General features: G+C 43.8%; 2 protein-coding genes across 4 annotated transcripts; both read right to left on the bottom strand.

Annotated features, from left to right (window-relative positions):
• Positions 1-10206: 10206 nt before the first annotated feature.
• On the bottom strand, positions 10207-12149 carry LOC119317630 (basic proline-rich protein-like). 2 transcript variants are annotated; one of them, XM_037592112.1, is made up of 2 exons: positions 12092-12149; positions 10207-11224 (listed from the first exon to the last, which is right to left on the bottom strand). In XM_037592112.1, the coding sequence occupies exon 2, from the start codon at positions 11208-11210 to the stop codon at positions 10524-10526; it is 687 nt and encodes a 228-aa protein (XP_037448009.1). In that variant the 5' UTR covers positions 11211-11224; positions 12092-12149; the 3' UTR covers positions 10207-10523. The 2 variants fall into 2 exon arrangements, with proteins under 2 accessions (XP_037448009.1, XP_037448008.1); XM_037592111.1 differs by lacking the exon at positions 12092-12149 and adding an exon at positions 11785-12049.
• Positions 12150-12644: 495 nt separating this feature from the next.
• Positions 12645-27028, bottom strand: LOC119317631 (protease Do-like 7). 2 transcript variants are annotated; one of them, XM_037592113.1, is made up of 25 exons: positions 26640-27028; positions 26459-26529; positions 26219-26353; positions 25102-25160; positions 24920-24956; positions 24635-24760; positions 23987-24076; positions 22674-22739; positions 22347-22403; positions 22162-22227; positions 20959-21066; positions 20720-20800; positions 19358-19407; positions 18769-18934; positions 18172-18669; positions 17394-17576; positions 17205-17307; positions 16857-17027; positions 16690-16769; positions 16560-16604; positions 16064-16291; positions 15695-15910; positions 15448-15605; positions 13330-13441; positions 12645-13207 (listed from the first exon to the last, which is right to left on the bottom strand). In XM_037592113.1, exons 1-25 carry the CDS (start codon positions 26875-26877, stop codon positions 13031-13033), a joined length of 3321 nt encoding a protein of 1106 aa, XP_037448010.1. In that variant the 5' UTR covers positions 26878-27028; the 3' UTR covers positions 12645-13030. The 2 variants fall into 2 exon arrangements, with proteins under 2 accessions (XP_037448010.1, XP_037448011.1); XM_037592114.1 differs by lacking the exon at positions 16560-16604 and having other exon boundaries at positions 26640-27026.
• Positions 27029-72089: the final 45061 nt, after the last annotated feature.

Below are 72089 nucleotides of genomic sequence, written 5' to 3' on the forward strand. Positions count from 1 at the left end.
GAGGGTATTTACTTGGCTCCTCCTAGGCGCATGCCTAGATACATACTTGATCCTTTTTCCCTCCGAGGTGGTGAGCAAAATTGACTTACTCGCACAATCGATGTTTCCCCCATACATCGATAGCCAATCCATTCCCAATATCACATCCAATCCTTGTGACTCCAAAATTATCAAGTCTGAGGGGAAAACATGGCTTCCAATGGCTAATGGCATCTGAAAACATCCACTTCTTACCATATACTCAGCTCCGGGTGAGGTTACTAGCATAGGTGTCCTAAGAACTTTAGTGGGAAGTTTATACTTATCCACGAACCCCCTTGATATGTATGAATGTGATGCACCAGTATCAAAAAGAACGATTGTAGTAAACGACTTAACCAAAAACTTACCGATAACGGCATCAGGCTGCTCCTCAACCTCCTCCATGTTCACGTGGTTCACTTGTCCCCTGTTGAAAGGGTTGGGCTTCTTCCCGGCGCTTCCATTGCCATTTCCATTCTTCACTTCAGGGCACTCAGTGGCGTAATGTCCAGTCTTCCCGCACTTGAAACAAGTAATGTGACTTAGGTCCTTCTTGGCGGGTGTGGCTGGGTTAGCGCGGTTCTGATTACTACCTGCTCCGTTCCCGTTTCCAGTCTTGGGGCCACTGTGGTTGTGAGAACTCCCTCCATTGTGGTTGTGACCTCCATGGTTATGGACAAGTCCTCCCGAGGTCGGGGTTAATCGAGGCTTCTACTGAGCTCCTGAGTTGTACCTTCCTTGTCCATACTTCCTTTTGCGGCTCGCAATTTGCTGCTGCTTCCCTTTAATCATAAGAGCCTTGTCTACCAACTCCTAGTAGTTGTTGAATGTTGCCACCATCAACTGCATGCTCATCTCATCATTCAGCCCTTCCATAAACTTCTCCTGCTTTGCAGCATCTGTGTCCACATCATCAGGGGCATAACGAGATAGCTTACTAAATTGATCCACGTACTGCCCCACAGTACGGTTCTCTTGGCGTAAGTTGCGAAACTCACGCTTCTTCATGCTCATAGCTCCAGTTGAGACATGGGCTATGCGGAATGCTTGCTGAAACTGATCCCATGTAACAGTGGCTATAGGATAGGTGACAGTGTAATTCTCCCACCATGTGGCTGCTGGTCCATCCAACTGATGTGCGGCAAATCACACCTTCTCAGCATCTGTGCATCCCGCAGTGGTTAACTCCCTTTCAATCCTGCGGAGCCAATCAGCTGCCACTATCGGCTCGGTGCTACTGGAGAACACCGGCGGCTGCAACCTCAGAAAATGGGCTAAGTTTTCAACTGGTGGTGGTGGCGGTGGGTTGTTGTTGTTGTTGCCTTGGTTCTGAACTAACAACTACATCAGTGTATTCTGCTGCTGGATCAACTGAGTGAGTTCCGGTGGAAAGGTAAATCTGGGGTCACGTCTCGGAGGCATCTGAGGGTTTAGAGGGAAGAGAAGTAGAATAGAATGAGGTCTAGTGAGGAAAACACTACCCATATGCACATGAGACAAACACAATCATATCACTCAATCAATCAAGCAAGGGCATACAAATCGATCTAACTATCGTTACAAAAGTGCTCAGACTACACTATATACATGGTAGACTACTACTACTGTTTTGGTGGTCATCTAGAAATTTTGATCAGTGGAAGACTCCATGATGTCTACTCCAGCTTCGTCTTCAAAGTCATCATCACTACTATCCGGGTCGGAATCGGTGTCGTCGATGATGATGTAGTCTTCAGAACAAATCTCCTTAGGTTCATCGTCTTCTCCTCCTGGCACGGGGTCTCCCATGAATACTCCTAGCTTCCTTGTCAGATCGTCATTCATCTCCACTAGTATCGTCATCTCCTCCTCGTATCCATCGCGTGTAGACTTGAGTTCTTCTTCAAGCTCGGTGATCCTTGTCATTGCCTTCTTCAAATCTATCATGCCTACGCACATCTGATTCTCCTGGCGACGAATGTGCTGGTTTAACTCTTGGATGAAAGCTGTGATTGATCTATCCTTCCTGGTGCTGATCATCTCCCATTGCTCATCTCGGCGCCCACAAATCTGGTAGATAGTATCCTTGAGATCCTTCCGGTAAAATTCTCCAATGCGTCCCATGGTGATGTGGGCTGCCATACTCTTTCCTAGACTCCAGGTTGGTGCATCAAAGGAAAACTCTATGGGCTTAGTGACTGGCATGAATGTCCTTCCTGGAACTTGAACTTGAATCATCCAGCGCTCCTCTTCTGGTAAAGTGGCGTTGTAAGTCCCGGTGAAGCTTGGTATTCCAATGTTCAGGTACTTAGTGACTTCCTTCAAGTGTCGTCCAAAAGATGCTTCTTCATCTGGTTGTGCAAACTTGTTCCTTGCGTCCGCCATCCTAAAGAGTAGAAAATGGAGAGGAGTCAAAAATGAGAAGAGAGTAGTGATCTAGGGCTTTAGCTTACTGGTCGTATCCTACACTCAGCGTGTGCTCTGACACCATCTTGTAGTGACCCGACCTCAAACGGTCAAGTCTCTATGCTTCAGTGTCATCCCTGGATCGGTAATGCTGACACACACAGTACTCGAAAGATTTATAATAGAGTAGCAATCACACACTTATTACATCAAATGTCTCCAAAAGAGAACTTATTACAATAAATATGGCTTAAGGCCATCTAATATGATAACAGCGGAAGGCTTGGAAGATAAAGTGAGTCCATCAACTCCAACGGCATAGCTGAGCTGCACGGCAACGACCTAGCAAACCTTACTCCTCGTCCTAAAAGTCTGCAATGTGATATGTTGCAGCCTGAAAACGGGTCAGCACATGGAATATGCTGGCAATGTAACACAGTAGAGCAATGAACAGAAATAATGCTAACACTATATGCATATTTGGCTGGTGGAGGCTGTATGGTTATAATGTTTTTGCGAAAAGCCAATTTTTTTCCTACAACAAAGGAATACGTTTTATTTTTACTATCATGGTAGTTGAAACATCATTGAGAAGGTTCCTCCAACTCAATCCCAATTAAAGTAGTTCATTAACCCAACAAATTAATTTAGAGTGATGAGATACAATAGGAAAATCCAAGTACTAGATACTCAAGATGTCCATAACCGGGGACACGACTAACCATGATTAGATTGTACACTCTGCAGAGGTTTGTGCACTTTTCCCCACAAGACTCGATCTCCTCCATTGGATTTCTCGCACTACATGATGTTTGAGAAACGGATGATCGAGACACAGTCTTTCAGAAGCATTTACTCTTTACTCTGGATGGACAGTTACACCTACTTTCCCTCTACATCTACTAGCCCACCACTGAAAGAGATCACACAACTTACTCATACTATGCCAGAGCCCATAATGGCTTGTGGCTGCACATGGAAGTTTCTAGCATGAATAATCTTAAGATCCCTTTGAGCCTGGGTGGCGGACCATAGGATGATCACACGGGTTCCAGAACTATGTAGACATGGCTGAGACTCATCTCCGGTCAATAACCAATAGCGGAACCTGGATGCTCATATTGGTTCCTACATATTCTACGAAGATCTTTATCGGTCAAACCGCATAACGACATACGTTGTTCCCTTTGTCATCGGTATGTTACTTGCCCGAGATTCGATCGTCGGTGTCATCATACCTAGTTCAATCTCGTTACCGGTAAGTCTCTTTACTCGCTCCGTAATGCATCATCCCGTAACTAACTCATTAGTCACATTGCTTGCAAGGCTTATAGTGATGTGTATTACCGAGAGGGCCCAAAGATACCTCTCCAGCAATCGGAGTGACAAATCCTAATCTCGATCTATGCCAACTCAACAAACACCATCGGAGACACTTGTAGAGCATCTTTATGATCACCCAGTTACGTTGTGACGTTTGATAGCACACTAAGTGTTCCTACGGTATTCGGGAGTTGCATAATCTCATAGTCATAGAAACGTGTATAAGTTATGAAGACAGCAATAGCAATAAACTAAACAATCATAGTGCTAAGCTAACGGATGGGTCAACAATCACATCATTCTCTAATGATGTGATCCCGTTCATCAAATGACGACTCATGTCTATGGCTAGAAAACTTAACCATCTTTGATTAACGAGCTAGTCAAGTAGAGGCATACTAGTAACACTCTATTTGTCTATGTATTCACACATGTACTTCCGGTTAATAAAATTCTAGCATGAATAATAAACATTTATCATGATATAAGGAAATATAAATAACAAATTTATTATTGTCTCTAGGGCATATTTCCTTCATCAGTCGCCCCTCGCATGTCTGTCAGAAGCCTTCTCCAATAGCGGCGGTGTAGTGTCAAAAACGGTGGCGGTGGCGCACGGCCACATTGTCCCTTGCACCGAGTAGCACGATGGCGTGTGCGGTGCTTGGTTCGCATCGGCGACAACATGTGTACAGTGGCGCCCCATGCAGGTCGAGAATGAGTAAAAAAATGAGGGACAAAATACAAGAGGACGGGAATGGGGTCGCCCTAGGTATTTCTAGGACACATTGTACGTGGGGTCCACAGGGGACGCGTGATAACCAAGGGAGGCGAGCGATGCGAGCGACAAAATCAAATGGCTGAAAGGAAGTGGTTTCCTATTTATTGAATAATAATATTGTATCAAGGATATATGAATATAACGAGCATGTACCCGACCTCTGCTTAACTAAGATGTACAACCAAAAATGCACAAACTTAGGCAACACGTTGACAAAGGGTACAATCACACAAAAACAAAGCAATTCCAAAGGAGGAGAGGGGAAAGGCATGTATGAAGACTATGCTGCCACCCATAAGGGGTTAAAACTTTCTTGGACACCTGCTCCAAACACATACACAATGTTGTAAACAAATGTTGGTGTTCTTGTCATTGTAGAATAGACCATGAACGAAGCTAGTGTGTAGTGTGTATATCGATAGATAATCTTGCAATGGAGATGAATTTTTACAATTAAAAATCATATCATTACTACATTGTTATAATGGCCAAATCTAGGTTGACGCTCTCACCCTTATGAGCATGCTAAACTTGCATGGTATACCATGAAGCCAGTGACCAAGCACATTCGCTACAATGCGTGGCAGATAGAAGTTAAATGCAACTTGGATGACTGACTATGTAGCGCGCAAATCTGCATTGCAAGCAAATATATTTTATTATCTCGTTACTTTGATAAAACAACATGTTTTTCTTCCATGCCAATTGCGATGAACGATGTTGTCCTTAGTTAGGATCACACATTGACGAAGGTACCAAAATAATCTTGATTTTTAATGATACTTTTGACTTCCAAATTGTTTATTTATTATAGTCAACGGAGAAAACCACTTTGAGCTAGATTCTAGTGAAATCCATCGTGCTCATGACTTATTTAACTATATCACTTTCGTTTCGAGAAATATGGTAAATGGTTGGATATTAACTCGGAGGGTGGCATTTCTCGCTCGCTTGTCCTCCCAAAAACGAATTCCCAAGCGATGTCCAGAAGGATGCCCAAGAAGAAAAACCATTATGGTGGAGGCATGAGAGGGATTAGTCCACCCATGAGCTATGAACTCTCCTTTCCTCCTAGTCAATTGTGGACCCTTGGACCAAAGATTTGCATGACACCATCACAATAGTCGCATGTAGATTTTTATGATAGTGTGACAACCTCGGGTTACCAGTGGACACTAGGCATGAGTTTTACACAGATTCGAGCCCTCACGCTAAAAGTAACAAATCATTTTCATGCTTATATGGGATTATACACAGAGGGGTTGCAATGGAAACGTACAAAGGAGTGTTAGGCGAGTTGGATGTCAAGTTGCCCTGTTTGGAGATTGTAGCGACCCGACCTCAAATGGTCAAGTCTCTATGCTTCAGTGTCATCCCTGGATTGGTACTGCTGACACACAGAGTACTCGAAGGATTTATAACAGAGTAGCAATCACACACTTATTACATCGAATGTCTCCAAAAGAGAACTTATTATAATAAATATGGCCTAAGGCCATCTAATACGATAACAGCGAAAGGCTTGGAAGATAAAGTGAGCCCATCAACTCCAACGACATAGCTGAGCAGCACGGCAACGACCTAGCGAACCTTACTCCTCGTCTGAAAAGTCTGCAACGTGATATGTTGCAGCCCAAAAACGGGTTAGCACATGAAATATGCTGGCAATGTAACACAGTAGAGCAATGAACAGAAATAATACTAACACTATATGCATATTTGGCTGGTGGAGGCTGTATGGTTATAATGTTTTTGCGAAAAGCCAAAAAATTTCCTACAACAAAGGAATAAGTTTTATTTCAACTATCATGGTACTTGAAACATCATTGAGAAGGTTCCTCCAACTCAATCCCAATTAAAGTAGTTCATTAACCCAACAAATTAATTTAGAGTGATGAGATACAATAGGAAAATCCAAGTACTAGATACTCAAGATGTCCATAACCGGGGACACGGCTAACCATGATTAGATTGTACACTCTGCAGAAGTTTGTGCACTTTTTCCCACAAGACTCGATCTCCTCTGTTGGATTTCTCGCACTACATGATGTTTGAGAAACGGATGATCGAGACACAGTCTTTCAGAAGCATTTACTCTTTACTCTGGATGGACAGTTACACCTACTTTCCCTCTACATCTGCTAGCCCACCACTGAAAGAGGTCACACAACTTACTCATACTATGCCAGAGCCCATAATGGCTTGTGGCTGCACATGGAAGTTTCTAGCATGAATAATCTTAAGATCCCTTTGAGCCTGGGTGGCGGACCGTAGGATGATCACACGGGTACTCCGGGATATCCTAGGACAACACTGGATTCTCCAGGTGCCCAAACAAGTAATCCATCCAGATGTGTATTAAAGTTGCCACCTTAAGTTGAACCATTAATTATCAATCTCACATCTGTCATGGATACACTCAAACCCAATCCACGTCTACGAGCATAGCATAGCAATATAAGCAACGTAGAGGTAACTCCCGAGGGTTTGATAATAAAACAGGTAATAGGTTCTACCTCATCATCTACTTCCCAAACCCACAAGTCAATCACATCCTAATCATGCAGTGTTTGAGGATTGGAACTAATGCATAAAAACTGGGTAATAAAGGGGTACGATCAAAGTGTTACTTGCCTTGCTGATGATCCGTGAAACCTAGAGACTCGTAGTAGCACGCTTCGCACTCCGGGTGTTCTATCGCAGACAAACAATAGCATACATAAGCAATCAAACAAAGATGCACGGGTAAAACTCAAATAAGAGATCTAACCAGAAAGTTCAACTTAAGAACTTCAGTTTGCAAAAAGAATCAAATCAAAGGGAGCAACGAAACACAAACTGCGAAAGAAACAAGATCCGATTACTAATCTGGACTAAAGTCAAATTTTACAGTACCAAAATCTTGTTCAAGTTGATTAAACGGAAAGAGGGCTTCGAGACGAAGATCTAGGCGCTTGAATCGCCTGATTCCTATAAACGAGCGAAAAAAAAACTAAAAAAAAATCGCGTGAGAAATCGCGATCGAAAATAATCGCGAAAAACCTGAGAAAAACAAAAACGGACGAACAGGCTAACGAACGAACGTTCGTTGTCTGTGACTAACGGGCGAAAACCGTTCGTTAAAACGAACGTACGGACGAACGTCCGCTGAATAAACTAAACCGAGAAAACCATCGAATCGGTCTAAAAACGTAACTAGGGTTTTTTTTAAAAAAAACAACGGTTTTTACCTAAACCGAAAAAACCGAACGGCGAGATTCGAACTCCGGCGCGGCTCCGACGGCTTCCGGCGAGCGGGCGACGGCGGGGTGCAGCGCGGGGCGGCGGAGGGCGGCGCGGCAGGGGCTTGGCGGCGACGCAACAGTAGGCGGCGTGCGGCGGCGGCGCGAGGCGGCGGGCGGCGGGGCTGGCGGCTGGCGGCGGCGACTTGGGGCTCCAAGGGGGCCCCGGGTCCGGCTTTCAAAGGGGGAGGGGCGGCGGCTTGTGGCTCGGACTCCCTCGAGGAGTCCGGCTCGGAGACGACGGCGGCGCGGGGCTGGCTGGGCCAGCTGAGCCGCGGCCCAGTTCGATCCGGTGGGATTCCTCTTTTTTTTAACATAGTCCGCCGAAAAGAAATCCTTGAAAAAAATAAAAAAAATCTAAAAATACTAAAACAAATTTTCACCATCTAAATAGAATATTTAGAACAAGGTGAACATTTTCTTGGCCTAAAATGCAATTTTTAAAAAATGCATATTTTTTCCTATGCAAATAAAAATAGCAATAAAATCCGAATAAAGTCAAAAGTTGATTTTAATATTTTTCCTCCAATATTTCGTTTATTTTGGAGAAGTCATATTATCTCCTCTCATATATTTTAATATGAAATATTTTCGGAGAGAAAAATAATAAAACAAATGATCCTTGTTTCGATATTTGATAAAATTCAAATATGAAAACCATGAAATCCCCAACTCTCTCCGAGGGTCCTTGAGTTGCTTAGAATTTTAAGGATCGCGAAACAAAATGCAAATAAAATATGATAGAGATGGACGGTTTCGACTTTATGTCTAGATTGAATCTACTATAATCTAGGGCTTCTAGAGATCTTTGTCCGACTGAAGATGGTGCTCTGTCTTGAGGGCACAAATTTATATAATAGTGTTGGTCAGTGGCTTCCTTCCCTCCATCTTGGTCATCTTGCACGTATGTCCTGGACTCCTCCATTTCTGGTAGTAATATGACTCCTTTTAGGAAAATCAGGGGTGGCACATTTAAAGGAGTCAATGGCCCAGGCATGTCCCCCTGTATCGTACATGGGCAATTACGGCACAAAACATAGTACGTGCGGCACAAGAACATAATGAAAGCCACTTCCCCTTGACACATTGTAACGAGTGGTCACCTAAGGAGGGGATGTGGAATGTGGAAGAAGACTGAAGGAACCGCCAGCATCTAAAGAAAGCGATGATTTTGATGGTGACCTACTTACCATATCAAACAAGCAATCCGATGAAGCATGGATTTTGGATACACTAAGCTCTTATCATGTCACACCTAAACAAAAGAGTGCTTAATTTCCTACAAGTTTGGTGATCTTAGAGATGTCTATCAAGACGACGATGTGCCATGGTGCATTGGAGATATCAAGATCGAGATCAAAGACGGTGTTGAACATGTGCTCAATAATGTTAGAGATGTGCGAAAGGCTCGGAGGAATCTAAGTTCGCTTGACAAACTCCATGGAAATGGTTATGTCCAAAGGTGGACAGGGACAAGAAGACCATGAGGATCAAGAAGGACAAGAAGCTTGTGGATGGGAAAGAGGACCGAGAACAACCTGTACAAGGTGCGAACAACCATCGTTGAGAGTTGAGGAGAAGCCAAGTGTGGTGATATATTATCAATCAAGGGATTGGCGGCCGGCTCATGTGAGTGAGCAAACAAGAGAAGACCGAGTCTAACCATGCATGTGTTTTCAAGCAAAATGGTGATTTCAAGATGGCAAAGGACATATTCGCTAGGATGCAGTTTGTTGAATGAGTGTATAGATCTACTATAAGACTTGGTGTATGTGGAGAGTTAAGTGTTTGGGTCAAATACGTGTAGTCCATAAGATGTTACGGGATAGGCAAAATGGCTAGACGAAGATGGTAAACTAGATACAAGATCTAGAAGGAACCATGGTAGGATGGTCGAGATGCACCTGGTCTTAGCGGGGCTTTGGTTGATCCGTACTATAACGATTTAGTACATGAAAGTAGCGCTAATAGCCATGTCTTGGGATAAACAATGTTCAATGAACCTCATTAATAAGTAGTATATTCTCTTTATCTATTTTTGCAAGGGTGTGGCTAGGTCTACGTCGACTGAGACCAAGTCTCAGTCAAGTGATATACTCCCTCCGTTTCAATTTACTTGTCGCAGGTACGGATGTATCTAGATGTATTTTAGTTCTAGATACATCCATTTCTGTGACGAGTAATTTGAAACGAAGAGAGTAGTATGTAAGAAGAAGAAAAACTGGAAAAAAATTACTTTTTATGAATCTTCATGCAAAATCAAAGAAAGATAGCATCGCTTGAGACATAATGAAGCCTCAGTCAATTGAGACTTACCAAAACTGTTTTTGCAATGATTTGATCACGTAAAATCTAGACCGGAGGACAGCGAAAGGAGACGGTCGCTGTTCAGTGCATTCCCATCGCATACACCTATTAGACACATGCATTATGCTTAATCTGTCTTTGGTGGCCAACAATCATTGACTAACTTCTTCTTAGCTTTGCAAGAGAACGCGCGAAAAGAGCATCATGAAAGTAATATCGTACGAGCCGAATCCAAACAACGCGAATGTTCATCTCATCGTGTCATACCACCCAACTATTCCCCCTTTCAACATACACCTACGAGAAGGGAACCGGATTCTCCTCCCTCCAATCAGGCGGTGCAAAGAGCTAATGGAAGTACGGCGCGATGGAGAACCTCATTCCTCGCCGGCCGGCCCGCCGACTTCAAGCGCTCAGGGTGGGAGTCAGACGATGGCGCAGGCGTTGGGGTTCTCCTCGCTGAAGATGGTGGTGAGGCGGTTGGCGTCGGTGGCCATGCTGTAGATGCCCTCGCGCACCGGCGTCGGGTAGCTGTACCGGTACTCGCCGGAGAAGTACTCGTGCCGCCTCGGCGTCGCCTCCCACCTCGGCAGCGGCGACGGCGTGTACCTCAGGTACCCCGGCGGCCCGCGGCCCTGCTGGCCGTGGTGTCCCGGCGCGCCGCTGCCCGGGTTGCCGTTCGGCGCGTGCTCCGGCTGCTGTTCTTGTTGCTGCTGTTGCTCCTGGTGTTCTTGCTGCTGCTGCTGCGACGGTGGTGGTGGTGGCTCGGGGCCGAACCGGACGCGGCGCGGCGGCTTCTTCTTGCCTCGCTTCGGCTGCCTCGGCTGCTGCTCGGGCGGCGGCGCGCCTTCCTCCGGCGCGGGCGCGGGCTGCTCGGGTTGCGGCTGGGGCTCGTGCTGGGGTGGTGGCGCTTGCGATTGGGGTGGCGGTGCTTGGGGCTGGGGCTCTGGGTGTTGCTGCTGCTGCTGCGGTGGCGGGGGGTTTGGCGGGATCATGTTCACGGAGTTGGTGCCGCTGAAGGTGACGGTGCGCGCCACGGGCCGCATGTAGAGCGTCTCTGGGTGTGGGCCGGGAGGGTAGGCCATGGCGTAGTCCATCCTCTGGTCCTCCATCCATCGCTCGCGCCCTGCATATGTCGCCCGAGCTCACAAATATCAGCTGGCTGCTTTGTTTGTGTGACAAACGTTGGAGTTCTGAGACTACACGATATATGATCACGTGACATGAGTTAAACAATAAGGCCGGCCATCCCAAATCTTTCTGCTCCAGACAATATGTTTACGCCAGTTTGTGGATGTGCCATGTGATGTACCCTACCTTTGTTCTCATTTCATCTTCTTCTTCTATCAATGAAAAGACATACAAACTTTGCGTATTCGTGAAAAAAAATGAGTCAAACAATAAGGAATGCTACTAACAAAGCTCAGCTATCATGGTACAGAAACTTATGCAAAGAAAAAGTTAACGGCGGAAGCAGAACTGAATTGTAGCGACTGGAACAACCTATCCTGAGAAATACAGAGGTCTCTAGCACTGGTGCATAACGATACTCTGCCAGAAAGATCAGCGCAGAAGGCCAAAGCTGCTCGAGAATGGTCCGAGAGAAGAAAGACATCCGTGAACCAAGCGCGAGCTCTCAAGACCTAGGACTATCTATCAGCAACCATCAGAGAAGACGCATCATACCGTTGCACTTCCCAAGCGCTTTGGAGACGATCACGCGCAGGGGATAGCAACCCATCTCCCTCCCTCCCTCCCTCCCTAACTCGCACGGTGCTGGCCTTGCTGTTGCTGTTGCGGCTGGCTCGCGTGTGCCCCTCGCGCGGGATACATGCTAGCTCCTCCTTCAGTTCGCGGCAACGAAATGGAACCAGCGAGCCATTTAAAGAAGAAGAAGAAGAAGAGACGCCCCTGAATAATTGTTCGGTTGGTGCTAGTGCTACCGTGCGAGCGCTCGAAAGAAAGAAGGAATCCGGCAACAAGGAGCGCCTACCTAAGCGGTCCTTTCCCTCTCGGCGGAAGGCATCCACCGGAGTGGCACAGAACAGAACGCATCTAAAGGGACGGCCCTCGTTTTCGCGGGTAATTGTTAGACCCGGAGCCGACTGGTAGTAGTGGTGGCGGAATATATTCCTCCGGAGATATGCGCTCCAGAGGAGAGGAAATTAGTACAACGTACGTCTGGGTTTATATAGGAGATCGTTAGATTAATGATAAAGGTGCATGCGCATGGTTTACATTTGTCAACACGATGCACAAAAGGGACACGATGACTATGAGCTTGTTTCGATGCTTCGGCTGCTCTCTTCTGCCTTCTTGCTTGCGTGTTGATTTGCCTGAATTTACGCAGGTGTGAAGGGATTCCTACTTTCTCAAGACGGATAGCGGCTTTGATTTGGATATGCTCAAGGCTTTTGAGGATCGGGTTTAGGAATATCGTGCTACCCATCTAAAGTGCCCATGCACTGTGCGACGAACTCGACATCGGTGGCACAAGGTCCAAATCTCAAAGGAAGCTTCACATACAGAATAGCTTGGTCCAAATCTCAAAGGAAGCTTCACATACAGAATAGATTGGTCCAAAAACTGAATGACCGAGTATCAGCTCCACCCCGAAAGGAGCTGCAAACTATGTGCTCTGCGGAAAAATAGTTTAGACGAGAGCTAAATCGCTAAATGGTTTATTGCTTCTACTACAGGAGAATAACAAATATATCCAATAGGTACAGAAAGGACACACCCGGCAGTCCAATTATCCACAGGCAATGAAATCCATATGTCATCTATGAATTACACTATATATCCTCCTAGTGCCCACCCTGATTCTAGCTCACCGGCATGACAAGCATTTCAGAGTTCCTCACCTCTCCATGCTTGGCCTTCCTAGAGAAGGCCTAGGCCCGCTGAAAATATCACAACAAAGCAGAATAAATCAAGCCCCGGTTGGCTGCAACGCCTTTATTGTTCTCCTCTTCCATGTGTCGGACTCCGGTTCAAAAGTGAGCTCCCAGGTCGGCCAGTAGTGAAGGTCCTGCTTCAGAGTGAGCACACGTGGTTTTCCGTTCAAGTGGACAGTCTTCACCCTAACAAACTCACGATCTTCCAATCCCTGAGGAAAATATTATTCCAGCCATATTAACTCGAATCAAATGAAATGTGAACCATGTTCACCATCAATACAAAATGTAGACTGGAATATACCAAAAGAAGACTGCTATTGACAATGCATACCTTCACCACTTCAATAAAGGACTCAAGATCTGGGGTTGGTTGCCCGTTAACTTCAACTATCCACTGGAGAGCATAAAGACCATATCTATGTACGGGACTTCCATGGCACCATCTGCATAACAAACTTGCTGCTTAATCCTAAACCCTTATAAACTGCACGCCTGACATCTATATAATTATGTAAAAATTATACTCATATTATAGGTACCCTGCCTTGCTAATCGCAACGGAAGGAGGACAGATGGATTCAGACCAAGTGTGGGCTTGAACTATGCCTAGCATTTAGAGGTAGCACCACCCAAGCAGTATCGAAAAGTATACAGATAAGACATTCGTTACAGGATGAGATTTCGCAAGATATGCTGATATCGGGAGAAACCACAATCTATTTTCATTGATATAGATGAACTCACGAAACATGCCACAAGAGGAAAAAGGCATCCATTGATCACTATTCTCTCTTTCTTATTTTCATTAAATCCATTACTCGGTTCACATATTTGCCTAACAAAACTACAGTTCCTATGGGTCGCATTCTTGTATTAATTGGCACGTCACGTTTCTAATTCCATGTGAAGTCGTATACAGCCAGAGAGCAGAACGACTTGAAAACTGTGTTGAAGTGAAAAATAGCACTCCCTTGAGCAAATCATTGCTAATCTATTCAAATCTGATCGCTTAAAAACCTATAGTGGCTGCTACAGGTTTATAACTGCAACTAAATACTCAAGTCAAAACTCCTAAATGTGGTTAGTACACCAAAACAACTGAAAAATAGCACTCCCTTGAGCAAATTATTGCTAGTGATCCAAATCTCTTTGATTCGCGGGATTTCAGAAACACAGGAATGGGAAAAATATAGGATTGGAATGTCATGCTCATCTCAATCCTACAAGATTTTGGTTTGTTTGATTGCATCATAGGAAAAACAAAGGATTCTATCAAAGAGGTTTGAGTGGATGCTAGAAATCTGATGGGAAGTAGTACAAAGAAATCCTTAGGAAAAATTCCTGCAGGATTCAATCCTATGAATCAAACAACCAACATAGGAAAAAATTCTATGGATTCTAATCCTCCAAAATTCCTACGAAAATACTTTGAGGGCTCCTTTGATTCAAAGGAATTGCATAGGATTTTTGGAGGATTTGAACCCTTAGGAATTTTTCCTGTGATGCTCGTTTGATTCGTAGGATTGGCATCCTTTGGAATTTTTCCATAGGATCCATTTGTACTACATTTTGGAGGAAAATTTCCATCCACTCAAACCTCTTTGTAGAATTCCTTTGTTTCCTGCGCTATCAAACATTCTTTCAAATCCTGTAGGATAATATGGGACATGCCCTGCATTTTTCCAATTCCTTCATTTTGACAATCCTGCGAATCAAAGAGGCCCTCAACCTATAGTGGCTGCTACATGCTTATAACTCCGAAAAAATTGCCCTCTTGGGAGCATGGAATAAATTTACACCAGTAGATACTTTACACCTGTAATATACATGTCACAAGTAATCTGGTGGAACACAGACGTATTTCCATTCCCCTTCCGGCTGCTCTTTGGAAAGATTGCATACAGGTGTAATTCCAGTCCCTTCCATGCCTGGCTGGACCGAAATATCAGCAGGCAACAACGACTAACCTCGCATCGCTGAAACCCTAGGTCAATGTCATGGATGGCAGGGAAGCACAAAAGGGGGGTGGGCGAGGGAACTCGGGATCGGGGCACCTCTCTCTCTCACTCTCGGTTCTCGCCGACGGAAAGAAAATGTGACCTCCCATGCTCTGTAATGTTTTCGGGTGTAATGGACCGAAACCGGGGGAGAAAAAAAAACTGAAACGGCGAACCAAGCGCGTTTCTGGGCTCTGTACAATATTCCGGTTTTGAGTCCCAATCCGGTGCACCAAGCGTAGCCTAAATGTGTTAGTACACCAAAACAACTGAAAAAATGCACTCAAGCAAATTAATGCTAGTCACTCAAATCCGATCACTTTAAAGTTTAAACCTATAGTGGCTGCTACAGGCTTATTATAACTTTTAACTAAATACTGTGGTCAAAACTCATCAGAGTTGGTGCTAATATTTGCGCATAAATATTTGTTAAAAAAAAACATGTTCCTCACCTAGCAACATAAACTCCATGACCTTCCTTGGGCAAGAAACCAAGTGCACGCACTGCTGAATGAGGATCCTGAATTATGGATCCACACCAATTCACCATCCTTGTTGAACCATTACCATCTCTTACATCGGTTCCAACAATAAGGTCAATTTCTTTTCCCTGCATGAAACAGTTGTAATAATGATATATATAGATATTCTAGATTCATATTGTAACTGTACAAAAAAAAGGTAATAAACCTTCCTCACCTGACGAAATATTGTCATGTTAAGCACGCCATCTGAATCGATAGATTGGTCCAACTTTTGGCAAGCATTCTCGATGTCAAGAAAGCATGTTATTGGTTCCTTGTTGATAGCCAGAATCATATCTCCCTGTTCCAGAAGCTTTTCCGCCTTTGATCCAGCCAAACAACCTTTGACCCGCAAGACTTGTCTGCGCACAGGGTCCTTCTTAGCGAGAGCCTACAAAGATAATCAAATAGAACAATAAATGTCTCAATTGATATACTCGCACAATATTCAGGCCCAGAAGCCAGAGAGGAACGATATAATCACGTTTGCCAGGTCAGGAAAAACAATTTTGGGCGAGATTAAGTGAAACATTAAGCTAATTACCTGCACCCAGTTATCGCTCAATCCATAGCTTCTTGCTTTCGAGAGCAAAGTTGGATAAAGTTCCACCTCCAGAAGTCTGACAAGTGGCATTGGCCTTCGAATTCCATTGATAAGACGAAATGGTCCAGGAGTACCCGAGATTATCTTCTCAAGGACTTGACTTATTGCATATATTGGTATACCTCTAACGAACTGATGGTCCTCTGAACTGCTACAACCATATTTGAGCTGGAGAGAAAAAATTAGGTTGTTAATTACACCGTCAAGTACATGAGAGGTAACAACTAGGGACAGTACCATTACATGGTTTTTTACAAGCATTAGGACTACAGGTTATGACTCATGATGTCAGGCAAAAGGCTAAGAAAATCGGCTGCTTTACTTAATACAGTATAACATTTAGATTCTTAAACGCAATTTAGGATCATTACATACTGAATATGTATTTTTATTCCATTGCCCATTTACTTGATGTTGGAGATATCAAGCGGCTAACCTTGGGCGTAAGCTGCCGTTTTGTGCTTTTCTTTTTTCTTTTGATCTTTTCAAGAAATGCTCCTGAGAACATGGGAGCGTCATTACTTACAAAAACAGACCAAGGTTAACAACTCCCAACGCAAACTAACCTGGGTGGAAAAGCTTGCCCATAACGCTTGAACTCTTCCTTGCTCATCCGTCAATATACCCGAAAATGAGCTACCGAAATCTATAAAAAAAAACAGTTTTCAGTACAATTACAAACAATCAAGACATGAGATCGACAAAGGTTAGTTGAAATGTGCATAGGAAGTACCAGTATCAAGCTCAATGACCTCCATATTTATTGCACGATATCGTGGGCAGTCAGCTGAGCCAATATTAACAGCCGTGCAAGGATTAGTTATGGTTGATTTCCTTGATGTAGCCTGTAAGCTTCTACTTAGCCCAACTAGGTAGACAGAATCTCCTCGGCGCAAGGCAGGTTCTACATATACATCCAAAATGGCAAAAACAAACCGGTACAAAAAGGTTGTTAAGTCATACCAGGGGCGCTAAAATGACCAAACAATATACTTATAGGAAATAAATAGAAGGGGCGCTAAAATGACCAAACAATATACTTATAGGAAATAAATAGAAGGGGCGCTAAAATGAAACAAACCAGGAAGAAGCTTGGCAGCTCGAATAACAGATGCACCAGCTCCCAGTGCAGAAGGATCATAGGCAACCAATGCAAAATTATGAACAGGATGCAGAAAAACAACCTGAAAACCAAAATTTGGAAGCTACTATTAATTGAAATTCAATATGACATGGATTTAGTCAACAAAATGGGTGCTGAGCTCATTACCTCTGCAGGTATTTCAATGGGATATGCAGCAAAAGAGAGCATTATATCAGAGATAGATACAGCAACTGTATTCCTATCGACGGCAACCAGACCTAGGCAGTCAGAATGATATATTATCACACCGGTTCCAAAGAAATGTTGAGAATGCACTCCATCAAGCATGCATATTGGTGGCACATGCACCTATAAAATAGTAGAGGTACAGGTGAGTCAGGTTCTGAATAAGCACAAATCACAAAACAGCTGAAACCAACAATTGCTGGTTACGATGTACTGTAAAACACATAGCAGTAGTTCATTCACCAGTCCAAGAGTAAAGAGCAAAACAGTAGATATGCAAGTAAATGAGAGAATAAAAATGACTTAATAGTAATCAATGAGGAAACGAAAACAGGACATTTGTACAAGATACAGATTTGTCATACAGGTATAGGTGTCATTGGTTCACTATCATCAATATATTAAGATCATTTGCGGAATTTCTAAGAAAATGATGCCACTTGTTCTGAATGTTGACACCGTTGGATCAGAGAGAGAGAGGGAGTAGAGGTGGTAGAGATGATGAAGCCATAAGTAACCTTCAAAAACGAAAATAAACTACTTCCTCCGATCCACTAAAGTTGTACTAAAGCAGCATCAATTAACATGGATCGGACTATCGGAGGGAGTACTGAATATACCAAACATTGTCGTCATCAAATATTCAAATAAACTAAAACAACGAAATAAGCATAACCGTGATAGCTCCTCAAATTTTAGATTTGAGAATAGCACTCACCTCAAACATTACAAGAGCTGGCTCAATTACTTGTTCTGCCAATGAAGCATTACTTGATATTGTCCGAGCAAGGTCAGAGACTTCCACACTGGAAGGATGCCTCAATGCGCCATCTTTTATGTCATCTAAATCTCCAAAAGATGATATAGTTCCCTCAGCAGCTATCTCCTCATCCACCCGGCGCCTTTTTTTCTCAATGATGGAATCTTCGCCAGAGTGGGATCCATCTACGGCAATCTCCTCATCTGTTTGCATTTTTACGCATCCATCTGCCGTATTCTCAGACTCGTGCTGGCATTTGAGATCCATAGGACTTGATTCAGTCAAAGGTGAAACGGAATTTAAGTTTGCATCCATATGGCCGGCACGATGAGAAACTACAAAGGGAGATTCAAGCGGTATAGCCAACTTTGCATTCCACAGACCAGTTGCGTCATTTCGAGTGTACAACTGAGGAGGCGCATACCAACCGTGTTGATCAATTGTCACCAGTACAGACTGAACACATAAATAAGGCGGGGGCTTAGTTGTATATAAAACTCAACATTTACTAAGGAAGGTTTATCATGATAAAGCTCCTAAGGAACATTTTTGTACCTTGTTCCGATAACGGTCAGTGTACTTTACATATTCGAGAGGCACTCGTGCTCCCCTAGACAGCTTTGAAATAACTGCAATAAGGTCATCTAAATTTTCAATATCCTCTCCCGCAAACTTTTTGATAATTGAATGGCGTGGAACCGATGCCCGAGAGAGCATGTACCTACATTGCAAGGTGTTGAATAAGTCACAGAAAAAGATGATTGCTTTGATATTAATATACATATTTGGACAAAAAAACGACTAAGAAACGCATGGTGAAAATCACTGAAACTTGAAGTAAAGTGTCCCTGGAGACTTGAAAATAAGACAATTGGGAAGGTATAATCTTCAAGTAAAATGATGGAGACAAGAGGAGCAAATAAACATACGTTGCAGATTACACTCTTTAGGAACATTGTGATATTCAGATTTAGCTGGCAAAATGGCACCTTGTTAGAATTTAAATGCAAGGCAATTCTACTAGTCTATTGCAAAGTGATGTGTCCACTGACTAAGATTGATAAAGGACTGGCTAGAATCACCACTGCAGATCAATAGTTCTTTCAGGAAATGTAATGTCAGCAATTATGGCTAGTTGTCTTACCCTGCCTCGGCAACATATACAAGACCACATTTGAAGCGGAAGTTTCTAGCCTGAAACGCAATATGAACAACATTAGTACCAGCGTGAAACTTAAACATATACTGTAACAACATACATTCATATAGTTTAATATAAGTTTGAATAGGATGATGATGTTATCATCAGTCCAATTTCGTTTACTGAACACATGTGGCCACAGTGGCGAGATTAACATTTCTAGCAGAGAAGTTAAACATGTGTCCATTCGGCGTTTGACTCAAGTGGACTAATTGTGATTTACAGATGTAATAGGGCAGAAAGCTCAACACTTCAGAAACCAAAGTGCAGCAAGTCAATAAATTAAACATTGCATAACAACTCCGCTATACTCGTATGGTTTAAGTTGTATACAAATTATGGTCTCACAAACAACATAAGCGTGAAATAAGGAATATAGTATCGCTGTCAAGAAAACTTGGCTTCAACAAGCTACTCGAGCCCAGCTACTGGAAGCACAATTCAGGCCTGGCCTGAGCTCATGCTATTCTCAATAACAGCTCGTATCATACTCTGTCCCCCCAAAAAAAAATTCAATGATAACACTAGTCCTCCGTTGTTCTAATAGTCCAAAGCCTATGTGTTAATGCTAGTTTCACCCCAACACAAGAGCCTAACAACCCATAAAGGCCCATCCCAACAACAGAGACAGAACTCCAATCTCGCAACCCTAGCTAAACTCCAAATGTCATATCATCCACCGCGACAGAAAGCCTTCCGCCGCCGCCCAACTCAGCTCCAGCCACTGCCTCCTCCCACTACTTCGAACACCTTCCGCCACCACCATAGAATACGTCTCCAAGCGTCGGCAGGTGCCTTGAATCCAGTGCCAACCTCCTCTTCCGGCAATATTCTGGGAATGTGAGCTTTTTCACATGGTTTGGATGTGTTGCGATTAATAGCGTGTTGAGCCTTTGAGAACACAAGTTTCCTGTTTGGTTATTCATTAGATCATACATGCAGTTTGTTTCTGAATCTCAGTTTTGTTGCTGACCTTTTTATCAAGCGGGGCATTATATTACCAAGCTTGGTCAAGCCGATCCCAAGCCTAATTGAGTAAGGATGTAAGTTCAAAGAAAAGACTCACTCAAGCTTGGTCAGGCTCGCTCGAGCTCAACTCGAACTTGAATTTTGTATATAGCTTGAGCTGAACCAACCTTGGCTCACTCAAGGTCGGCTTGTTGACAGCCCCAGAATAGATTTCACTTTTAAATTTTTATTTGCATCAACTATTCTTTGATGCACTGTACCACAAAAACAAATGTGTACTCGTTCCTTGAAAGAGCAAGGAGAGCATCAGCTTGGAAAGGAATGAGGGGAACTTACCTGCTGGTATGAAAGTGGATGGATGACAGCACCACTGACTTCCAAGAAATGATTTGGAGTTATAGAGTGCAAATCCTCAACCTGAAGAGTTACAGTGGCATAAATATGGTTGCTGATTTTATTTTAAAAAAGATAGTTGCAACAGCTGTATCGGTGTGAAAGGAAGTAAACATTAGTAGTATATACAAGTTCTTTTCTGCTGAAAATATTAAATAAGATGAGTCAAAATTAGAAATTACCTCTAACTTTACTGTCAAAGGCACTCCACCTCTTTCAATCTGCAAATTTACCTCCTTGCCGACGCTGTCATCAAGTAAAGTCTCCATTGCGAGAAACTGGGTTACAACCTGCAATTAGTTAAGTAAAATGCTTGGTGAGAACATGCTTCAGTCAGAAACTTATGAGATAATGAAAGTGCAATTAGTTTAGTAACATGCTTGGTGCAAAAATGAGTCGAAAAAGGAAAGGATAAAATGTAGTACAATCAACGATGCCACATGATATCAGGACAGGTAAAATGGAAAGGAGAAATGTGATTTCCTTGAGGTTGGGTACTAAAAAGAAACTGGAAACTTGCTTAAAACGTTCTGGATCAATATATACTGGCAACTTTTCCTAGAATTTGCAGATCGGGTACATTGTTAGACCATAAGCCTTGACCAGGATTTATTGATGCTCCCCCCATATCACAAATACATGTCGTTTTGTATATTGACAGTCTTCAAGATTTACCTGATTTACCTTCGCCCACTAATTTTTACTATAGCCTTTAGTCCCAAACAAGTTGGGGTAGGCTAGAGCTGAAACCCATAAGATATTGAAACCAACTCATGGTTGGCACGTGGATAGCTACCTTCCATGCACCCCTGTCCATGGCCAGTTCTTTGGTGATATCAGTCCTTCAGATCTGTCTTAACAGACTCCTCCCATATCAAGTTTGGTCTACCCCGACCTCTCTTATGAATATACTTTTTGAGACAAATCTAAGCATATGATTGGTAAGTTCTCAACCTAAAAATCTGAAACAGTATTTATAGACAAAGTTTGACCAAAGACATCCAAAATGACATGTATTTGTAATATGAAGGGAGTGATAAACAGCAAGATTGCAATATACATGAAATGACATAGCAGTTAATTACTGGCATGGTACAGATAACTGACAATTGTTAGATTATTGTTCGCGGATAATGTTAGGAGTATATCCTTTTGAACCAATGGTTCACAACCTAGAGTTGTTTGTGTTTTGGTACTTATGAAAAAAGAACATATCATCACAAATTCATCATGTCACATATATTATCTTCAGTTTTCAGTATTAGGTGAATAGGAATAGAGAACAGTGGGTACCAACGTTTTGCTAATTTGCTACTGCTGTCTGAAGTTATCAGGCTACAGAGTACACTAACAAATATAGCAAGCCATTTTAAAGCGATGATTACCTCCCCATTGATGTGAACTAGCACATCACCAGGTTCCAAATGTTTATGTGCAGGTCCTTCTGGCACCTGCAAGGACAGAGCTCTCCAGTTTCAGCAAGACATAGAATGGCATAATACAAGAAGCAGCAAGCCAAGTAACAATGTACAATCATGTTTAGAAGTTAGAACTAATAAAGGCAAATTACCACAGAGTCAACAACCAGCATTCCAGTTTCGCCTGCTGGAGAAACAAGGCGTACCATCTGTATAAACAAAAATGATAAGTTCCAGCACTTAATCACAGAGCATGAGGGTTAACATTCAAAAATATATTCCAATGGAAAGAAAAATGTAGATGTTTACCGATATAAACAAGTAGAAGTAGAACAACTAATATTCATAACTAGTAGCAGGTATAGATAAAGTTATGTTCATAAAATGTAAACAGATTGAACTTGATTCCAGCAATAAATTTGATGCGGGGCAGGCAGATATTTTCTAGACAATTAGCAAACCATGAACAGTGTAAATACCTGCTCTGTCTCATTCCTCAGTCCAAGACGCCGAGTTTCTTCAAATCCTTTGTGTTGAAAGGTCATCTTTAAGAAGGACAAAAAAATATAATAGGGATAATGTGAGGTCCAGACTCTAGGGCAGAGTAAAGCAACAGTGATCGATGATAAACAAAAATTACAACTAATAAAAACACCAATAGCATTTGCTAACTAGATATTTTTTTTCTTGGGCAAATTTTGCGAATTGTCATGGTTTAAAGCAGTATTTTTAGTGAGGCAGTGAGCCATAATACCAACACCGCTACACAGTGGCTTATGCAGTGCTCTGTAATTGTACAGTTGTGGCATCATTGAACATTATACACTATACCATCCAGTGTGTAGCAGCACTTCAGTCCAGATACATTACAGGATTTCATACAATCCATATGTTGATCATAGAAACCTAAAGGGTGTGTTTGCTTTGAAGCTACACAATGCCATAAGTGTGGTGCCCCACGCTTTCGTGGTGAGCAAATCATCCACCATCAGTGTAAAAGTTCTGCACATAAAGAAAGTGCCAATGACAGGTGGGGCATGATGCTAAGAAATTATGATTTATGAGCACACCACAAGTGTGGCAGCAAATCAAATAACTGGCCAAAATGGTGAAACCAACCTAAGTGAGTTATTTCCAGACCAACATGCCCTTATAATTTGAATCCATACCCCAGAACACTTAATAGAAGCAAAGCATTGGTCATAATACAACATAAGCTCTTTTTTCTATTTCAGTGTTGGTTGTTCAACTTCCTATTGATAAACAAGCATGTCATGCCACTACATTTCCATTATCCTCAATACAGAACTCTAGTGCTATGCTTCTGCAACACACTATGTGAACTTCAGTTCTCGGTGTTGAACAAGAATGGTAAACAGTTATAATAGCCAATTTAGATGCTGAGTGCAAATAACAGGTAAGATATTCATTGCATTCTAAACTAGAAATATTTGTAGAGAAGGAAGAGTTGAAAAAATATAGGTCATTAAGAAAGCATTGCTTCATTTCCATGTGCCATGCTCATATGATTCAGAGTTACTTGACACTGCAGTACTGCACTAGCATACGCGCGAATTTTGTGGATCCATTCTACACTCATGTTATCCAATATATACTACAACTATAAGCAGAAAGACCAGAAGACTATTCTACACTGTTGAAGTTCTTCAAGGTTACATACAGGCAGATTTAACAAGACTACAAAGTTCACTGTTCACCATAAGTCATAAGTAGCTCTCAACTTAAACAAAATATACAATTAAAAAATGGTATCATCGGACAGCATGCACACCTGCAGTGTACCACGAGGAATATAAACAGATTCTGACTTGATACCAAATGCATCCCAACAATCACGTATCAAATTCAGTGCCCTAACAACCTGGAAATAGTTTAAACAAACAATGTTAACAAAAATAAGAGTGTCATGAATAATCAATCTTAAATAGCATGATGTGTTTTTAAGGTGTCCTGCCTTAAGGCGCCCTGGCAACGCCTTACAAATATGCCCACCTTAGGCACTTAAGCATCGCCTAGGCGCTAGAGCGGGTGGTGTCGCCTTAGGTTGCCTTACCGCCTTATAAACAATGATGTTTATAATTATATGTAACTAGACAATGTCAAACTCGCATTTGTTTCTGTTTTCTGTTCTTTTTTTGGTGAAGTGAAGTGCATCGGTCACATGACACCGTACAGTAAGCAAGACATTATTAAGGAGACTGGTGCACTCTTACGCTTCTAGCTGAGATGAAATTTTCTGTAAAGCCAACTAAATTTAGTATGTGTTAGTTTAATCACATATGGATGATTTATGAATGCCTAACACTGGTTTAACTAGCAGTATCATTTCCTTATGATTAATATATTATCCCACAATTCCGGTACATCTCAAAATAGTATGAGGAGGTAGTAATGTTACTAATGTACTAATGATACTTACACGTTCTAATGGAAGGAAAAAAGCAGAAGCACTGGAAGATTTGCTTCCAGCATTCAGGGCAACAGCTCTTCCTTGGCAATCAACAACTGGGGAACCACTAGAGCCACCTTTAGTTCCAGATGCAGCCTAAAGAAACAAACAATCACGTTAACTTATGAGCATCAACAACAAGACAATTAACATGTTGTATGGCATCAATGCAATAAAAGATCATTTCAGATGCACAAATCCAGCAATTCAATCAAACATGTACACATGTCATATTGAGTAGCTAAAGAGAAGCACCTGCATATAGAATGTGTTGAAATCATTGTACCCGTCCCTGTCAAAGAATTAAAGGTTAGAATATATACGATACATGGTGTAATAATCTTATATACTGTCTACAAGCTTGGGGTGGCTAGGAGCGTAAAGAAAATATCATAAGCCCATATCATAAACTTGTCATGCAAAAAAGTAAGGCGTACTTCTTGTAGTGAGGCGCTTCTCTATCCAGTCGAGCAAGTGTTCCCGCCAAAATTGAAACCTAAATCAAGGAAGATGAATCAGAAAAATTTACAGTATGCAACACAATTTAAACAATTTCCCACAGCTAATCAGTTATTATTTCCACACGTATCCTTGTTAAGTATGAACCCCCATATCTAGGGGAATCCACATCAAATCCAGCATGCCGCATAACACAGATGTCACAATCTCAGTTGCAAACTTAATAGGACTTTGTTTCAATGCTGACATAAACAATTTGTTCCAAATTCCTTTTCTAGCTATCATCTATCATGCCAAATGTTGTCACTAGCGCTGTTTAGCGCATGTCTACTGTTTCTGTATTAACTACTCCCTCTGTTCCTAAATATAAGTCTTTTAGAGATTTCAATAAGGACTACATGCGGAGCAAAATGAGTGAATCTACACTCTAAAATATGTCTATATACATCCGTATGTAGTCCGCATTAAAATCTCTAAAATGGCTTATATTTAGAAACGGAGGGAGTAGTTGAATAAGTGCATTCCAGGTCAAGGAATATTAACAATTGCAACTACTAGTAAGCTTATGGTCTTAGTATGGAAAGGTTGGAGATTAAAAGCTCCTAATTAAGCATCACATTCATCTAACTGAAACCTAAATAGTTCTGCTGAGTTAGACACAAAGAAAGATGGTGTGCGTATCATTATTTTTCTAACATGCAAAACCCTCACAAGCATTTAATCACATTTGCTCTGTGGAATATGATTGCTAATAGCAGTAAGGAGATCGAGATTCAGGTAGGGTCACTCCTAATTTTTCAAAAGAGAACGAAACAAATGCTTATTTCATACAGTTAAGATATCATTATCTTGCTGAAATGGCATAATGTGACATTTTACTAGTGTGGTTTCAAGGAACTGTGCGCATGAATTTTGAAGTGAAAATGCTTTGTTTTACAGGATGGCAAAAGAAGAAATTAAAGGTCTGGTAGAAGCAATTAAACATGCTTCATTCCCATAATCCAACGCTGAATTCCTCGTGCAGCATCACTTTACGGGATACTACGGTTCATAAAACAGCAACCAGGGAGCGAATGAACTGGCGTATAAGGAAACCTTTTCGCCGCTGTCATTGCCGACAACTCGGATTTCTAGCCCAACAGATGCTGCTTCAGGGTCTAGAGGGATCTCCTCATACTTGAGGAACTTTATGGCACCTGGGTCATAGCGGAAAAAACCAAAATCATGTACCTGTTTTGAGAAGAGGAGGAAACTTGGATTAACAATACGCCATTGGCACAGGGTTAAACAAAATAAAACAGAACAGAATAAGAGTGGAAAGGAACAAACACTAACAGGGTCTCTGTATAGGGGGTACACAGGGATCTCCTCCCGGTTCACGAACATCGCCTCCGAGACCACAGGACCTACGAGCACACAGCAACACACGAATGAATATATTACACGAGGAGGAGGAGGAGGAGGAGGAGGAGGAGGCATCGGATCGGCGGATAGGTGGAGGGAGGGGGGCGCGCACCGGGCTTGACGACGTGGCGATTGGTGAGGATGATGCCGCGGGCCTTGTCGACGACGAAGCCGGTGGCGTAGCTGGCGCCGGCAACCTCGGTGTCGAAGGCGCGCGGCGCGGTGGTGCGGAGGACGGCGACGGCGGGCACGACGCGGGAGAGCGCGCGGCGCCAGTCCTCGGCCGTGACGCTGGACTCGATCTCCATGGCCAGCTCCCCGCCGACCTCCTCCTTCACGGGGCTCTCCATCGCGGCGGCGATCTGGCTCCCCTGCCGCTGCCGCTAGGGTTTAGAGCTGCCCACGGCCAGAGAGAGAGAGGAGCTCCAGTTCCAGTTCAGAGGGAGGGGGGGAGGGATGATTTTTATTTTTTTATCAACAAAAATCGCTCACGCGGGCGATGTGATGAGGAGGGGTGGGAATGAGATCACCGGGGGGAGGGAGGTTGGGAGTGGAGCTGGTAAACAAGGATTTTGGACTGCTCGCACGAGATTTTAGAGGGGGGGGACCACCCTGCCCTGAGTCACGCTCCCGTTGCCGTGGGTTTCTTTTTCCTCGCCTTTTTTTATCAACAACAAACTGATAGAGTTTCTTTTTCCTCGCCTTTTTTTAGTTTTTTTAGGGGTTCCTCGCCTTTTTTGAGTGGAATATTCTTTTTCCTCGCTGAGTCACTGGATCTGGATTAGGCCTTGTTCGCCTGCGATAAGTTTTTCTTTTGTTTATGTAGTAAAGAACACTGGAGATCCTATTTAATTTAGCGCCTAGGTCATGGAATAACGAGGTACCGCGCACCCTCTCTGTGCTACAGCTAAGTACGGTTGGGCCAACCCAACTAGCTCCCTTTTCGGTTCAAGGCTTGGGTTTTTTTTTTGGTTTTTCCCTGGATTTTTCATTTTCGTTCTTTCTCGTATTTTTACTTTTCACTTTTTAAATTTTATCTTTTCTTTTTCGGTTTATTATTTTCTTTTCCTTTTTTTTCATTTTTTTGAAATTAGGAATATTTTTCATTCGCGGATTTTGAATTTCACAAACATTTTCAAAAGTTAAGAAAGAATTAAAAATTGTAAATATTTTTTAATTCATTAACATTTTTATAATTTTGGAGACATTTTTTAAATTTGTGAACATGTTTAAACTTTTGGAAACAAATTGCAAACATTTCCTAATAGATGAATATTTTTTGGAAATTTGGAAATAATTTCTGAAATTTGCTAACATTTTTTTAGTTCATGAACATTTTTTGAATTCCTTATTATGTGCTTCCAAAACATACCGCTTTCAACTGAACGAACATGTGGTCCCACATGGGTGAAGCACAATTGTACTCCCACGAGGAGGCGGGGATGTATCTGGTGCTACCGATGCACCGGTTGCCCATTGCCCATTCAAAAATGTTCTAAATTTTTTGAAGAAAAAAGTACTGCATCGACACAACATTAATGTGTGTTGTGACAAAATTTATTTTAAAATTTGGAACATTGCTCGAGATACAAAAGTCTCAAATTTGACACTAAATAGTACTCCCTCCGTCCAAAAAACCATGTCCCTCACAAGTTTGTCCCTCAAATGGATGTGTCTAGCACTAACTTGGTGCTAGACATATCCATTTGAGGGGCAAGCTTTTTCAAACGGAGGGAGTACATAACACAAGTTGGGCTTTAGTTTCGGCCCATTAGCACATTGATGTCAAATTTTTCATTTTTGTATCTCGAGCAATATTTTGAATTTTTGTGACAACATAAATTGATGTTGTGTAAATGCACTAATTTTTTTGGATTTTTTGAACATTTTTTAATGCGCAACGGGATCCGATGCACCGGTAGCACCAATTGCCCCGGTGCACCAGATACGCTCCAACGAGGAGGCACATATGTACTCATACGTGCCCCCCTAGTGAACTAACTTGTTTTTCGCGGGGATGAAGCACACTTGTGCTTTGCCTGGAGTACGCATGTGCTCTACGCAGAAGCACATGAAGAAACCAAAACACAGAAAAGCCCCAAGAAAACCTACAAAAACAAAAAAAAGTGAAAAATAAACATCAAAATCGACAAAAGGAATGAAAAAGGAGAGGAAAAAAACAGTTCCAACGCATGGAACATGAAATGATGGAGGGCTCCCCATGCTAGGAAAAAACTAGCGGCTCCCTAGTATTGCTCGTCTTCGACAGAAAATCCTTTTTGTCATTGATGTTAAAAATTTGCAAACGCAAATAACAGATGTGTCAGCCCAACCAGACACAATTGGAATGTGGTGACGAGCGTTTTTTCTTTTTTTTTTATTAGAGGGCAATACATTTTTTTCTCTCTTTTCTTTTGCCAGTTTTCTTCTTATTTTTTCTTTTTTCCCTCTTTACTTCACATTTTCTGAAAACACAAGAACATTTCTCTAAATTCAGCAAGGTTTTAAAATTTTGAGAACCTTTTATGAAATACACAAAAATGTAATTTTGTAAAACATTATTGTTTTTCAGAATTTTTGAATATTTATGAAAAAATACAATCTTTTTAAAAAACTACAAAGTATTTTTAATATTTCGTGAACATTGTTGAAATTCCGACAAAATTGTGAAAAATATATCAGATCATGAATATTTTTAGAACAAATAAATATTTTTTAAATCAATAAGACATTGAATTTGTGACCCATTTTAAATTTTGAAAATAAAATAAAATGTGTGACCATTTTCTATTTTGTGCACATTTTTAAATTCATGAACATGTTTTCAAATATGGCTTTCATTTTAAATAAATATGGAAAAACTAAAAAAACTGTTTAGAGACTAGAGGAGCAACACTCGGTAACACGCATGTGGGTTTGCCCACCAATTTGACACACGACGCATCAAATAGGGGGTATCGTCTTTGGTTGTCTATCCGTCGTGGCGTTTGAGATCTTTGCTTGCTAGGTGGAAGTAGGACCTTTGCAGATTCAAATAAATAAAGAAGTAGTGTGTTTACTTAGCTATGTATAAGTAGGATGAGTCTTATGTTTGTAGTTTCGTGTGTCCTTGTTGATGGTGTCGCGATTCGCGAATGTGAAGGCTATGTTGCATGGAATAAATATCTTTGTGGCATTCTTGACCTACATTTGGGAGCTAACATGTTATGTTTTCTCTTGCCTTATCCTAAGGTGATTCAACTAATGCAGCCGTTCAACACCCGCCCTTGTGAGGGTTGTGTCACCGAGCACAACTTGTTTAATGGCCTAAGCTTCTCATATCCTCTTGTAGATTACAGATGCGGTTATCCGGAGACTTTGATTACTCCACCTTATGCAGGGCATTGTCTTATGCAGTTTGCTAGTTTCTCTGCAAGAGGCATGGGAGCACATCATGACGTGCATTGGTAGAAAATCACTTGATGTTACCTTCAAGTTTTCAATGGTTTTTTGTTTGATGTTTTTGTTTTCTTTTCTCTAGTATTGTAGTTTTTTTAATATGCAATTTGGCTTGTTAGGGGATCTACATATAAATTTTGGTCTTCTTTAAAATATGCAATTTGATTTTTTTTATTGGCATTTGATTTCAGAGGTGTTATTTTTCTCTCTCACTCTCTCCCCTAAGAAAACCAGAAAAATGTGGCTCGTTTCTCTCTGCCTCTCCTCCTATCCCTTGAGTCCGTAGAATGAACATCTTCCCTAAAAAAGTACCACGAACATCAAAGAGGTTGTCAACAAGAACAAGGCTCAAACTTCATGGAAGGCAAAGGAGTTGGCGAATGGGATGACAACACCATTGATTGTTGTAATCACCAAAAGTACTAATCATGAGACAATGGATGCACCGCCCATATTGACATGATTCATCACCCAAGGGATAAGGAATATTAGTGATGGGTTTATATAAAATAGGTTTTTAGCAGATTTTTAGCAAAACCCGTTTTACCAACTGTTTTGTGAAAAATCAGTTTATGAAAAATCTTGTTTGGGTTAGAAAACAATGAAACTAGTACGCCTTGTTTCCTGCTTGTACAATGATTCAGCTTTATTCTCTTGTGAACTACAATCATGAACTTTTACCCAGATCGAGCACCAACGGAGTTTCTCAAGCTGCAGTTCCTGATATTTGACACTTCCTACTGCCATCTCGCGCGTCCCTGGACGCCGCTTCCTCTTCGACTTCTCTTTGCGTACAGCGGCAAGGCCACACAGATGCATGCCTTCTTCTACTCTATCGTGCTGCTCTGCCTCCACGAGCGCCTCGACGGCAAGTAAGCAGGTTGCTTTGTCCACACTGGTACGCAGGCTATCAGCGAGCATGATGTTCGTGGCCATCACGTACACATCCAGGGAGCGCAAGTTCAGGGCAGCGACCAGCAATAGGAAGCTGCTGAGGTGGCCAGGGAGGACAGCGTGGGAACAGCTGAAGAAGCATCGGACGTACACCCGCCGTCCCTCGACGCCGGTCGTCCAGACTGCAAACAGAGTGGATGTACGTCCAGGCTGCAAATAGACCGTCGAGGAGCTGGCTGTTGGGGAACGTAGTAATTTCAAAAAAAACTACGCACACGCAAGATCATGGTGATGCATAGCAACGAGAGGGGAAAGTGTCGTCCACGTACCCTCGTAGACCGTAAGCGGAAGCGTTATGAGAACGCGGTTGATGTAGTCATACGTCTTTACGATTCGATCGATCCAAGTACCGAACACACGGCACCTCCAAGTTCAGCACACGTTCAGCTCGGTGACGTCCCACGAACTCCGATCCAGCAGAGTTTCGAGGGAGAGTTCCATCAGCACGACGGCGTGATGACGGTGATGATGATGCTACAAATGCAGGGCTTCGCCTAAGCACCGCTACGATATGTCCGAGGTGGATTATGATGGAGGGGGGCACCGCACACGGCTAAAACATCAACTGATCAACTTGTGTGTCCATGGGGTGCCCCCCTCCCCCGTATATAAAGGAGTGGAGGAGGGGGAGGGCCGGCCCTCTATTATGGCGCGCCCTGGGGGAGTAGGACTCCCCCTTCCATGTAGTAGGAGTAGGAGAGAAGGAAAGGGAAAAGAGAAGAGAAGGAAGGAGGGGTGATACGTCTCCGTCGTATCTACTTTTCCAAACACTTTACCCTTGTTTTGGACTCTAACTTGCATGATTTGAATGGAACTAACCCGGACTGATGTTGTTTTCAGCAGAATTGCCATGGTGTTATTTATGTGCAGAAACAGAAGTTCTTTGAATGACCTGAAACTTCACGGAACATCTTTTTGGAAATAATAAAAAATTCTTGCAAAAGATGAAGACCAGGGGGCCCACACCCTAGCCACGAGGGTGGGGGCGCCCCCTACCTCATGGGCCCTTGGAGCTCCTCCGACCTCAACTCCAACTCTATATATCTGCTTTCGGGGAGAAAAAATAAAGAGAAGGATTCATCGCGTTTTACAATACGGAGCTGCCGCCAAGCCCTAAAACCTCTCGGGAGGGCTGATCTGGAGTCCGTTCGGGGCTCCGGAGAGGGGAATCCATCGCCATCGTCATCATCAACAACACTCCACCAATTTCATGATGCTCACCGCCGTGAGTGAGTAATTCCATCGTAGGCTTGCTGGACGGTGATGGGTTGGATGAGATTTATCATGTAATCGAGTTAGTTTTGTTAGGGTTTGATCCCTGGTATCCACTATGTTCTGAGATTGATGTTGCTATGACTTTGCTATGCTTAATGCTTGTCACTAGGGCCCGAGTGCCATGATTTCAGATCTGAACCTATTATGTTTTCATCAATATATGAGAGTTCTTGATCCTATCTTGCAAGTCTATGGTCACCTACTATGTGTTATGATCCGGCATCCCCGAAGTGACAATAATCGGCACCACTCCCGGTGATGCCCGTAGTTTGAGGAGTTCATGTATTCACTATGTGTTAATGCTTTGGTCCGGTACTCTATTAAGAGGAGGCCTTAATATCCCTTAGTTTCCGCTAGGACCCCGCTGCCACGGGAGGGTAGGACAAAAGATGTCATGCAAGTTCTTTTCCATAAACACGTATGACTATATTCGGAATACATGCCTACATTACATTGATGAATTGGAGCTAGTTCTTTGTCACCCTAGGTTATGACTGTTACATGATGAACCGCATCCCGTATAATTCTCTATCACCGATCCATTGCCTACGAGCTTTCCATATATTGTTCTCCGCTTATTTACTTTTCCGTTGCTATTGCTATCATCACTACAAAATACCAAAAACACTACTTTTGCTACCATTACCTTTTGCTATCGTTACCACTACTATCATATTACTTCGCTACTAAATATTTTGCTGCAGATATTAAGTTTCCAGGTGTGGTTGAATTGACAACTCAGCTGTAATACTTGAGAATATTCTTTGGCTCCTCTTGTGTCGAATCAATAAATTTGGGTTGAATACTCTACCCTTGAAAACTGTTGCGATCCCCTATACTTGTGGGTTATCAAGACTATTTTTCTGGCGCCGTTGCCGAGGAGCATAGCTCTATTCTTTGAGTCACTTGGGATTTATATCTGCTTATCATTATGAAGAACTTGAGAGATCCAAAAACCAAGATTTATCCCTCAACTACGAGAGGAGGTAAGGAACTACCATCTAGCTCTGCACTTGATTCACCTTCTGTTTTGAGTAAGCTTGCGACACCTAAACCTGCTTCTGCTATTCATTCTGATATGTCGCATGTTATTGATGATGCCACTTCTGCTATGCATGATACTTATGATAAAACTACTTCTATGCTTGATACTACTATGCCACTTGGTGAATTTCTTGATGAACAACTTGCTAGGGTTAGAGAGAATGAAATTATTGAAACTGATAATATTGACGAAAGTGATGATGAAGACTCTCCCCCTTGTCGGTGTCAAAACCGGCGGATCTCGGGTAGGGGGTCCCGAACTGTGCATCTAAGGTGGATGGTAACAGGAGGCAGGGGACACGATGTTTTACCCAGGTTCGGCCCCTCTTGATGGAGGTAAAACCCTACGTCCTGTTTGATTATTCTTGATAATATGAGTAGTACAAGAGTTGATCTACCACGAGATCAGAGAGGCTAAACCCTAGAAGCTAGCCTATGGTATGATTGTATGTTGTCCTACGGACTAAAACCCTCCGATTTATATAGACACCGGAGGGGGCTAGGGTTACACAAGGTCGGTTACAAAGGAGGAGATATACATATCCGTATTGCCTAGCTTGCCTTCCACGCCAAGTAGAGTCCCATCCAGACACGGGGCGAAGTCTTCAATCTCGTATCTTCATAGTCCAACAGTCCGGCCAAAGGATATAGTCCGGCTGTCCGGAGACCCCCTAATCCATGACTCCCTCGGTAGCCCCTGAACCAGGCTTCAATGACGATGTGTCCGACGCGCAGTGTTGTCTTCGGCATTGCAAGGCGGGGTCCTCCTCCGGATACACCAAGGAAGAGTTTATACAAGGATAGTGTCCGACCCTGCAAAATAAGTTCCACATGCCACCGTAGAGAGAATAATATTTCCACAAATCTGATCTGCTGACGTACCCCGTAGCGTGGCATCACACCACAGCCAGGTCTTTATTCGAATCATTTTTCATAACCTATCTCAGCGTGTTTCGCGAGGCGGCTTCCTTGGCACGTCTTGTCGAAGCAGAGATCGTGTCCCCTTATTACGGGATTCCCATCAACACGGACGTGGGTAACCCAACCGCGCCATCAATTACGGCGCTTGGGGGACAAGCAAGTTTTACCAGGCTGGTGGGGGCACATAGTTTCATCCGCCCTTATAAAGGGATAAGGTTTCACCTTTTTCTACCCACGCCTTCTTCCTCCTTGCTCATCCATTTTTGCGCACTCGAGCTTCAGCGCCCAAGTCCACATCCTTCTCCTCAACTCTCCTCAAACATGTCCGGAGCGGGAGGCAAGTGGATGGTCTCCTCCGTCACGGAGGGACACATAAAAAAACTACGTGAGGCCGGATACTTAGCCGCGGATATCGCGCACCGGCTGCCAGCCGCGGGGCAGATTGTCCCTACCCCGGAACCTCACGAAAGGGTGGTTTTCCTCCCCCACTTCGTCCGCGGACTGGGGTTTCCCCTCCATCCATTCGTCCACGGCCTTATGTTCTATTATGGGCTGGACTTTCATGATTTGGCCCCGAATTTCATCCTCAACATCTCGGCGTTCATCATCGTGTGCGAGGCTTTCCTCCGCATCAGGCCCCACTTCGGCCTGTGGCTGAAGACCTTCAATATCAAGCCGAAGGTAGTAGGCGGCCAACAAGCAGAATACGGTGGAGCCATGGTGGGCAAAATGCCCAACGTTACATGGCTCGAGGGCTCCTTCATGGAGACCATAAAGGGGTGGCAATCGGGGTGGTTCTACATCACCGAGCCGCGCGACACCAACTGGGTGGCGGCCCCCGAGTTTCGATCTGAAATCCCCACGCGGCTCACTTCCTGGAAGGAGAAGGGCCTGTCTTGGGGCTCATCGGTAGAGCTGAACGGACTCCAGAAGTGTACCCGGAACATGACAAGCAAGAAACTTAAGCTTGTCAACATAGTCTAGGTCTGCTCTTCCGCCGGATCCTCCCGTGTCAAAAACGGGCTTTCAACTTATGGGAGTTCGACCCGGCCCAGCACCAGACTCTACATGAGCTCTTCGACGCGACGCATAAGGACGTCTGGAAGGTGCTTTTCAAGGGCGCCGAGGTCCCCCCTTCTCTTACCGAGGACCGCGGGCTAAGCGCGAAGCGCCCTGCGAATCCGGTAAGCTTTGTGCATAGGGTATTTATTTCCCCTAGCTTAACCATGTGCGGGGGCTGAGCTCCCATGCCTTTTACAGGACTTGGTGGAGACATCGGAGCAGATTAACTGTCCGGCCCCTCTGCCCGAAGACCCTGCAGACGCTCTCCTGACGGAGATGCGGACTCCGGCTCCTTATGAGGTGCCGGAGAAGACCAAGAAGAAGGCCACGGGAACCCGAAAGAGTTCCCGGCGCCAGGTGGTATCGGACACATCGTCCGATAACTCCGAGGCGCACTCCTCCCATGAAAACGAGGAGAAGGAAGACGAAGATTCTCCCCCTCCAGCCGGGGAAGACAAGAAAAGGAAGGCCACCCCAACCGGGGAGGCCGAAGGGTCCAAGAAGGGACGGACTCTCCTTCCGGACTGTTCCACCACCGCCGCTGATGGCGAAGGCGAGTGGCTGCTCAGGGCCAAGCCCCTGGCGAAGTCGTAAGTATTCGGATTCCAGAGTAACTCATAGCATACTTTTGTTGCACTGCTTCTCCTAACGTCGAATATGATTATGCAGTCCGCCCCAAGCCCGTATCGACGTATCATCGTCTAACGGTTCCTTGGACTCGTCGGACGTGAATAGTGATACACTTCCAACCGCCTCCTCTCCTTGCCCTACGGACAACACCGAGGTATTGTCTCAAGGGGCACCGAGCTAGGGGAAGACAGTCCCGGAGGCGCCTCAAGGCGACCTTCCGGACTCCAGGAGTAAATGGAGCAAGGCTCCCAGGGGCTCCAAGTTCGGCCCTCAGCCGAACACCGCGCCGGAACCTCCAGCGGTTCCGGACTCGGGCAGGCGGCCCTTGATAACCCACAAGTATAGGGGATCGCAACAGCTTTCGAGGGTAGAGTATTCAACCCAAATTTATTGATTCGACACAAGGGGAGCCAAAGAATATTCTCAAGTATTAGCAGCTGAGTTGTCAATTCAACCACACCTGGAAACTTAGTATCTGCAGCAAAGTGTTTAGTAGCAAAGTAATATGATAGTGGTGGTAGCGGCAACAAAAGTAAAGACAGCAAAAGTAATGTTTTTGGTATTTTGTAGTGATTGTAATAGTAGCAGCGGGAAAGTAAATAAACATAAACCAGTATATGGAAAACTCGTAGGCACCGGATCAGTGATCGATAATTATGCCGGATGCGGTTCATCATGTAACAGTCATAACATAGGGTGACACAGAACTAGCTCCAATTCATCAATGTAATGTAGGCATGTATTCCGTATATAGTCATACGTGCTTATGGAAAAGAACTTGCATGACATCTTTTGTCCTACCCTCCCGTGGCAGCGGGGTCCTATTGGAAACTAAGGGATATTAAGGCCTCCTTTTAATATAGAACCGGAACAAAGCATTAGCACATAGTGAATACATGAACTCCTCAAACTATGGTCATCACCAGGAGTGGTCCCGATTATTGTCACTACGGGGTTGCCGGATCATAACACATAGTAGGTGACTATAGACTTGCAAGATAGGATTAAGAACTCACATATATTCATGAAAACATAATAGGTTCAGATCTGAAATCATGGCACTCGGGCCCTAGTGACAAGCATTAAGCATAACAAAGTCATAGCAACATCAATCTCAGAACATAATGGATACTAGGGATCAAACCCTAACAAAACTAACTCGATTACATGATAAATCTCATCCAACCCATCACCGTCCAGCAAGCCTACGATGCAATTACTCACGCATGACAGTGAGCATCATGAAATTGGTGATGCAGGATGGTTGATGATGACGACGGCGATGAATCTATTGGGGATCGTAGCAGAAATTTAAAATTTTCTACGCATCACCAAGATCAATCTATGGAGTAATCTAGCAACGAGGGGAAGGAGAGTTCATCTACATACCCTTGTAGATCGCTAAGCGGAAGCGTTCAGGTGAACGGGGTTGATGGAGTCGTACTCGTCGTGATCCAAATCACCGATGATCCTAGCGCCGAACGGACGACACCTCCGCGTTCAACACACATACGGAACGGAGACGTCTCCCACGCCTTGTTCCAGCAAGGAGGAAGGAGAGGTTGAGGAAGAGAGTCCAACAGCAGCACGACGGCATGGTGGTGATGGAGTGGCAGTTCTCCGGCAGGGCTTCGCCAAGCTCACGCGGAGCAGGAGAGGTAGTAGAGGGGAGGGGCTGCACCAGGTTCAAGGGTGTGGCCGCCCTCCCACCCCTCCACTATTTATAGGTGGGGAGAGAGGGGGCCGGCCCCCCTAGATCCCATCTAGGGTTGGGGGCGGCGGCCAAGGGGGAAGGAGTGCCTCCCAAGTCAAGTGGAGGCCCTCCCCCTTAGGGTTTCCCCTCTCCCATGCGCATGGGCCTTGGGGGGGCTGGTGCTCTTGGCCCATTAAGGTTAGGGCACCCCCTATAGCCCATGCTGCTGTATTGGACGTGGTGGAACATTTTCCGGACCTCCGGAACCCTCCGGAATCCTCCGGAACCTTCCGGAAGCTTCCCGGTACAATACCGGAAAAAACCAAACTTTTCCCGGAACCCGAACAACAACTTGCCATATATAAATCTTTACCTCCGGACCATTCCGGAACTCCTCGTGACGTCCAGGATCTCATCCGGGACTCCGAACAACATTCGGTAATCACATACAAGTCTTCCTAATAACCCTAGCGTCATCGAACCTTAAGTGTGTAGACCCTACGGGTTCGGGAACCATGCAGACATGACCAAGACAACTCTCCGGCCAATAACCAACAGAAGGATCTGGATACCCATGTTGGCTTCCACATGTTCCACGATGATCTCATCGGATGAACCACGATGTCGACGATTCAATCAATCCTGTATTCAATTCCCTTTGTCTAGCGGTATTGTACTTGCCCGAGATTCGATCATCGATATCCCGATACCTTGTTCAATCTCGTTACTGGCAAGTCTCTTTACTCGTTCCATAACACATCATCCCGTGATCAACTCCTTGGTCACATTGTGCACATTATGATGATGTCCTACCGAGTGGGCCCAGAGATACCTCTCCGTTTACACAGAGTGACAAATCCCAGTCTCGATTCGTGCCAACCCAACAGACACTTTCGGAGATACCTGTAGTGTACCTTTATAGCCACCCAGTTACGTTGTGACGTTTGGCACACCCAAAGCACTCCTACAGTATTCGGGAGTTGCACAATCTCATGGTCTAAGGAAATGATACTTGACATTAGAAAAGCTTTAGCAAACGAACTACACGATCTTGTGCTAGGCTTAGGATTGGGTCTTGTCCATCACATCATTCTCCTAATGATGTGATCCCGTTATCAACGACATCCAATGTCCATGGTCAGGAAACCATAACCATCTATTGATCAACGAGCTAGTCAACTAGAGCTTACTAGGGACATGGTGTTGTCTATTTATCCACACATGTATCTGAGTTTCCTATCAATACAATTCTAGCATGGATAATAAACGATTATCATGAACAATGAAATAATAACTAATTTATTATTGCCTCTAGGGCATATTTCCAACAGTCTCCCACTTGCAGTAAGTCAATAATCTAGTTCACATCGCCATGTGATTAACACTCACAGGTCACATCGCCATGTGACCAACATCCAAAGAGTTTACTAGACTCAATAATCTAGTTCACATCACTATGTGATTAACACTCAATGAGTTCTGGGTTTGATCATGTTATGCTTGTGAGAGAGGTTGTAGTCAACGGGTCTTGCCATATTCAGATCCCTATGTATTTCGCAAAACTTTATGTCATATCGTAGATGCTGCTACCACATTCCACTTGGAGCTATTCCAAATTGTTGCTCCATTATACATATCCGGTATCTCTACTCAGAGCTATCCGGATAGGTGTTAAGCTTGCATCGACGTAACTCTTTACGTCGAACTCTTTATCATCTCCATAACCGAGAAACATTTCCTTATTCCTCTAAGGATAATTTCGACCGCTATCTGGTGATCCAATCCTAGATCACCTTTGTACCCTCTTGCCAGACATGTGGCAAGGCACACATCAGGTGCGGTACTCAGCATGGCATACCGTATAGAGCCTATGACAAGAGCATAGGGGACGACCTTCGTCCTTCCTCTTTCTTCTGCCGTGGTCAAGCTTTGAGTCTTACTCAACTTCACACCTTACAACTCAGGTAAGAATCCCTTCTTTGACTGATCTATTTTGAACTCCTTCAAAAACATGTCAAGGTGTGCGTTCTTTGAAAGTATCATCAGGCATCTTGATCTATCTCTATAGATCTTGATGCCCAATTTGTAAGCAGCTTTATCCAGGTCTTCCTTTGAAAAACACTCTTCAAACAACCGTTTATGCTTTCCAGAAATTCTACATTATTTCGGATCTACAATATGTCATCCACATATACTTATCAGAAATGTTGTAGTGCTCCCACTCACTTTCTTGTAAATACAAGTTTCTAGCAAACATTGTATAAACCTAAAAGCTTTGATCACTCTATCAAAGCATATATTCTGACTCCGAGATGCTTGCTCTAGTCCATAGAAGGATCGCTGGAGCCAACATACCTTTTAGCATCCTTAGGATCGACAAAACTTTGATTGTATCACATACAACTCTTTCTTAGGAAAACTGGTAAGAAAACTTGTTTTTGACATCCATCTGTCAGATTTCATAATCGAAAAATATAGCTAATGCTAACATGATTCCGACGGACTTAAGCATCGCTATGGGTGAGAAATTCTCATCGTAGTCAACTCCTTGAACTTGTGAAAAGACTCTTTCCCACAAGTCGAGCTTCATAGACGGTAACATTACCGCCCACGTCCGTCTTCTTCTTAAAGATCCATTTATCTCAATGGCTTGCCGATCATCGGGCAAGTCCACCAAAGTCCATACTTTGTTCTGATACATGGATCCTATCTCGGATTTCATGGCTTCTAACCATTTGTCGGAATACGGGCCCACCATCGCTTCTCCATAGCTCGTAGGTTCATTGTTATCCAGCAACATGATATCTGAGACAGGATTACCGTACCACTCAGGAGTAGTACATATCCTTGTCGACCTACGAGGTTCGATAGCAACTTGATCCGAAGCTTCATGATCACTATCATTAACTTCCTATTCAACAGACGTAGGCTCCACAGAAAACATCTTTCTATGTTGCATCACTCTGGTTGAAGTAAAGGTTTGACAACCTCATCAAGTTCTATCTTCCTCCCACTCAATTCTTTCGAGAGAAACTCCTTCTCGAGAAAGGACCCGTTCTTAGCGACAAACAATTTGCCCTCGGATCTGAGATAGAAGGTATACCCAACTGTCACCTGTGGGTATCCTATGAAGATGTGTTTGTCCGCTTTGGGTTCGAGCTTCTCCGGCTGAAGCCTTAAGCATCGCAGCCCCAAACATTAAGAAACGACAACTTTGGTTTCTTGTCAAACCAATGTTCATACGGCGTTGTCTCAACGGACTTATATGGTGTCCTATCTAAAGTGAATGCAGTTGTCTCTAATGCATAACCTCAAAATAATAGAGGTAGATCATAGATCGCACCATATCTCATAAGGTTCGATTACGACGTCCGGACACACCATTACCCCGTGGTGTTCCAGGTGGCTTCAACTGTGAAACAATTCCACAATGTCTTAAGTGTTTGCCAAACTCATAACTCAGAAATTCTCATTGATCAGATCGTAGGAATTTGATCTTCTTGTTATGATGATTCTTAACTTCACTCTGAAATTGCTTGAACTTTTCAAACGTTTCAGACTTGTGCTTCATTAAGTAAATATACCTATATCTACTCAAATCATCAGTGAAGATGAGAAAATAGCGATATCCACCGCACGCTTCAATTCTCATTGGATCACACACATCAGCATGTATGATTTCCAACAAGTCACTTGCCCGTTTCATTGTACCTGAAAACGGGGTCTTAGTCATCCTGCCTATGAGGCATGGCTCGCATGTGTCAAGCGATTCAAAATCAAGTGACTCCAAACATCCATCGACATGGAGTTTCTTCATGCATCTTATGCCAATATGACCTAAGAGGCAGAGCCACAAGAAAGTGGTACTATCATTATTAACTCTACATCTTTTGGCGTGAACATGTGTATTACCACGACCGAGATTCAATGAACCATTCACATAGGGTGCATGACCATGAAAGGTATTATTCATGTAAACAAAATAACCAGTATTCTCTAACTTAAATGAATAACCGTATTGCAATGAACATGATCTAATCATATACATGCTCAACGTAGACACTTGATAACATTTATCTAGGTCCAATACTAATCCCGAAGGCAGATGGAGCATGCGATGGTGATCTCATCAACTTTGGAAACACTTCCAACACACATCGTCACCTCGCCCTTAGCCGGTCTCCGTTTAGTCCGTAGCTTTTGCTTCAAGTCACCAATAATAGCAACTGAACCGGTATCCAATACCCAGGTGCTACCAGGAGTACTAGTGAGGTACACATTAATAACACGTATATACTTTGAAGTTGCCAGCCTTCTAATCTACCATGCATTTGGGGTAATTCCGCTACCAGTGATCGTTCCCCTTACAATAGAAGCACCTAGTCTCGGGTTTGGGTTCAACCTTGGGTTCCTTCACTGGAGCGGCAACTGGTTTGCCATCCATGAAGTTTCCCTTCTAGCCCTTGCCCTTCTTGAAACCAGTGGTCTTGTTAAACCATCAACACTTGATGCTCCTTCTTGATTTCTACCTTTTGCGGTCTTAAGCACCGCGAACAGCTCTGGGATCAACTCCATCCCTTGCATGTCATAGTTCATCATGAAGATCTAGTAGCTTAGTGATAGTGGCTAGAGAACTCTTATCAATCACTATCTTATCTGGAAGTTTAACTCCCACTTGATTTAAGTGATTGTAGCACCCAGACATTCTGAGCACATGCTCACTAGCTGAGCTATTCTCCTCCATCTTGTTGGCAAAAGAACTTGTCAGAGGTCTCACACCTCTCAACACGGGCATGAGCCTGAAATCCCAATTTCAGCTCTTGGAACATCTCATATGTTCTATGGCGTTCAAAACGTCATTGGAATCCTGATTCTAAGCCGTAAAGTATGGTGCACTAAACTATCAAGTAGTCAACAGGATGTGTCTGTCAGGTGTTCACAACATCCACAAACGACGTTGTAGGGGTTTACACATCGAGCGATGCATCAAAGACGTAAGCCTTCTGTGTAGCAGTGAGAACACTCCTCGGACTACGGACCTAGTCCGCATCATTGCTTACAATATCTTTCAACTTAATCTTTCTCTAGGAACGTATTGAAACAGGGAGCTACAACGTGAGCTATTTATCTACAACATATTTGCAAAGACAATTTAGACTATGTTCATGATAATTGAGTTCATCTAATCAAATTATTTAATGAACTCCCACTCAGATAGACATCCCTCTAGTCATCTAAGTGAAACATGATCCGAATCGACTAGGCCGTGTCCGATCATCACGTGAGACGGACTAGTCATCAACGGTGAACATCTCATGTTGATCGTATCTTCTATACGACTCATGTTCGACCTTTCGGTCTTCCGTGTTCCGAGGCCATGTCTGTACATGCTAGGCTCGTCAAGTCAACCTAAGTGTTTCGCATGTGTCCCGAGGCCATGTCTGTACATGCTAGGCTCGTCAATACCCGTTGTATTCGAACGTTAGAATCTATCACACCCGATCATCATGTGGTGCTTCGAAACAACGAACCTTCGCAACGGTGCACTGTTAGGGGGAACACTTTTCTTGAAATTTTAGTGAGGGATCATCTTATTTAAGTTACCGTCGTTCTAAGCAAATAAGATGTAAAACATGATAAACATCACATGCAATCAAATAGTGACATGATATGGCCAATATCATTTTGCTCCTTTTGATCTCCATCTTCGGGGCTCCATGATCATCGTGGTCACCGGCATGACACCATGATCTCCATCATCATGATCTCCATCATCGTGTCTTCTTGAAGTCGTCTCGTCATCTATTACTTCTACTACTATGGCTAACGCTTTAGCAATAAAGTAAAGTAATTACATGACGTTTATGTTGACACGCATGTCATAAATAAATTAAGACAACTCCTATGGCTCCTGCCGGTTGTCATACTCATCGACATGCAAGTCGTGATTCCTGTTACAAGAACATGATCAATCTCATACATCACATCCTTTTGGCCATATCACATCACAAGGCATATGCTGCAAAAACAAGTTAGACGTCCTCTAATTGTTGTTGCAAGTTTTTACGTGGCTGCTATAGGTTTCTAGCAAGAACGTTTCTTACCTACGCGAAAACCACAACGTGATATGCCAATTTCTATTTACCCTTCATAAGGACCCTTTTCATCGAATCCGATCCGACTAAAGTGGGAGAGACAGACACCCGCTAGCCACCTTATGCAACTAGTGCATGTCAGTCAGTGGAACCAGTCTCACGTAAGCGTACGTGTAAGGTCGGTCCGGGCCGCTTCATCCCACGATGCCGCCGAATCAAGATAAGACTAGTAACAGGAAGTAAATTGACAGTATCGACGCCCACAACTGCTTTGTGTTCTACTCGTGCATAGAAACTACGCATAGACCTAGCTCATGATGCCACTATTGGGGATCGTAGCAGAAATTTAAAATTTTCTACGCATCACCAAGATCAATCTATGGAGTAATCTAGCAACGAGGGGAAGGAGAGTGCATCTACATACCCTTGTAGATCGCTAAGCGGAAGCGTTCAGGTGAACGGGGTTGATGGAGTCGTACTCATCATGATCCAAATCACCGATGATCCTAGCGCCGAACGGACAGCACCTCCGCGTTCAACACACATACGGAACGGAGACATCTCCCATGCCTTGATCCAGCAAGGAGGAAGGAGAGGTTGAGGAAGAGAGTCCAACAACAGCACGACGGCGTGGTGGTGATGGAGTGGCAGTTCTCTGGCAGGGCTTCGCCAAGCTCACGTGGAGGAGGAGAGGTATTGGAGGGGAGGGGCTGCACCAGGTTCAAGGGTGTGGCCGCCCTCCCACCCCTCCACTATTTATAGGTGGGGAGAGAGGGGGCCGGCCCCCGTAGATCCCATCTAGGGTTGGGGGCGGCGGCCAAGGGGGAAGGAGTGCCTCCCAAGTCAAGTGGAGGCCCTCCCCCTTAGGGTTTCCCCTCTCCCATGCGCATGGGCCTTGGGGGGGCTGGTGCCCTTGGCCCATTAAGGTTAGGGCGCCCCCCTATAGCCCATGCTGCTGTATTGGACGTGGTGGAACATTTTCCGGACCTCCGGACCCCTCCGGAATCCTCCGGAACCTTCCGGAAGCTTCCCGGTACAATATCGGAAAAAACCGAACTTTTCCCGGAACCCGAACAACAACTTTCCATATATAAATCTTTACCTCCGAACCATTCCGGAACTCCTCATGACGTCCGGGATCTCATCCGGGACTCTGAACAACATTCGGTAATCACATACAAGTCTTCCTAATAACCCTAGCGTCATCAAACCTTGAGTGTGTAGACCCTACGGGTTCGGGAACCATGCAAACATGACCGAGACAACTCTCCGGCCAATAACCAACAGCGGGATCTGGATACCCATGTTGGCTCCCACATGTTCCACGATGATCTCATCGGATGAACCACGATATCGAGGATTCAATCAATCCCGTATTCAATTCCCTTTGTCCAGCGGTATTATACTTGCCCGAGATTCGATCGTCGGTATCCCGATACCTTGTTCAATCTCGTTACCGGCAAGTCTCTTTACTCGTTCCGTAACACATCATCCCGTGATCAACTCCTTGGTCACATTGTGCACATTATGATGATGTCCTACCGAGTGGGCCCAGAGATACCTCTCCGTTTACACGGAGTGACAAATCCCAGTCTCGATTCGTGCCAACCCAACAGACACTTTCGGAGATACCTGTAGTGTACCTTTATAGCCACCCAGTTACGTTGTGACGTTTGGCACACCCAAAGCACTCCTACGGTATCCGGGAGTTGCACAATCTCATGGACTAAGGAAATGATACTTGACATTAGAAAAGCTTTAGCAAACGAACTACACGATCTTGTGCTAGGCTTAGGATTGGGTCTTGTCCATCACATCATTCTCCTAATGATGTGATCCCATTATCAACGACATCCAATGTCCATGGTCAGGAAACCATAACCATCTATTGATCAACGAGCTAGTCAACTAGAGCTTACTAGGGACATGGTGTTGTCTATTTATCCACACATGTATCTGAGTTTCCTATCAATACAATTCTAGCATGGATAATAAACGATTATCATGAACAATGAAATAATAACTAATTTATTATTGCCTCTAGGGCATATTTCCAACAGAATCCCCCTCTCCGGAGCCCCGAACGGACACCAGATCAGCCCTCCCGAGGGGTTTTAGGGCTTGGCGGCGGCTCCGTATCGTAAAACGTGATGATTTATTCTCTCTGATTTTTTTCTCATTGAAACTCAATATATGGAGGTGGAGTTGGAGTCGGAGACAGAACAGGGGGCCCGCGAGGTAGGGGGCGCGCCCTAGGGGGGGCGCCCCCCAACCTCGTGAGAAGGGTGTGGGCCCACTGGTCTTCATCTTTGGCGAGGATTTTTTATTGTTTTTTCTAAGATGTTTCGTGGAGTTTCAGATCATTCCGGGAATATTTGTTTTCTGCACATAAAAAAACACCATGGTAATTCTGCTGAAAACAGCGTCAGTCCGGGTTAGTTCCATTCAAATCATACAAGTTAGAGTCCAAAACAAGGGCAAAAGTGTTTGAAAAAGTAGATACGACGGAGACGTATCAACTCCCCCAAGCTTAACCCCTTGCTTGTCCTCAAGCAATTCAGTTGACAAACTGAAAGAAAGAAAAACTTTTACAAACTCTGTTTGCTCTTGTTGTTGTAACTATGTCAAGCCAGCATTCAAGTTTTCAACATAGATCATAACTAACCACATTTGCAATAATTCTCAGGTCTCACAATTACTCATATCAATAGCATAATCATCTAGCAAGCCATAATAATAAATCTCAGATGACAACACTTTCTCAAAACAATCATAATATGATATAACAAGATGGTATCTCGCTAACCCTTTCTGAGACCGCAAAACATAAATGCAGATCACCTTTAAAGATCAAGGACTGACTAGACATTTTAATTCATGGTAAAAGAGATCCAATCATAGTCATACCCAATATAAATTAACAGTGATGAATGCAAATGGTGGTTGTGCTCTCCAGCTAGTGCTTTTTAATAAGAGGGTGATGACTTAACATAAAAGTAAATGGATAGGCCCTTCGCAGAGGGAAGCAGGGATTTGTAGAGGTGCTAGAGCTCAGTTTTGAAATACAGATAAATTGTATTTTGAGCGGTGTACTTTCATTGTCAACGTAACAACTAAGAGATGGCAATATCTTCCATGCTAAACACATTATAGGCGGTTCCCAAACAGAATGGTAAAGTTTATACTCCCCCTCCACCAACAAGCATCAATCCATGGCTTGCTCAAAACAACGAGTGCCTCCAACATACATCAGGTCCTAGGGGGAGTTTTGTTTGCAATTAATTTTGATTTAGTTTGCATAATGCATGGGATTGGGCATCCCGATGACCAGCCATTTTCTCGTGAGTGAGGAGCGGAGTCCACTCCTCTTGAGAATAACCCGCCTAACACAGAAGATAAGGACAACCTTTGTTGATACATGAGCTATTTGAGCATACAAAATAGAATGTTTATTTGAAGGTTTAGAGTTTGGCACATACAAATTTACTTGGAACGGCAGGTAGATACCGCATATAGGAAGGTATGATGGACTCATCTGGAATAACTTTGGGGTTTAAGGGATTGGATGCACAAGCAGTATTCCCGCTTAGTACAAGTGAAGGCTAGCAAAAGACTGGGAAGCGACCAACTAGAGAGCGACAATGATAACTCACAAGTATAGGGGATCGCAACAGCTTTCGAGGGTAGAGTATTGAACCCAAATTTATTGATTCGACACAAGGGGAGCCAAAGAATATTCTCAAGTATTAGCACCTGAGTTGTCAATTCAACCACACCTGGAAACTTAGTATCTGCAGCAAAGTGTTTAGTAGCAAAGTAATATGATAGTGGTGGTAGCGGCAAGAAAAGTAAAGACAACAAAAAGTAACATTTTTGGTATTTTGTAGTGATTGTAACAGTAGCAACGGAAAAGTAAATAAGCGTAAACCAGTATATGGAAAACTCATAGGCACCGGATCAGTGATGGATAATTATGCCGGATGCGGTTCATCATGTAACAGTCATAACATAGGGTGACACAGAACTAGCTCCAATTCGTCAATGTAATGTAGGCATGTATTCCGTATATAGTCATACATGCTTATGGAAAAGAACTTGCGTGACATCTTTTGTCCTACCCTCCCGTGGCAGCGGGTCCTATTGGAAACTAAGGGATATTAAGGCCTCCTTTTAATAGAGAACCGGAACAAAGCATTAGCACATAGTGAATACATGAACTCCTCAAACTACAGTCATCACTGGTAAGTATCCCGATTATTGTCACTTCGGGGTTAACGGATCATAACACATAATAGGTGACTATAGACTTGCAAGATAGGATCTAGAACTCTCATATATTCATGAAAACATAATAGGTTCAGATCTGAAATCATGGCACTCGGGCCCTAGTGACAAGCATTAAGCATAGCAAAGTCATAGCAACATCAATCTCAGAACATAGTGGATACTACGGATCAAACCCTAACAAAACTAACTCGATTACATGATAAATCTCATCCAACCCATCGCCGTCCAGCAAGCCTACGATGGAATTACTCACGCACGGCGGTGAGTATCATGAAATTGGTGATGGGGGATGGTTGATGATGATGATGGCGACGAATCCCCCTCTCTGGAGCCCCGAACGGACTCCAGATCAGCCCTCCCGAGAGGTTTTAGGGCTTGGCGGCGGCTCCGTATCGTAAAATGCGATGATTTCTTCCCTTTGATTTTTTTCTCATCGAAACTCAATATATGGAGGTGGAGTTGGCGTCGGAGGGTCTCCAGGGAGCCCATGAGGTAGGGGGCGTGTAGCGACCAGACCTTAAACAGTCCGATCTCTGTGCTCCGGTGTCATCCCTGGATCAGTAATGCTGACACCACACAGTACTCGAAGGATTTATAGCAGAGTAGCAATCACACACTTATTACATCGAGTGTCTCAAAAGAGAACTTATTACAATAAATATGGCTTAAGGCCATCTAATAACGATAACAGCGGAAGGCTTGGAAGATAAGTGAGTCCATCAACTCCAACGGCATCACTGAGTATAGAACCACGACCTAAAAACTCCTTAATCGTCATCTGAAAAGTCTGCAACATTAACGTTGCAGCCCGAAAACGGGTCAACACATGGAATATGCTGGCAAGGTAACACATAGAGAGTAAAGGAAATGCAACAGCTATACTATATGCATATTTGGCTGGTGGAAAGCTCTATGGTTACAGTTTTTGCGTAAAGCCAATTTTCCCTACTTCAAAGGAATAAATTTAATTACTATCATGGTGGTTGTTAAACATTGAGAATGGTTAACAGCATTCTCAATCCCAATTAAAGTAACATCATTAAACCCAACAAAATTAACTTTAGAGTAACATGTTGAGATTCACATGATAATCCAGGTACTAGATACTTAAGATGTCCATAACCGGGGACACGGCTAACCATGGTTAGTTTGTTACACTCTGCAGAGGTTTGCGCACTTTTCCCCACAAGACTCGATCGCCTCCGTTGGATTTTCTCGCACTACATGGTGTTTGAGAAACGGATGACCGAGACATAGTCTTTCAGAAGCGCTAGCACCTTACGATCGGGTAGACTGTACCACCTACATCCCCTACATCTGCTAGTCTACCCTGTAAGAGTTCGCACGACTTAATCAACTATGCCAGAGCCCATAATGGCTTGTGGCCGCACACGGAAGTTTCTAGTATGAATAATCTCATGATCCCTTTGAGCCTGGGTGGCGGTCCAAAAGAAAAACAGGCAAGTCCTGGAATACCCAGGTGCCTCAATCCACCCAGATGTGTGTTTAGGTTGCCACCTTAGATAAACCATTAATTAACAATCTCACATCTGTCATGGATATCACTCACCCAATCCACGTCTACTAGCATAGCATGGCATAAGCAAACGCAGAAGTAACTCCCAAAGGTTTGATAATAAACAGGTAATAGGTACTACCTCATCTACTTCCCATCCCACAATTTAATTAGATCCTAATCATGCAATGTGTGAGGATTGATCTAATGCAATAAAACTGGGTTGTAGAAAAGGGTATGATCAAAGTGTTACTTGCCTTGCTGATGATCCGCGAAACCTAGAGATTCAAAGTAACAGGCGGCGCACTCCGGATATTCTATCGCAGACAAACAAACAAGCATACAATAAGTACTCATCTAATGCATAGGTAAAACTCAAATAGAAGATCTAACCAGAAAGTTCAACTTAAGAACCCTGGTTTGCAAAAAGAATCAAATCGAACGAAGCAAAGAAAGTCAAACGGCGAAAGAAAACAACTTCGTTCTAGTAATCTGGATCTAGGGAAAATTTTACAATAGCAAAAACTTGTTTAAGTTGATTATTCGGAAAGAGGGTTTCGAGACGAAACTTCAGGCGCTTGAATCGCCTGATTCCGATAAACGAGCGAAAAGTTATACTAAAACGAAAATCGGATCAGAAATCGCGATCAGAAAATAACCGCGGAAAATCCGACGAAAAAGAAAAAACGACGAACAATTTTTTTTAACGGCACGGAAGTCGAGGCGGCGGCAAACCTCGGGCGGCGTGCAACTCCGGCGAGTCGGCGGCGGGTCCGGCGACGACGGCGGCGGCGGTGGCGGCGGCGGCTACTAGGGTTTGGGCGCGGCTATGGGCTGGCTATATAAAGGCGCCCCCGGGCGGAGTCCAGCTCGGGTACGGCCCATAGTCGGTTTCATTTTTTTTAAATAATTACGCTCGGAAAAAAATAAAAAGAAATACTAAATGGACTCCAAAAATCCTGAAATAAATTTTCCCGGGTTTCTAAAATCAAGCCCGATAAAGTGAACATTTATTTGGGCCCTAATGCAATTTTGAAAAATGCACATTTTTCCTAAATTCAAATAAAAATACCGAAAAACTCCGAAATAAATCTTATTTGATTTTTTATTAAATCCTCAATATTTCTATATTTTGGGAAAGTCATTTTATTCCCTCTCTCATATTTTTGTAATAGAAATAATTGATGATAAAATAAATAAAATCAAATGGTCCTGTTTACAAAATTTGAGAAAACTCAAATATGTAAATAACGAAATCCCCAACTCTCTCCGTGGGTCCTTGAGTTGTTTAGGATTTTCTAGGATCAAAACCAAAAGCAAAATAAAATATGATATGCATGATGATCTAATGTATAACATTCCAAATTGAAAATTTGGGATGTTACAGGGCGCGCCCTAGGGGGGGGGGGGCGCCCCCACCCTCGTGAAAAGGGTGTGGGCCCCCTGGTCTTCATATTTGGCGAGGATTTTTTATTATTTTTTCTAAGACCTCCCGTGGAGTTTCAGGTCATTCCGAGAATATTTGTTTTCTGCACATAAAACAACATCATGGTAATTCTGCTGAAAACAGCGTCAGTCTGGGTTAGTTCCATTCAAATCATACAAGTTAGAGTCCAAAACAAGGGCAAAAGTGTTTGGAAAAGTAGATACGACGGAGACATATCAACTCCCCCAAGCTTAAACCCTTGCTTGTCCTCAAGCAATTTAGTTGACAAACTGAAAGAAAGAAAGAAAAACTTTTATAAACTCTGTTTGCTCTTGTTGTTGTAACTATGTCAAGCCAGCATTCAAGTTTTCAGCATAAATCATAACTAACCACATTTGCAATAATTTTCAGGTCTCACAATTACTCATATCAATAGCATAATCAACTAGCAAGTCATAATAATAAATCTCGGATGACAACACTTTCTCAAAACAATCATAATATGATATAACAAGATGGTATCTCGCTAGCCCTTTCTGAGACCGCAAAACATAAATGCAGAGCACCTTTAAAGATCAACGACTGACTAGACATCGTAATTCATGGTAAAAGAGATCCAATCATAGTCACACCCAATATAAATTAACAATGATGAATGCAAATGACGGCTGTGCTCTCCAGCTAGTGCTTTTTAATAAGGGGGTGATGACTCAGCATAAAAGTAAATGGATAGGCCCTTCGCAGAGGGAAGCAGGGATTGTAGAGGTGCCAGAGCTCGGTTTTGAAATAGAGATAAATTGTATTTTGAGCGGTATACTTTCATTGTCAATGTAACAACTAAGAGATGGCGATATCTTCCATGCTAAACACATTATAGGCGGTTACCAAACAGAATGGTAAAGTTTATACTCCCCCTCCACCAACAAGCATCAATCCATGGCTTGCTCGAAACAATGAGTGCCTCCAACATACATCAGGTCCCATGGGGAGTTTTGTTTGTAATTAATTTTGATTTAGTTTGCATAAAGCATGGGGCTGGGCATCCCGGTGACCAGCCATTTTCTCGTGAGTGAGGAGCGGAGTCCACTCCTCTTGAGAATAACCCGCCTAACACGGAAGATAAGGACAACCTTTGTTGATACATGAGCTATTCGAGCATACAAAACAGAATATTTATTTGAAGGTTTAGAGTTTGGCACATACAAATTTACTTGGAACGACAGGTAGATACCGCATATAGGAAGGTATGGTGAACTCATCTGGAATAACTTTGGGGTTTAAGGGATTGGATGCACAAGCAGTATTCCCGCTTAGTACAAGTGAAGGCTAGCAAAAACTGGGAAGCGACCAACTAGAGAGCGACAACAGCCATGTACATGCATTAAAATTAATAAACATTGGATGCAAGCATGAGTAGGATATAATCCACCATGAACATAAATATCGTGAAGGCTATGTTGATTTTGTTTCAACTACATGCGTGAACATGTGCCAAGTCAAGTCACCTAAATCATTCAAAGGAGGATACCACCCCATCATACCACATCATAATCATCTCAATAGCATGTTGGCATACAAGGTAAATCATTATAACTCATAGCTAATCAAGCATGGCACAAGCAACTATGATCTCTAATTGTCATTGCAAACATGTTTATTCATAATAAGCTGAATCAAGAACGACGGGCTCATCATATTTACAAAAACAAAAGAGGTCGAGTTCATACCAGCTTTTCTCATCTCAGTCAGTCCATCATATATCATCATAATTTCCTTTCACTTGCACGACCGAACGGTGTGAATAATAATAAGAGTGCACGTGTATTGGACTAAGCTGGAATCTGCGAGCATTCAATAAACAGGAGACGACAAGGCAATATGGGCTCTGGGTTAAATCAACGATAATGCATATAAGAGCCACTTCAACAATTTAATTATGGTCTTCTCCTACTGACCCCCAAAGAAAAGAAAAGAAATAAAACTATTTACACGGGAAAGCTCCCAACAAGCAGAAGAAGAACGGGAAATATTTTTGGGTTTTCTTTTTAATTATTACTACTGCAGCATAAAAATAAACTACTACTAATTTTTTGGTTTTTCTTAAGGTTTAACAAACACACAAGAAGAAAGCAGGAAAAGGAAAATAAACTAGCATGGATATTACAGTGAAAAAGTATGAGCACCGACAACTAGCATGAGTGTGTGTGAACATAAATGTAATGTCGGTGAGAAATACGTACTCCCCCAAGCTTAGGCTTTTGGCCTAAGTTGGTCTATGGCCACGGCTGGCCTGGCGGATATCCATAATAATAGTTGTTGGGGTCGTACTCTTGTGGTTCCTGTTCTGGCTCCTCGACTGGTGCAGGGTTCCGGTAGGCGTGAATAGCCGTCAACGGAACAAGGTTCGTGCCTACAGTCAAATCAAACAAAGAAGGAGCAGGCAAGGTAATAGTCTCAAGATGATGTTTATTAAAGAACAATTGATATCTAAGCTCCCCTGCCCTATTTTTAACAATAAAATAATGTGCCACCATACTTTTATGATCTAGATAAACACGGGGTAGCACTTTTTCTTCCTTCTCAGCATGCCTAATCGGTATGTTAAAATGTGCTGCTAGGCGTGTGGCATAAATGCCACCAAAGATGGGGCCCTTAGTACGGTTCATATTTAACCGTCTAGTAATAATACCGCCCAAACTAAAAGTGTTATCACTATATAAACCTTGGAGTAGAATAATTAAATCAGGGATACTAAGGTTTCCAGAATTTCTGCGTCCAATTAAACAACGACTAGCAAATAATGCAAAGTAACGCAAAACAGGAAAATGTATGCTAGTGATTCGTGCATCGGAAACCTTCCTGGTTTCTCCTACCGTGATATTATCAATAAACCCAGCCACATCATCATGCTGTGGTTCTTCTGTCTTGCCCTCAAAAGGGACTAAACAAATCCGACAGAAATCATAAAGTGACATCTCCTTAGGATCATCATATAAATGAAATTCCACTGTAGGTGGTGAGTTCCTAGGATGCAAATAAAAGTTTTGCACAAAGGTATTTGTGAGTAAGAGATACTGATCGCATTGGTCGTGGAGGAATGCGGTGAGGCCTGCATTGTGAGCCAATTTATGAAAATCTTCATAGATACCGGTTGCTCTCAAGAAATCTTCAGAAGGCCATTCACACGCCCTAATCTCCGCGGTGCGTGGCAAATTATACTTAGGCTTAGGTGCCTTTTCCTTGGAGCTTTGGCTTGATGAGCCCCTCAATAATCTCCTCATCATTTTTCTGAAACAATCTGAAATTTTTAGTAACTTCAAAATAAAAGTAAACCAAACTCAATAAAACTGATAGCAACTACTCCTACAAGTGCCTAGATCCTATATCAAGCATTAGAACTACTTAGAACCATAAAAATTTGACATCCAAGCTCAAGAACATGATCACCTATGCAACACAAATTTGCAATAAATAAAGCGCTAGAACAAAAACTAATTGGACCAATGGAGGAGTCACATACCAAGGAACAATCTCCCCAAGCAGTTTTGAGAGAGGTGCCTTGAGCAAGGAGATCGAAAATCACAGCAAAAGTGGTTGGAACTCGTGCTTGAGTTGGTTTTTTGGGTTTGTGTGAGATAGAGGAAGAAGATGGGTGCTGGGATAAGTGGAGAGGGCCACCGTGGGCCCACGAGGCGGGGGGCGTGCCCTATAGGGGGGGGGGGCGCCCACCACCCTCGTGGCCAGGTGGCAGCTCCTCCCGCGGTAATTTTTGCACAGTGAATTCTCAAATATTCTCGAAAAAATCATATTAAATTGGCATGGCATTCTGAGGACTTTTATTTTTGGGATATTTTTATATTGCACGGATAAGTCAGGAAACACACAAAAAATACTATTTTTACTTTATTTAATATAAATAACAGAAAATATAGAGAGGGTACAAAAGTTTTTGCTTCTAGTTTCATCCATCTCATGCTCATCAAAAATAATCCACTAACAAGGTTGATCAAGTCTTGTTAACAAACTCATTCCAATAATCATGAAACCAGAGAAATTTCTAATAACACTAAGTTACCTCAACGGGGATATGCACATCCCCAATAATAAGAATATCATATTTCTTCTTGACAGTAGGAAGAGGAAATTCAAAACCTCCAAATATAATCGATGGAATGTTTCCAATAGAGTTGATACTATGAACTTGAGGTTGTTTCCTCGGAAAGTGTACCGTATGCTCATTACCATTAACATGAAAAGTGACATTGCCTTTGTTGCAATCAATAACAGCCCCTGCAGTATTAAGAAAAGGTCTTCCAAGAATAATAGACATACTATCATCCTCGGGAATATCAAGAATAACAAAGTCCGTTAAAATAGTAACGTTTGCAACCACAACAGGCACATCCTCACAAATACCGACAGGTATAGCAGTTGATTTATCAGCCATTTGCAAAGATATTTCGGTAGGTGTCAACTTATTCAAGTCAAGTCTATGATATAAAGAGAGAGGCATAACACTAACACCGGCTCCAAGATCACATAAAGCAGTTTTAATATAATTTCTTTTAATGGAGCAAGGTATAGTAGATACTCCGGGGTCTCCAAGTTTCTTTGGTATTCCACTCTTAAAAGTATAATTAGCAAGCATGGTGGAAATCTCAGCTTCCGGTATCTTTCTCTTATTAGTAATGATTTCTTTCATATATTTAGCATAAGGATTTGTTTTGAGCACATCAGTTAATCTCATACGCAAAAAGATAGGCCTAATCATTTTAGCAAAGCGCTCAAAATCCTCATCATCCTTTTTCTTGGATGGTTTCGGAGGAAAAGGCATGGGTTTCTGAACCCAAGGTTCTCTTTCTTTACCATGTTTCCTAGCAACAAAGTCTCTTTTATCATAACGTTGATTCTTTGATTGTGGGTTATCAAGATCAATAGCAGGTTCAATTTTTACATCATTGTCATTACTAGGTTGAGCATCATCATGAACATTATCATTAATATTTTTACTAGGTTCATGTTCATTACCAGATTGTGTTTCAGCATCAGACATAGATATATCATTTGGATTATCAGGTGGTTCAGCAATAGGCTCACTAGAAGTTTGCACAGTTCTATCATTTTTCTTTTTATTCTTTTTAGAAGAACTAGGAACATCAATATTATTTCTCTGAGAATCTTGCTCGATTCTCTTAGGGTGGCCTTCAGGATACAAAGGTTCCTGAGTCATTCTACCAGTTCTAGTAGCCACTCTAACAGCATAATCATTTTTCTTACTATTCATTTCATCAAGCACTTCTTTTTGAGCTTTAAGTACTTGTTCTACTTGAGTGGTAACCATAGAAGCATGTTTGCTAATAAGTTTAAGTTCACCTTTAATATCAGCCATATAATCACCCAAGCGTCTAATCATATAAGCATTTTCTTCTAATTGTCTACCAAAATAAGAATTGAAGTCGTCTTGCTTAAACATAAAGTTACCAAACTCATCCAAGCACTGACTAGCAATTTTAGTAAGAGGGACTTCAGCTTTATCATATCTATAGAGAGAATTTACCTTTACTACATGTCTCGAGATATCGGGATCAGGAGGTTCTTTAGTAAATAAATAATTAAGATCATATGTTTCCTCAACAGGCGGTATATTAAGACCATGTATTTCTTAAATAGGAGGTAAATTCTTAACGTCTTCAGCTTTAATACCTTTTTTTCTTTCATAGATTTCTTGGCCTCTTGCATATCTTCGGGACTGAGAAATAGAACACCTCTCTTCTTCGGAGTTGGTTTAGGGATAGGCTCAGTAATTGGAGCAGGAGCTGGCTCAAGAGCTGGCTCAGGAGGTGCCCAATTATTTTCATTTGTGAACATATTATTCAATAGAATTTCAGCTTCATCCAATGTTCTTTCCATGAAAAGAGAACCAGCACAACTATCCAAGTAATCTCTGGAAGCATCGATTAGTCCATTATAAAAGATATCAAGTATTTCAGGTTTCTTAAGAGGATAATCAGGCAAAGCATTAAGTAACTTGAGAAGCCTCCCCCAAGCTTGTGGGAGACTCTCTTCTTTAATTTGCACAAACTTGTATATTTCCCTCAAAGCAGCTTGTTTCTTATGAGCAGGGAAATATTTAGCAGAGAAGTAATAAATCATATCCTGGGGACTACGCACACAACCAGGATCAAGAGAATTAAACCATATCTTAGCATCACCCTTTAAGGAGAACGGAAATATTTTGAGTATATAGAAGTAACGCGATCTCTCGTCATTAGTGAACAGGGCAGCTATATCATTTAATTTAGTAAGATGTGCCACAACAGTTTCAGATTCATAGCCATAAAACGGATCAGATTCAACCAAAGTAATTATATCAGGATCAACAGAGAATTCATAATCCTTATCAGGAACACATATAGGTGAGGTAGCAAAAGCAGGATCGGGTTTCATTTTATCTCTAAGTGATTCTTTGTTCCATTTAATTAATAACCTCTTAAGCTCATATCTATCTCTGCAAGCTAAAATAGCTAAAGAAGCATCTTGATCAAATAAATAACCCTCAGGAATAACAGGCATATTTTCATCATCACTATCATCATTGTATTCAGATTCAATAATTTCTCTTTCTCTAGCCCTAGCAATTTGTTCATCAAGAAATTCACTAAGGGGCACAGTAGTATCAGGCATAGAAGCAGTTTCATCATAAGTATCATGCATAGCAGAAGTGGCATCATCTATAACATACGACATATTAGAACGAATAGCAGAAGCAGGTGTAGTTGTCGCAAACTTACTCATAACAGAAGGTGAATCAAGTGCAGAGCTAGATGGCAGTTCCTTACCTCCCCTCATAGTTGAGGGATAGATCTTGGTTTTTGGATATCTCAAGTTCTTCATAGTGTCCAGCAGATATAAATCCCAAGTGACTCAAAGAATAGAGCTATGCTCCCCGGCAACGGCGCCAGAAAAAGGTCTTGATAACCCACAAGTATAGGGGATCGCAACAGCTTTCGAGGGTAGAGTATTCAACCCAAATTTATTGATTTGACACAAGGGGAGCCAAAGAATATTCTCAAGTATTAGCAGCTGAGTTGTCAATTCAACCACACCTGGAAACTTAGTATCTGCAGCAAAGTGTTTAGTAGCAAAGTAATATGATAGTGGTGGTAGCGGCAACAAAAGTAAAGACAACAAAAAGTAATATTTTTGGTATTTTGTAGTGATTGTAACAGTAGCAACGGAAAAGTAAATAAGCGTAAACCAGTATATGGAAAACTCGTAGGCACTGGATCAGTGATGGATAATTATGCCGGATGCGGTTCATCATGTAGCAATCATAACATAGGGTGACACGGAACTAGCTCCAATTCGTCAATGTAATGTAGGCATGTACTCCGTATATAGTCATACGTGCTTAAAAGAACTTGCATGCCATCTTTTGTCCTACCCTTCCGTGTCAGCGGGGTCCTATTGGAAACTAAGGGATATTAAGGCCTCCTTTTAATAGAGAACCGGAACAAAGCATTAGCACATAGTGAATACATGAACTCCTCAAACTACGGTCATCACCGGTAAGTATCCCGATTATTGTCACTTCGGGGTTAACGGATCATAACACATAATAGGTGACTATAGACTTGCAAGATAGGATCTAGAACTCTCATATATTCATGAAAACATAACAGGTTCAGATCTGAAATCATGGCACTCGGGCCCTAGTGACAAGCATTAAGCATAGCAAAGTCATAGCAACATCGATCTCAGAACATAGTGGATACTAGGGATCAAACCCTAACAAAACTAACTCGATTACATGATAAATCTCATCCAACCCATCACCGTCCACCAAGCCTACGATGGAATTACTCACGCATGGCGGTGAGCATCATGAAATTGGTGATGGAGGATGGTTGATGATGACGATGGCGACGAATCCCCCTCCGCGGAGCCCCGAACGGACTCCAGATCAGCCCTCCCGAGAGGTTTTAGGGCTTGGCGGCGGCTCTGTATCGTAAAACGCGATGATTTCTTCCCTTTGATTTTTTTCTCATCGAAACTCAATATATGGAGGTGGAGTTGGCGTCGGAGGGTCTCCAGGGGGCCCACGAGGTAGGGGGCGCACCCTAGGGGGGGGCGCCCCCACCCTTGTGAGAAGGGTGTGGGCCCCCTGGTCTTCATATTTGGCGAGGATTTATTATTTTTTTTCTAAGACCTCCCGTGGAGTTTCAGGTCATTCCGAGAATATTTGTTTTCCGCACATAAAACAACATCATGGTAATTCTGCTGAAAACAGCGTCAGTCTGGGTTAGTTCCATTCAAATCATACAAGTTAGAGTCCAAAACAAGGGCAAAAGTGTTTGGAAAAGTAGATGCGACGGAGAGGTATCAGAGAACAGCCATGTACATGCATTAAAATTAATAAACATTGGATGCAAGCATGAGTAGGATATAATCCACCATGAACATAAATATCGTGAAGGCTATGTTGATTTTGTTTCAACTACATGCGTGAACATGTGCCAAGTCAAGTCACTTAAATCATTCAAAGGAGGATACCACCCCATCATACCACATCATAATCATCTCAATAGCATGTTGGCACACAAGGTAAACCATTATAACTCATAGCTAATCAAGCATGGCACAAGCAACTATGATCTCTAATTGTCATTACAAACATGTTTATTCATAATAAGCTGAATCAAGAACGAGGGACTCATCATATTTACAAAAACAAAGGAGGTCGAATTCATACCAGCTTTTCTCATCTCAGTCAGTCCATCATATATCATCATAATTGCCTTTCACTTGCACACCGAACAGTGTGAATAATAATAAGAGTGCACGTGCATTGGACTAAGCTGGAATCTGTGAGCATTCAATAAACAGGAGAAGACAAGGCAATATGGGCTCTTGGTTAAATCAACAATAATGCATATAAGAGCCACTTCAACAATTTAATTATGATCTTCTCCTACTGACCCCCGAAGAGAAGAAAAGAAATAAAACTATTTACACGGGAAAGCTCCCAACAAGCAAAAGAAGAATGGGAAATATTTTTGGATTTTATTTTAATTTATTACTACTACAGCAGAAAAATAAACTACTACTATTTTTTTTTGTTTTTTCTTAAGGTTTAACAAACACAAGAAGAAAGCAGGAAAAGGAAAATAAACTAGCATGGATATTACAGTGAAAGAGTATGAGCACCGACATCTAGCAATGAGTGTGTGTGAACATAAATGTAATGTCAGTGAGAAATACGTACTCCCCCAAGCTTAGGCTTTTGGCCTAAGTTGGTCTGTGGCCACGGCTGGCCTGGCGGATATCCATAATAATAGTTGTTGGGGTCGTACTGTGATGATGAAGGATAATTGGGATCATACTGATGCGCAGCGGTTATAGCCTGCTGAGCTGCAGCGTGGAGTCGGGCTGCCTCCGCTCTCCTCTCGTACTCTTCTGCCTCCTCTCTGGTAATAACATATCTTCCTTTTGCATGTGAATCAAAGAAGGCAGGAGCATGGTGAGTAATACAGAAAACACGTCGTTTATCAAAAATTAAACGATATTAGAGAGGTGATTCAGGCCTCTCGACAAACTGATGCGAAGCCATAGAGTTATAATCTAAATATGCAGGAGGCAACTCCATATCACCCTCACGAATGTCTATTTCAAGAAAATGAGCTAAGCGTGTTGCATAAATTCCTCCAAAGAAATCTTCATTATGTCTATTATGATGCAACCTACGAGCTACAATGGCTTCCATATGATAAGATTGGTCTCCTAACACAGCACTCCTAAGAATGCTAAGATCAGGGACACACATATGACATGCTTCATCCTTAGAATTTATGCATCTACCGATGAAAAGAGCAAAATAATGTATAGCAGGAAAATGAATGCTCCCTATGGTAGCATGCGTTATATCTCTAGATTCCCCCACAGTTATACTAGCAAGAAAGTTTCTAAATTCAGATTTAGTGGGATCCCTAATACTGCCCCATGATGGAAGTTCGCAAGCAAAAGTGAAATCCTCTAGGTCCATGGTATAAGATTTGTCATAAAGATCAAACATGACTGAAGGAGAATTACGCGAAGATGAATACTCAAACCTCCTCACAAATGAACTTGTGAGATCATGATACTGGGGGCATTTGTTAGCCTCAAAATCCTCAAGACCGTATTTGCGCAAATATGCTTTGAATTCTTCTTTAATTCCCGCACGGTCCATAAAATTTTCCGACGGCCATTCGCAAGGCCGTATTGGAGCGTCTCTTGGTGGATCCTCGTCAGCATCACGCATAGAAATCCTGGGTCCTTGCTTCTTAGAGGAACCACCTTGGAACATCTTCCTAAACATATTGTTTTTCTCTGAAAAATTCTGAAATTTTTAGTAACTTCAAAATAAAAGTAAACCAACTTTAATAAAACAGATAGCAACTACTCCTACAAGTGCCTAGAGCCTATATCAAGCATTAGAACTACTTGGAACCATATAAATTTGACATGCAAGCTCAGGAACATGGTCACCTATGTAGCACAAATTTGCAAAGGATAAAGCACTAGAACAAAAACTAATTGGACCAATGGAGGAGTCCCATACCAAGGAACAATCTCCCCAAGCAGTTTTGCGAGAGGTGCTTTGAGCAAGGAGATCGAAAATCACAGCAAAAGTGGCTGGAACTCGTGCTTGAGTTGGTTTTTCGGGTTTGTGTGAGATAGAGGAAGAAGATGGGTGCTGAGATAAGTGGAGGAGGGCCACCGTGGGCCCACGAGGCAGGGGGGCGCACCCACCACCCTCGTGGCCAGGTGGCAGCTCCTCCCGCGGTAATTTTTGCACAGTAAATCCTCAAATATTCCCGAAAAATCATATTAAATTGGCATGGCATTCTGAGGACTTTTATTTTTGGGAACACATATAGGTGAAGTAGCAAAAGCAGGATCGGGTTTCATTTTATCTCTACGTGATTCTTTGTTCCATTTAATTAATAACCTCTTAAGCTCATATCTATCTCTACAAGCTAAAATAGCTAAAGAAGCATCTTGATCAAATAAATAACCCTCAGGAATAATAGGCATATTTTCATCATCACTATCATCATCGTATTCAGATTCAATAATTTCTCTTTCTCTAGCCCTAGCAATTTGTTCATCAAGAAATTAACTAAGGGGCACAGTAGTATCAGGCATAGAAGCAATTTCATCATAAGTATCATGCATAGCAGAAGTGGCATCATCAATAACATGCGACATATCAGAACGAATAGCAGAAGCAGATGTAGGTGTCGCAAACTTACTCATAATAGAAGGTGAATCAAGTGCAGAGCTAGATGGCAGTTCCTTACCTCCCCTCGTAGTTGAGGGATATATCTTGGTTTTTGGATCTCTCAAGTTCTTCATAGTGTCCAGCAGATATAAATCCCAAGTGACTCAAAGAATAGAGCTATGCTCCCCGGCAACGGCGCCAGAAAAAGGTCTTGATAACCCACAAGTATAGGGGATCGCAACAACTTTCGAGGGTAGAGTATTCAACCCAAATTTATTGATTTGACACAAGGGGAGCCAAAGAATATTCTCAAGTATTAGCAGCTGAGTTGTCAATTCAACCACACCTGGAAACTTAGTATCTGCAGCAAAGTGTTTAGTAGCAAAGTAATATGATAGTGGTGGTAGCTGCAACAAAAGTAAAGACAGCAAAAGTAATGTTTTTGGTATTTTGTAGTGATTGTAACAGTAGCAGCGGGAAAGTTAATAAACGTAAACCAGTATATGGAAAACTCGTAGGCACCGGATCAGTGATGGATAATTATGCCGGATGCGGTTCATCATGTAACAGTCATAACATAGGGTGACACAGAACTAGCTCCAATTCATCAATGTAATGTAGGCATGTATTCCGTATATAGTCATACGTGCTTATGGAAAAGAACTTGCATGACATCTTTTGTCTTACCCTCCCGTGGTAGCGGGGTCCTATTGGAAACTAAGGGATATTAAGGCCACCGGGAGTGGTCCCGATCATTGTTACTTCGGGGTTGCCGGATCATAACACATAGTAGGTGACTATAGACTTGCAAGATAGGATCAAGAACTCACATATATTCATGAAAACATAATAGGTTCAGATCTGAACTCATGGCACTCGGGCCCTAGTGACAAGCATTAAGCATAGAAAAGTCATAGCAACATCAATCTCAGAACATAGTGGATACTAGGGATCAAACCCTAACAAAACTAACTCGATTACATGATAAATCTCATCCAACCCATCACCGTCCAGCAAGCCTACGATGCAATTACTCATGCACAGCGGTGAGCATCATGAAATTGGTGATGGATGATGGTTGATGATGACGACGGCGACGAATCCCCCTCTCCGGAGCCCCGAACGGACTCCAAATCAGCCCTCCCGAGGGGTTTTAGGGCATGGCGGCGGCTCCGTATCGTAAAACGTGATGATTTCTTCTTTCTGATTTTTTCTCATCGAAACTCAATATATGGAGGTGGAGGTGGAGTCGGAGAGGCAACAGGGGGCCCACGAGGTAGGGGGGTGCGCCCTAGGGGGGGCGCCCCCCACCCTCGCGAGAAGGGTGTGGGCCCCCTGGTCTTCATCTTTGGCGAGGATTTTTTATTGTTTTTTCTAAGATGTTCTGTGGAGTTTCAGGTCATTCCGAGAATATTTGTTTTCTGCACATAAAACAACACCATGGCAATTTTGCTGAAAACAACGTCAGTCCAGGTTAGTTCCATTCAAATCATACAAGTTAGAGTCCAAAATAAGGGCAAAAGTGTTTGGAAAAGTAGATACGACGGAGACGTATCAGCCCCTTTCCAAGAGGGGCAAGCCGTCCGTGCCGGTGACCTCTGTCCATCCAGAGGCACCGGACGTCCTGCTGGGAGCGCTTCGCGGCGCTTCCATCGACGAAGAGCACCGCACTATTATGAGTGCGGTGATCAAGAAGGTTCAGTCCACCAAGAGCGGACTGACTGAAGCCTGTGCCAGCCTTCCAACAGGCTTTAAGGTAAGTATTTAAAATATAGGAAAAATATTACCGCATAGACAGTAGCCCCTGATGCTCTGTTTGGTGTTCACAAAGAAAAGCCGAATAGAGGATCAAATAATATCTGTAGGAGTCTAATATAAGTATGTATGCGTATGCAGGCTTCGCTGTTGACCTCTGCCGCACTGACTGCGGAGGTCGCTGCACTGAGGCAGAACCTCGAGTGGTCCGAGAAAGAGCTCGGTCTTGCCAAGAGGCAGCTTGAGGAGAACAAAGGTAAGTAATACCTTGTCTATATAAAAAAAGAAAATTTGGTTGCGAAATGACAGGATCATCATGAATCTGCCAAGGTCCACGACCGAAGTGGCGACCCTGAAGCAAGCGTTGTCCGAGGCCGAAAACAAAGCGGCCAAGGAGCGCACCGAGCGGGAGAAACAAGAGGCACGGGTGGGCGAGGTGCAGCAAGAGCTCCAGGCACTCGTGAAGAAACATGAGACTTTGGAGCTTGACTCAAAGACGCGAGAGTCCGAGCTTGCCGCGGCCCTCGAGAGCACAAAGCATGCCAAGGCTGAGGCCCAAAAGGCCCTCCAGGAAATTGAGGCGATGAGGAAGATAGCGGCGGGTAAGGCATTCAATATGCAAAGCAAGCATGTGAAAGTAAATTACTTGTTACTTACCCGAGTCCGGAGCTCTCCAGGAGCATTCGCAGATTTTCCCCGCAGCGTGTCGGATGCCGCGAAGTATTACCAGGCCAAGGAGGGAAGCTCGACGGAGAAGTTGTTCTGGTCTCAGTATACTGGGCCCGAACGCCCGATGCCTATGAGCGACCAGCTGAAGCAACTGGTCGAGCTACACAAGGCGGGCCGAACAGGCCATGAAGGGCCTTATAGTCCGGATGTGGCCTCGCAACTCCCATCCAAACAGCTACTTTGGCCTAGTGAGGCGGCTTGTGGATGCCTGCCCACGGCTGGAAGTCATCAAGCGGTCCGTCTGTATTGAAGGTGCCCGCCGGGCTTTTGCCCGTGCAAAGGTGCACTGGGCCAAGATGGACGCCGAGAAGCTGGTGAAGGAGGGGCCGCCGCAGGGCAAGGAGCATCGCCACCCCGAAATGTATTATGAGGGTGTCCTGAAGGGTGCCCGTCTTGTGGCGGACGAGTGTGCGAAGGATGTAATATTTGAATGAACTCGCTCGTGTGATCCTGTATTATGAAAACTTGTTCATATGCGCTATGAAACGCTTGTTTGAATTTAAAATATTACCTTCTGTGCGGCTGTTTATCAAATCTGAGAGATGGCCAATCGTCAGCTTCTGCCCCCATGCCACGAGTGCTGGGGTGTTCGGGATAAATCTGAGCACTCTTTTTCCCATTATTGGGTCCTTCGAGGGAGGTGCTCAGCTCAACGAACAAGGCAATCGGACTATAATGCTTTATCACTCTCACTTAGCCATAGAAGTCTACAATTTTAAATTTTGGCGAAGCCCCTAGTATGCGAAAGGTCGAATTCGGGGTGCTATACACGCCTAAGCCGGACAAAGCCGACTCCTCGCCCTAAGCGGCATAAGTCTTTAGGGACTCGAGACCTCTCGAACAGCGACCGGCTCTCGCCTTATCATGACAGTCAGTTTTAGCTTTCTCTACTGAGGTGCTTAGCCCAGATGAACCGGGGCACAATCACAGTAGTTCTCCCAGTGCTACCTTAGCCGATATAGCGGAACGTAAGGTACCAAAACATGGGAGCCGGGCAAACCCAACTATTGACCCAAGACATGATTCGGAGCTGATGCATATAATGCTATAAGTTCGGGGTGCCGCATTGTGAAAGTGTTCGGACTTCTCACACCGTATTATGGGGTACGCTTAAGCCCCTGGTGTATTGGTCGTACCAGAGTGTACGGGTGCTGAATGTCATGAATGAACATGTATATATATATATATATATATATATATATATATATATATATATATATATATATATATATATAAAGAAAGAAAGAATAGAGAATGCGGTAATAGTCTAGTGCTATGCATTGTTTATTCAAAAAGGTGCGTCGAAGCAGAATGATACAAGTAGTGCAATAAGTAAAAAGTAGGACTATTTGACATATCCCCTTCCAGGGCAACCTAAGGAATGGTATTTGAAGCAAGTATTTTACTCGTTGTCAGAGACCACCTGGTAGTTCCATGGTGCGACGTAGCTTTCTGCCTCCTTGGTTGTTGCATCGTGTGTCCGGCAATCGTACTGCCGGACGGGGCTTCTAGAGATTAAAGTTCTGAAAGAGAGAAAAATAACAAAGCGGGAAGCCCTAGTGCGGTTGAGCCGCGTCTTGGGGCGTACCATAGTCGTGCCCCCTCCCCACCTGTGCCCATGGTATTTTCAATGCGTAATTATGTACGCACGACACGGATTTCGCCGTTTGGCTGGTACTGGGGTGGGGGGCGCATTGCTATGCGAACTCGGAACGTGCGAGGCGGTCTTGTTGCTGATTACTCCGGGCGCGCTTGAAGGTGTCCGGGTCTTTAATCGCCGAACTGGTGGATTGCCTTAAGAGGCTGCTTTGCGCTTCTGCTGCGAGGGCCGCGGTGTGCTCCTCTGTGCGGAGAGAGCGCTCTGTGTTTCCATTGACTGTGATGACCCCCCGAGGTCCTGGCATCTTGAGCTTGAGATATGCATAGTGCGGTACCGCGTTGAATCTCGCAAATGCGGTTCGCCCGAGTAGTGCATGATAGCCACTGCGGAACGGGACTATATCAAAGATTAACTCCTCGCTCCGGAAGTTATCCGGGGATCCGAAGACCACTTCCAGTGTGACTGAGCCTGTGCAATGGGCCTCTACACCTGGTATGACGACTTTGAAGGTCGTTTTTGTGGGTTTGATCCTTGAGGGGTCTATACCCATTTTGCACACTATGTCCTGATAAAGTAGGTTCAGACTGCTGCCGCCGTTCATAAGGACTCGAGTGAGGTGAAATCCGTCGATGATTGGGTCTAGGACCAGTGCGGCGAATCCGCCATGACGAATACTAGTGGGATGGTCCCTGCGATCAAAGGTGATCGGACAGGAGGACCATGGGTTGAACTTTGGGGCGACTGGCTCCAACGCATATACATCCCTTAACGCACGCTTCTGCTCCCTCTTGGGGATGTGGGTTGCGTATATCATGTTCACCGTCCGCACTTGTGGGGGGAACCACTTCTGTCCTCCGGTGTTCGGCTACCAGGGCTCCTCCTCGTCATTGCTATGTGACCCCTTATCTTTGTTTTCGGCATTTAACTTGCTGGCCTTCTTGAACACCCAACATTCCCTATTGGTGTGGTTGGCTGGCTTGTCGGGGGTGCCATGTATTTGGCACGAGCGATCGAGTATTCGGTCCAAACTGGACGGGCCCGGAGCTTCTTTTGAATGGCTTTTTTCGCTGACCGGGTTTAGAGCCTCTGAACCCGGCATTGACTGCCGTATCCTCGGTATTGTCGTTGTTGATGTGGCGCTTGTGTTTGTTGCGACGTGACCTACCATTGCCATCCTTGGTATCCGAAGTACCATGGTTCTTTGATATATTATTGTTGTGAGCTAGCCAGCTGTCTTCTCCCGCGCAATAGCGGGTCATGAGCGTCGTGAGGGCTGCCATAGATTTCGGCTTTTCCTGGCCAAGGTGCCGGGCGAGCCACTCGTCGCGGATGTTGTGCTTAAAAGCTTCTAGGGCCTCTGCATCCGGACAGTCGACGATTTGATTTTTCTTTGTCAGGAACCATGTCCAGAATTGCCTGGCCGATTCCTCTGGCTGCTGAATTATGTGGCTCAAGTCATCGGCATCTGGTGGTTGCACATAAGTGCCCTGGAAGTTGTCGAGGAATGCGGCTTCCAGATCTTCCCAATAGCCGATGGATTCTGCTGGCAGGCTGTTGAGCCAATGCCGAGCTGGTCCTTTGAGCTTGAGTGGGAGGTATTTGATGGCGTGTAGATCGTCACCGCGGGCCATGTGGATGTACAAGAGGAAGTCCTTGATCCATACTGCCGGATCTATTGTGCCATCGTATGATTCAATATTTACGGGTTTGAAACCCTCTGGGATTTGGTGACCCATTACTTCGTCTGTGAAGCATATGGGGTGTGCGGCGCCTCTGTAGTGGGCTATGTCGCGACGCAGCTCGAATGAGTCTTGTCCGCTGTGTTCGGCCTGGCCGGATTTACTTTTACTGTATCCGGCGTGATGGTTATCATCTCGCATATGGCGCGCCCTCATGATCCGTAGATCAATCTTGTGTGTTTTGCTTTGTCCTCCAATACATCTCGCAGGTCTGGTGTTTCCCCGTGCGTTGTCATTTTTATTTGAGTGGCATTGGGGTGCGGGCTGAGTTTTTGGCTGAAATGCCTCTCTGTCGCGGCCACGAGGTGGTCGATCAGCCACATCATATGCTGGAGATGTAGGTTTTAATGCTTCCTCCTCTAGTCGGGGTAGCAACCTGTGCTCTGGGTAACTCTTGGAGGGGCGTCCGAGTTCATATTTCTCGGCCGCAAGGACTTCAGTCCATCTGTCAGCTAGCAAATCTTGATCAGCTTGAAGCTGCTGCTGCTTTTTCTTAAGGCTATTTCTCATGGCTATAAGCCGGCGCTTGAAGCGCTCTTGCTCGGCGGGATCCTCCAGCACAACAAATTCATCGTCGTTGAGGCTTGCCTCGTCTTCGGAGGGAGGCATGTAACTATCATCCTCCGCCTCTCTATCTGTCGCTCTCTCGGGAGGGCTAGCTTCTCCATCCTCCTGCTCTAAATCTTGCTGGAGGGGATTGTTGTCATCTTCGGCACTGTCCGGAGTGCTATATCCTATGCTAGTGTCACCGCTTTTGCTTTGGCGAGACTTAGAGCGGCGCCGCTGACGTCGGCGCTTGGGTTGCTTCTTGGAGGGGTCATCCTCCGCTGTCTCATCGCCATTGCCTTCTTTGGGTGTGTCCACCATGTATATATCATATGATGAGGTGGCTGTCCAGTGCCCTGTGGGCAGTGGTTCCTCTTCGTCTCCCGCATCGTCGTCCATACCGTCAATGTCTTCAGAGTCGAAGTCGAGCATGTCGGTTAAATTGTCGACAGTGGCTACTAAGTGGGTGGTGGGTGGGCGGCAAATTTCTTCGTCATCCGCATCCCAATCCTGCCGAACATAGTTCGGCCAGGACTCTCCTGACAGGGAGAGAGACCTTAATGAGTTCAGTATGTCGCCGAAGGGCGAGTATTGAAAGATATCCGTGGAGGTGAACTCCATGATCGGCGCCCAGTCGGATTCGATAGGCACGGGCGCAGGCGGTTCGGAGTCCGTGGCAAGGGAAGAATCCGGCAGTTCGGCGTCACGGCTCCCGTGAAGGCTAAGGTCGATACTCGGCTTGATCGTCGCTGAGAATATGGCCTCCGTGGCGTGGTCTATCACCCGTCCATGGATGGCGCAATTGGCTCCGAATTGAGGGTCGGAGCGGTTGCCGGTGCGGTCTCCTGAACACTGTCCGATGGTAAAGCTAGATCATGCTCATCGTGACCGTGCGGCGCACTCGGCAGGGGCTCGAATACGTCGAAGATCAAGTCTCCGCGGATGTTGGCCGTGTAGTTTAAGATTCCAAACCTGACCTGCTAGCCAGGGGCGTAAGTCTCGATCTGCTCCAGATGGCCAAGCGAGTTGGCCCGTAGTGCGAAGCCACCGAATACAAAGATCTCTCCGGGAGAAAAGTCTCACCCTGGACTGCATCGCTATCGATGATCGAAGGAGCCATCAAGCTTAACGGTGACGACACAGAGGAACTCTCAATGAAAGCACCAATGTCGGTGTCAAAACCGGCGGATCTCGGGTAGGGGGTCCCGAACTGTGCGTCTAAGGCGGATGGTAACAGGAGGCAGGGGACACGATGTTTTACCCAGGTTCGGGCCCTCTTGATGGAGGTAAAACCCTATGTCCTTCTTGATTATTCTTGATAATATGAGTAGTACAAGAGTTGATCTACCACGAGATCAGAGAGGCTAAACCCTAGAAGCTAGCCTATGTTATGATTCTATGTTGTCCTACGGTTACACAAGAGGGGGCTAGGGTTACACAAGGTTGGTTACAAAGGAGGAGATATACATATCCATATTGCCTAGCTTGCCTTCCACGCCAAGTAGAGTCCCATCCGGATACGGGACGAAGTCTTCAATCTCATATCTTCATAGTCCAACAGTCCGGCCAAAGGATATAGTCCGGTTGTCCGGAGACCCCCAAATCCAGGACTCCCTCACCCCTAATAAATATGAATTACTTGTTGTTCCTGAGGGTTATGTTCTGGATGAAGAATCTGCTAGAGCTATTTTAGCTTGCAATGATAGATATGATCTAAATAGGTTATTAGCTAAATGGAAGCAGCAATCCCTTAATGCTGGAATTAAACCTGGCCCTGCTTTTGCTACTTCACCTATCTGTGTTACTGATAAGGATTATGAATTATCTGTTGATCCTGATATAATTAATTTGGTTGAATCTGATCCTTTTTATGGCTATGGATCTGAAACTGTTGTGGCACATCTTACTAAATTAAATGATATAGCCACCCTGCTCACTAATGATGAGAGAACTCGCTACTTTTATATCCTTAACATATTTCCGTTCTCATTTAAGGGTGATGCTAAGATATGGTTTAATTCTCTTGATCCTGGTTGTGTGCGTAGTCCCCAGGATATGATTTATTACTTCTTTGCTAAATATTTCCCTGCTCATAAGAAACAAGCTGCTTTAAGGGATATATATATAATTTTGTGCAAATTGAAGAAGAGAGTCTCCCACAAACTTGGGGGAGCACTAAAAAAAAGACACATCCGTGACATTTTGGGCCGAACGAATTTTTTTTTCTGTCATACATATGACACTTCTATGACGATAATTGTGACAAAACCCGACATCATCATAGATGTGGTGGGCTCCTACTTCTATGACAAAAAATCATGACAGAAAATGGGCTTTTCGTCCTGGGCGGGCCGGAGACGCGGCTGCATGACATTCTTTGGGTCGTCTGTTGGGGATATTACTACTGCATATAAACCACCAGGAGTAGCCGGGTTAACTCCTTGAAGATTAGAAGCCCATGAAGATACAAGAATGATGACGCTTTACGAAGGCCCAAGGCCCAAAGGCGGGTTAAAGCCTGTAGATCTAAACCGACCCGGTCATGTAACTTGTGTTGTAAGATAGGAAGGATGGAGACCGAACCAGACACGTTTATGATCCGGCTTCGGGACTCTGTAACCCGGCGGGCGTCAACCTATGTATATAAAGGGCGACCCGGCAGCGGTTTAGGGACAGACAACAACTCGAGAGCCAGACAAAGCGGATTCGCTCCCTGGCCTTCGAAACCCTAGCAATACCAATCACAACTAGAAGTAGGCTTTTACCTTCCTCGAAGGGGCCGAACTAGTATAAAACTCGCCGTGTCCCCTTGTCCGGTTTAACCCCTTTAAGCTAACCTGTTGCGATGGCTCCACGACTAAGTCCTTTCACAAGGACATCTGCCGTGACAAACCCACGACAGTTGGCGCCCACCATGGGGCTATCACACGATGGTTTTGAGTTCTTGAAGGGCAGCTTTGATGGACTTAAGGGATACACTATGGGCCGGATGACGAAGAGTCGTCCTGGCAAGCTCTACATCGACAACGCAGGATGGGGTCCCGAGGCCGATTCAATCGAATATGGGTACCGGGTCCCCTTTGGTGGGATTCACGTCTTCATCGGCAAGATCGGTGGACCGGCCCCTGAGCTAGACATCTACACCGACATCATCAAAACGGCTCGACGTGCAAGTTCTTCGCCGATTCAGCCCATGACCAGGCATGTTTTCGTAGGTGTCATCCATGGAGCGAGATATGAGGATGGGCCGGCGTCCGATGGAGAGACTGTGGTCTGTTCTGACGACGAGTCTTCTGGAGAGACCGAATCGCTTTATCAGTTGCGGGACGGCCAGATTGATGGAGGATCCGAGGGCAACAGTATTCCAGATTCCCCTGATCTGCCAAACCGGGCCACCATCTTCATGGCCGGCACACAATCCGCGCCTCATTCATCGGTCGCCGCAGCAATACTCTCCGGTTCAACAACGGCCACACCGGCAGGGGCAGGAAGCTCTGCGCTGCCTACAGCCCAAGTCCTGTCTGATTTGTTCGATGCTTTGGCAACGTTGATGGCCGCAGAGGTGGATGCAGCATCCAGGGATCAGCAT

This window comes from Triticum dicoccoides, chromosome 6A (assembly GCF_002162155.2).
Source record: "Triticum dicoccoides isolate Atlit2015 ecotype Zavitan chromosome 6A, WEW_v2.0, whole genome shotgun sequence".
NCBI lineage: Eukaryota > Viridiplantae > Streptophyta > Magnoliopsida > Poales > Poaceae > Triticum > Triticum dicoccoides.

Coding starts and splice junctions, on each gene's coding strand:
- LOC119317630 (XM_037592111.1), bottom strand. CDS start 11,839: ATGGGTTGCTATCCCCTGCGCGTGATCGTCTCCAAAGCGCTTGGGAAG. Junction 11,225..11,784: donor AGCGCTTGGGAAGTGCAACG/GTATGATGCGTC, acceptor CGACATATGCAG/GGCGCGAGCGATGGATGGAG.
- LOC119317631 (XM_037592113.1), bottom strand. CDS start 26,877: ATGGAGAGCCCCGTGAAGGAGGAGGTCGGCGGGGAGCTGGCCATGGAG. Junction 22,228..22,346: donor TGCTGGTTGTTGACTCTGTG/GTAATTTGCCTT, acceptor CTGTCCTTGCAG/GTGCCAGAAGGACCTGCACA. Junction 21,067..22,161: donor TAGTTCACATCAATGGGGAG/GTAATCATCGCT, acceptor AACTAATTGCAG/GTTGTAACCCAGTTTCTCGC.